Source organism: Erinaceus europaeus, chromosome 13 (genome assembly GCF_950295315.1).
Source record: "Erinaceus europaeus chromosome 13, mEriEur2.1, whole genome shotgun sequence".
NCBI classification, from domain to species: domain Eukaryota; kingdom Metazoa; phylum Chordata; class Mammalia; order Eulipotyphla; family Erinaceidae; genus Erinaceus; species Erinaceus europaeus.
This window is the reverse complement of record NC_080174.1, coordinates 27662246-27734334: the sequence shown is the minus strand read 5'-3', so window position 1 is coordinate 27734334 and position 72089 is coordinate 27662246. Positions and strand designations below refer to the sequence as shown.

General features: G+C 38.9%; 1 protein-coding gene across 2 annotated transcripts; it reads left to right on the top strand.

Moving 5' to 3' along the window:
• Positions 1–15581: 15581 nt before the first annotated feature.
• TBX18 (T-box transcription factor 18) lies at positions 15582–49595 on the top strand. Of its 2 annotated transcripts, none has more exons than XM_007526137.2 (8): positions 15582–16740; positions 17900–18098; positions 20178–20279; positions 24078–24249; positions 34692–34859; positions 37998–38062; positions 45377–45471; positions 47002–49595. In XM_007526137.2, exons 1-8 carry the CDS (start codon positions 16422–16424, stop codon positions 47724–47726), a joined length of 1845 nt encoding a protein of 614 aa, XP_007526199.1. In that variant the 5' UTR covers positions 15582–16421; the 3' UTR covers positions 47727–49595. The 2 variants fall into 2 exon arrangements, with proteins under 2 accessions (XP_007526199.1, XP_060061444.1); XM_060205461.1 differs by lacking the exon at positions 15582–16740 and adding an exon at positions 17255–17534.
• The last annotated feature ends 22494 nt before the right edge of the window (positions 49596–72089 follow it).

Below are 72089 nucleotides of genomic sequence, written 5' to 3'. Positions count from 1 at the left end.
CCCAGCTTGAAGCTCTGGGTGGGCCACAGTACAAAGTGCTTCTTGGAGGAGCTCCAGTTTGAGGTGGGCAGAGAGGATCCAGGGAAGGGCAGGGCTGAAGGCCAAGTGACCCAACTGGTAGAGGAAGCAAGGAAAGGAGGGAGTAAGTGAGTGAGTGAGTGAGTGAGTGAGTGAGTGAGTGAGTAAATGAATGAGTGAGTGTGTGTGAAAGAATTTATCCATATCCTGCTCTCAATAGGACTCTTATAGAGAACATTCTCCTGGTTCTGCAAGCATTCTTATTCTGGAGTCCACTAGAGACAGGAAGAGAATAAGGAACCCACACTTTAATAGTAGAGAGTGCAATTCTTCTTTCTACCTCACTTTCCTTAGGAGAACACCAGGGAATTGTAAAAGTGGCTCCTCACAACCACCACCACACACACAAACATGCCACAGAAATAGGCAGGCCTCTTTGATCCTCAGGCATTTCCTAGGACTGTGTGAATTCAATTGTGGCCATACCCCACACCACTCAGTATCATCTATTAACCCTCCTAAGAAGAGAAAATATCTTTCTTCTGTACCTTTCTCTTATGCTGTCATAGTCCCTTCTGTTACATTTTATGAATTTGGTAAGGGAAGGAGTTGGGTATTTGTTCTGAATCATTTGTTCTCACAAATAGCGAATCTAACAGTGTGTATCTTGACATGGCAAAGAAGGAAGTCTCTATATGCATTAACCCATCAGAAGGTTAACAACATCTGTGGAAGAACAGTAGTGTCCGTCTGTGCTCCTTTTACACCACTTTAGTGGATGTTATGAACGTCAGATCAGATTTTTACCACTTGAAAAATATTTACTGAGGGGGCTGGGCAATGGTGCACCTGATTAAGCACTTATGTACAAAGACCCAGGTTTGAACTCCTGCTCCTCACCTGCAGGGAAGATGCTTCACAAGTGGTGAATCAGGTCTGCAGGTGTCTTTCTTCTTTTCTATTTCCTCCTACTCTCTCAATTTCTCTCTGCCCTATCAAATTAAATGGAAATATATTATATATATGTGTGTATGTATATATGTATATTGAGGCAACTGTGAAAAACACTGGTTTAATTCTTTGAGGAACAGTGATGTAAATACCATTTCTGAAATTATGGGGATAATGCTGTAATAGAGAAGGTAAAAAATAATTTCCAGGACTGGGTTTGGTGTATTGCACAAAAGCAAAGGAGACTGGGGAAGAAGAGCAGTTAGTTTTGAGGTACATGATGGTAACAGATTATATCCATATGTCAACAACTGTACTGTAAACCATGAACCCCTCCAATAAAATGATAAAATGGAAAATAATTTTCAATAGTTCTAATGAAAGTTAGGCTTTTCTACTTGCCTAAAAGGGGGGGGGGATAAGATACCGTACAAGTTAATTAAGAAGATAAGATTACTCCCAATTAAAAAGCAGACTTGGGGCCATAAAAAGTTCCTCCTATGTTATACCTTTGAGTTTATTTCATCTGAGCCTGACTGGTAGAGGCTAAACATATTAAATACTTGCATTTATGGAGTCAGTAACAGCCAAGGAAGCCTTGACTTCTCTCTTTTCTGACGCCAAGTCTCTGTTCAGCCTGTTGTCAGGAATTTAGTTGCTGCTTATCAGGAATTTAGTTGCGAGATGCTCTCAATCTGAGACAAATAATCTGCTATTGTAGACTGAGCCAATGTATAGACACCATGAGATTTATGATCTTGGAAGTTTACAATCAGTAGAGCAGTTAAGCACACACACACACACACACACACACACACACACACACACACACACACACACACACACACACACATATATATATATATATATATATATATATCCATGCTTTTCAAATACTTTCTTTTTTTAATTTTTTTCAAACACTTTCTGACATTGGAAAATAAAGTCTATTCTGAGGCCAGTTGTCCGAACAGACTTAGGTGATAGATCCAGAATACAGGACTCATTCTGATGAAACCTGTGACCACTATTGAGCCTTCAGCAAATACCCAGTTTGAAAGTTCTATGCATGGGGCTGAGTGGTGGTACACCTGGTTGAGCACACATGTTACAATGTGCAAGGACCCTGCTTCGAGCCCCAGTCCCCACCTGCAGGGAGAAAGCTTGCAAGTGTTGCAGGTATCACTGTGTCTCTCTCCCTCTGTACCACTCCATTTCCTCTTGATTTCTGGCTGTCTCAATCCAATAAATATATAAAGATAACAAAAAAAAATTTAAAGTTCTACACACCAAAAGCCAAGGTGAGTGAAGATAAGGGAAATCACTGTGCTAAGTCCCTTCCCCAACCTCTATTATTCATGAGAATACTGACTTTTCTGTAAAGTTTTGCAAAACTTTACTGCTCATGTCCCCCTTAAAAATAATATTCATAGATCAGTATCTCCTTTTAGAACACATTGCTACTAATATCAAAGTGATCTAGACAGATAATGTTCCCACTAGTGACCAGACATGGGGCTGTTTGCATGAAGCCATCACTGAACCTATAGGTGTAGAGAACAGCCCACTCTACTCTTTCTGGTTCAAGGCAAGGTCCAATTTATCAGTAACCTCTTCTTTGCCCAGAAATGTGACCACTAGGGATATGCAGGAATAGTGAGGGAGCTCAAAAACCTGGTTCATCTAACTGGTTCATCATACAAGCCTTCAAGTTCAAACTTTACCATTTTTACTTGTCCTGGGTCGGATGTCTAAGTTGCCTGGAATGTTGTATAGCTATGGAAAAGAGGAAAGAAAGCTAACATATATGTGTTCATGACAATAATAGCAGTAACAGTCTTACTTTTTTAAAAGAAGATTCTTATGCAAGGTTCTAGCATATCCTTTCTATAAGTCTATATTTTTTTCAACTTTATAAAGAAAAGTAGACCTCAACTGAGGGTATGCAGAATGGAAACAGGGTACAAAGTACAGGATGATCCATCAAAATCATCCATCAAAAAGACCATATTAATCTCCAATAAGAGCAAGAAGTAAGAAATCAAGATAAACACATCTTCACACTGAAATTAGAGATCAAAAGATTCAACAGATAAATCATGACTTGGAAGAAAATATTAGGAAATTCTTAGTACGGAGGTGGTATCCATTAGATAACTTAATCAGCACAGTGAACATCTTCATAAAGAATTTATTAAAATTAACCAGTAGGTAACTAGAAAAAGTGAAGAAAATTGTGGTAGATACAGATGAAAAGGGACTTGAAACAGAGATTGAACTCATTAGCCAGGAAAAAACGCCGTAAGAGCATCAGAATTAGACGTCATTGTTTCCTTTGTCAAGATTTTGGAAGCAGGCAGAGACCACAATAAGAATGAAGCTCAAACTTTGAGAAAGATGATCAAAAGTACATCAAAAAGCCCAAAATGTGGGGCCTGATGGTGGTGCACCTAGTTGAGTGCACATGTTTCAATGCGGAAGGACCTGGGTTTGAGCCCCTGATCTCCACTTGCAGGAAGAATGTTTTGCAAGTGGTGATGCAAGGTGGCTCTCTCCCTCTCTATCAAGTTTTGACTGTCTCTATCAAATAAATAAATATTTAAAAAACATTTAAGGGGCCAAGTAGTGGTGCATCTGGTTAAGTACACACATCACAGTGTGCAAGGATCCAGGTTCAAGCCCCTGGTCCCCACCTGCTGGGGAAAAACTTCACAAGTGGTGAAGCAGGGTTGCAGGTGTCACTCTGTCTCTTTGCTTCTCTATCTCCTCACCCCCTCACAGTTGCTCTTTTTCTCTGCCCAATAAAAATTTTTAAATATATATTTAAAGTCTTTTTTAAGTCTAAAATGCTCATCTATTTTCCTGGGATAAAAGTTGTCAAGCACAGCTTTTGAGGACAGCAAGGAATCATAAAGGACTGAAATGCATGCTGAATGGTATCAGTACTGGTGTGTGTGTGGGGGGGTCAAGCAGTGCTGAACTGGGTTGAGAATGTATGTTACCATGCACAAGGATCAGGGTTCAAAGCTGCAGGGGGTGGGGGGAGCCTTACAACTGGTGAAGCAGTGCTACAGGGGTCCCTCTTTCTGTCTCCCTCTTTCTTCCTCCCCTCTAAACTCCTCTCAGTCATATTAAATACAAAGGGAAAAAAAAGAGGGGGGGAGAGAATAGCCACCTGGAATGGTAGATTTGCCATGTGGGCACTAAGCCATACCAGTAATCCTGGTGGCAAGTAAAAATAATACAAAGGAGGAAGAGGAGAAAAAAGAGGAAGGAAGATGGAGGAGGAGACGATGGAGGAAGAGGAAGATAGTATCAGTTCCATTTTGTGTAGTGTCTTGTAGCTGAGTGACAAGACAGTCCTTCTTTAGGAAGAAACTGCATTAGTTCAATAAGAAATGAAGAACAGCAGCAAGTCTCCTAACTCAGCAGCAACTCCTAACTATCCCATAAGCAATGGAGACTGAAATTGATGTAGCTTTCATTGACTTTTGAGGGATGACCACAGATGAGGCAGACTAAGGCTCACTCTTTCACCTTTTCCTGTGACCATCAGCATCACGTTGTGAGTGATGAGGATCATATTTCACCTCTTACTCTTGCTGTGCTGCTAGGGAGCCCCAAGATAAACTTAAAGTCCACATGGATATTAGAATTCATAATCCTGGATTCTGATTTTTTTTTTTACTCAGTATGTAGAAATTGACGTATAGCATGTATTCTCATGAGATTCTTAAAAACTGTAATGGAATTAGATAATATATGCATGGCATTAATTGAAAAATAACTTACCTGTATAGAGCTTTCATCTGTAGTGTCACAGATTCTTTAGTTCTTTGGATTCTATTGCTACAGAAAAAAAATCTGAAGAAAAATCAAGACATCTGGCTGCCTTTGGAAAGACAGGTAATTCAGGTCTTTGATCTGCTCTGCACGTGGACTGGGAAAGGAAGAGAGGACCAAATCTCCCTGACACAGACAATCATTTGCTTTATTAAACAAGTGTCTTGTGTTACACAGAGACTGGTGCATTATGTGGATTCACAAGAAAAATTATGATGAAAAGTAGATATTGAGCATATTGAATACTTTGGGTTTTGAAACATTAATATTACAGCTGTTTCTAATAATTTTCTTGCTCCAAACTTATTTCCACAACATGTACTAATGTAACTTTAACTGCCCCGAATTTTTTTAAATGTTTTTCGATGAAGTTTCCCTAAAAATGTAACTGAGAGTTTACAATCATTTTGATCATTGTCCATTTACAGGCTATTTTGCATTCACTTTTTTGAAACAATTGCAACAATGGGGACCTATTTCTACAGTGTTGAAATGTCTCTTTCTAAACAAGAAAACAAAGAGATTCTAAGTTATGAGCTGGAGTGCCCCGAGATTTTAAATGGAAATGACAATAGAGAAACAAATTATTCCTCACCCACTGAGGCCATGATAATGATAACTTTTCTGGGAACTTCACTGGGAAATATCTGCTAGCTGATCCAAGGCTTGGAACAATTATTTTTAGTTATTGTTACTTTAATTGGGCTTGGTTGTTTCGTGCCATTAAAAGTCTGTGGGTAAACGTGTAATCAAGTAAAAAAATATATATCAATATTCTTGTTAAACTCTTCTTTCTATTAGTTTTCAGTTGTCTCCATCCAAGTGGATGCTTTTATTTTCCCCAGGTGCTTTTCCTTCCTTCCTCCCTCCCTTCTTTCCTTCCTTCCTTCCTTCCTTCCTTCCTTCCTTCTTTCCTTCCTTCCTTCCTTCTTTCCTTCTTTTGTAAGAGTTCAGGAGACCCTTACCACTACCAAGTCTGACACATAGTGGCCAAAGCCATCCATTGCCGGGCAGCTTTTCCTTCTAGCATTAGAATTGACTTCACTGCGTCCTGGGATCAGAGCAATCTACACAGCTTCCATTTAAGCTCAGATTCCGCCCAAGCTCCTCTAAAGCACCGGCAGGCGTTCCCGAGGCTCAGGGGACAGAAGCACTCGGCGCGGACGGGGGGTCGGTGGGATGCCCCTCTCCAGGCAGTGTGGTCAAACGTCCGCAAGGAAATCGTGTCCCCTAAATGCCTCAAGTCCCCCGATTTCAGGGAGATCGCAAGCTGGGGCCCGAATCCCACCCCAAAATACGAGTGGGCTGTGAACCGCCACCCCGGGAAATGAACTACTGGCTCCTCTGCCCACCCCCTCTGCCTCCCCAGCCAGAATGCATTGTGCAACCACTACCCTTTGGGCGAGCTCAACGAGGCTCATTATCCCAGTAGTAACTCCGAGGAGGTCAAGGCCCGGACGTGGTCAAGATCACGAAACAAATCCGTGTCGAGCAGAGTCTTGAGCCAAGTTTGGCGCCCTCTCTCCCCGCCCCGCCCTGGAATCCTCCCGCGCCGGGCGGGCTCTGAGGCCTGAGCAGAGGTAGAGCTGAACTCGGGTTTACGCAGGCGAGAGGAGGCTGCGCGCGCCGCAGCTGCCGGGCTCTGCGAGACCCGGGACCGCGGAGCGCCCGCCGGGCTGGAAGGGGGCGAGCGCGGCGGACCCGGGAGCCCCGCGGTCACTGAGACCCGAGCTCGGGGGATGCGCTCAGCGTAGCGCATAGCGCCGCAGGAGGCGCCCAATCCCCCGGCGCCGCCAACAGAAAACTGGCCGCGAATGCCGGGGACTGGGGGTGGGGAACACCTGGGTTTTTCTTCACTTTTGCTCTTTCACCGCTTTCTAAAAGAAACTCTTGATTCAGATATATAGCAGACCATGATAACCTGCAGTCCCCGACTCCAGTTCTTCCCAGGCTCCCCTGTGGTGTGCAGACTGACAGCCTGAGGAGCAAACACACTCTCCACCAAGTCTCCTGGGGTCACCGCGCCCCCTCAAGGTTGCCCAGGCTGAGCGACGGCGAGGTCGGAGGCTCAGTTCGTCACCCCGGGCGGTCTTCGGCGTCTGGAGATGCTCCTGAAGGATTCCATGATCCCTTTTAGTTCCCCGGGAGGAGCCGGGAGCCTGGGCCGGCTGGAGGCTCTCCGCCTCCAGGGCTGCGCTCCCTTCGCCGCGGGTAGGAAGCGCAGGCGCGGAGCGGTCTCCCACACTAATCAATAACTGCGGGGCTTTCCGCAGGGCTGGGAGCTGAGTGGCCTTTTCAGGAAGCGGCGGGGCGGGGGTTGATGTATTTATTCCTCACACTTACTAGGCTCTTAGCACCATTAAAGAACTGCATTTTACACTTATCAACAGAAGCCGGCGGCTCTGACGCCTAGTGGCCCATAACCTCTGTTGCTGCGCGGCTGGGCGGCGTGGCCCCTTTGACTTGGCCATTCCAACAGGTGGAGGAGACTAGCCCCCATCGCCAACTAGACCTCGGCCCTTCTCTGGGCGCCCAGCGAAGGGGGCGCGGAGTTCCAGAATGGGGCGGGAGCAGTGGGAAGTGACTGTTCAGGCGGGCGCAGCAGGCTCCATGAGCTTCCCTGAGCGCCTTCCTAGATTTCCCGTAAAAAAAAGAAAAAGAAAAAAAGGATGTAATTGTTAATTGCTGAGACTAATCTCTTTCAAGTGGCTTGAGCGATCAGGAAAACTCCTTTGGGATCCTAGGGGAGTCGGCGGTTGTGACTCTGCTCACCCCCGTAAGGCTCCCTCCCCTAAGCCAAGTTTGCCTCTCTAGTTCCCTTTGATTTACACAGTGCACCACAACGGAACATTCTCCGGGATACATGGGAGGTCGCTTTAGACGTGGCCATGCCCCACACAGAGACAGACATGGACCTTGCCCAGAGGACTGAAGACCTGGAATCCAGACCTATACCCACTCTGATGTCCGCGGTCGAGCTCCTCTTCTTGCAGCCCAGAGAGCCCAGCGGCCGCTGCAAACTCGCACCGGCCCTAGGAGAGTGGCTCTGAGCGCTGTTTCCCCGAAGCCACCGCGACTCTGATTTATGCTCTGGCGACTCGCTAGCATCCCGACGATTTGGTTGGGTTAATTTTTGTCAATTGTTCCTCATCACACTGAGATAGTTTGCAGTTCGAGGCAGGCTTTATTTATCACCCTGGGTATTTGAAATACGGTCGGACATAAAATAACTGACTTTGGAACTCTGGCGCAATATTGGAGCCGTCAGGGAATCATTTGGCTAACTGACTTGGACATTTCACCTTCTAAACAGAAATGCAACTCTCAGTCAAACTGTAAATCAGTTTGTCTTCACAATGAAAAATATATATAATAATAAGGGAACCAACCCCAGAATGGAACGAAAACAAAATGAAAGAAAACGCAGTTATTGACCAAAGTAAAATGAGTTGCAGAATTCCAGATTGCATTTTAATTTTAGTCCTTGAATCTCGTGGAGATTGTGGATTCCAGAATATTTTACCAGTAGGATCTGATACAGAGATTCTAGGGTGCCCTCCAGGAAACCAGGTTCTCTTATTTCCTGTCAATGCTATTGCTGTTTGTGTTATTAACTAATAATAAATAATAAATGCCATTTTGAGTTCTCCTTGAGGAACTTTAATTATAAATGTTAACGAGGGTCGCCCAAGGGTCTGCACAGGATAAGCTGAGAGTTCTGGTAGTGACTTAAAAGCTTGAGGGGGAAAAAAAAGGAAATCAGCGATTTCCCTGACATTTTCTTTGTTTCCAAATCATTGTTAGTATGGAAGAATTTGTAGATTTCTCAACACCAAGTATTCCTCTTCTGGATTAATGAATGATTCGATAATGAAAGGCCTATATATTCTAGTCTCACATCACCAGGTTAGTAAAAAGCCTGGCCGACCTAATCTTCATTGAGGAATAAAATGGAAGTTATCATACTGTAGAGGTGACCACAGGACAATTGTTCAGAAAGGATACTAAAAAAAAGGGGGGATAAATAAATTTTTTGCTCATAAAGGACTCATCTGCTATTATTTTGCACTATGCCCCTCACCCCCATGTGAGAGCAGAGGACAGCCTCCCCAATGGGTTTTTCTATGCTTCCACAACCAAAATCTGAGGATAGTTTTTTTCGTGTGAACAAACCATAGTCCTTGTAGGCACCTGCCACTCTCTGGCTATTCAAACATGTATTTATTTGTCCAAGCTAATTTTTAACCAAGACCATACAGATATCTTGTTTCTAATATTTCTCTAAATAAACCAGAACAAGAGAACTGCGATTCTTAAAGTCTAAATCTAACTTCAAGTATACTTCAGGTAGAAAATTTAAGGAGTGATTTTTAAATGCCTGTGAAGGTTTAGTGGAAGATACCTTAGTAGTTGATAATATTTGGTGTCCATTGGCAAGACTGGCTATATATTGTTAAATTTTGCCATCAAAACATACAGTTAAAATGTTAAATGAAATAAAATTAATTCGGGCAGTGAAAAGATTAGCAAGTATTTTGGAGTAATTTTAATGTATTTTTTTCCTCTAGAATAAATTGAATCTGTGGGGTTTTGACATTTGCATTGTTTGCTTCCTGGGCTGGTGGGGTTGTTTTGTATGGGGACTCAACCTGGTTTTGCTCAAGTTGACATTTCTACTTCTTAAGTGAGAACTCAATAAAAGCAGCAGACTTCGCTGATGGGTAACTCCTCTGCTATGAGTAATCCTTTGCCTATAGATGATCTGATGTTCTTTTCAGTATAGTCATCTGTGGAATTAAAAGAAAAAAAAGTTTGCATCTCCATATATTTATTTATTTTTGTTTGTGTGTTATTATTGTTGTTTACATTATTTTCTAACACATCAGGTTGAATCCTTTCTCTTAGAACCCCAAATCATAAATATCTCTAAAATATATTTTTTCCAAAAAATTAAATCTACAGATGTAATACATACGGTTAACCCTATAAAATGCGTTTACAATGCAGACTTAAAGAAAGAAATTTATAACTTTCATATGTACCTTCCTCGTGCAATAGGCAACTGCCATATGTTTCCGACTTCCATAATTCAGTTTTTCCTGGACATCTGTAGCAGGTAGTAAGTGCTTCTTAAAGTACATTTTATGTAATATGAGAAGAAACCCGCTCCAAAGACTAAAGGTTAAAGTAAAAAAAAGCACAAGCCTTTCTATAAATGTTAGTTATACGAAACTTACATCATCTAGTAGTCATGGTTTAAGATGTCTATTTTACTCTCTCTCTTCTTCATAAGAATAGTTTTGGAAATTCAGTAAGTTGAAATGCAGCACTATTCACACCAATATACATGTTCACACACAATCACATATAATTCTTTATAAGCAACAATTTAAAACATCTTCATGTTTTGATAGATATCCTCCTGTTATTATTATTCTTTAGACTTTTGCTTGATGTTTTCAACTTTACTTTTTCTGAAAATCCAGATTGAAAATATATCCCAGCAGTATTCTTTTACTTGAGATAAAGTTTACTACATATACTCACAGTGAAAGGGAAGAGAAGTCTAAGCTTTTCTATCTTTCATCTTCCTAAACTGCTTGGGATATTTCTTAAAAGATGAGGGACTTTACAGTTAAAAGTGAAAACAAAACAAAACAAAACCAAAAGTCCTGCAGAAAAGCTATGGTTTGTTGTCAAACTTTGCTGCCTAGTTCATTCTCAATGCTAATGCTATTTTTCAATAGCTCATTTATGTTTGTGCACTTTCAGTGCTAGCTTTAAATTAATCTGTTAAAAGTCCTTTCACTCAGTTGAAACAGAAATGTCTCATCTGTCAGTACACAAATATGAATAAATTACAGTCACATTTTTCATTGTTTATATTTTCAGCAGATTATATAAATGTGCATAGAATCCCCACTGTTCAAGAAATGTCATTATCTGCAGATGTGAAATGAAAATAGGGCCTATTTTACAGTAAATTAGAGGTCATAATGATTTTTCTATAATTAGCTAAATACCAAACCCAGTGTTTCTTAAGTGGATCATAAACAGAGATATTTAATTCCGCTTTTAATTCACTTCCTTAAATCAGCAGTTTCAAATTAATATTTCTTTAGAGAAAAAATGGCATTAAATGTTAAGTTCAAAGAATATGAAGTTGCATTTTAAATGTAATATAAATATAATTAACACACTGTAAATTAAACAATGTCCAATAGCTACTTCAAAAACATTTATTTCTGTATCATTGTCTCAATTGGATTTATGTACATATGGAATTGTTGCAATATTGGTATCAGCAATATTCAACTGCATATCTTCCTTTGAGTATTTATTTATAGCTGGATGTCAGTTTCATTGTCTTCTTCAAATCATCTTATGATGGGATTGTATATATGTGACAGAAGTAAATGTAGCCTTTTTGGATATTTCTTTTTATTTTAAAAATTTATTTATTCATGAGAAATGATAGGAGAGAGAGAGAGGAGAGAGAGAGAGAGAGAGAGAGAGAGAGAGAGAGGAGAGAGAGAAAAGAAAGAACCAAAGATCACTCTGGCACATGTGCTGCCAGTGATTGAACTTGGGACCTCATGCTTGAGAGTCCAATGCCTTATCCAGTGTGCCATCGCCTGGACCACAGGATACTTCTGTTATTATCCTTAGTGTAGGGCTGTAAGAGAGTTGTTCAGTAAAGAAAGTGAAGGCAGCCAATTTTTCATGACACAGTATGAAAAATAATTGTACTGTCATCTGTAGGCAGGGCAGATACCTGGAGAAACTCATTTAACCAACCCAATGAGTTTTAAGCTGGGCACTGACACATTCAAGATCTCCTTAATGTCCCAGGTCTTGATCATGTGAGGAACAGACATCTTCTTTTTCCCCTCCTCTTTGCTTCTTCAAACTGGAGAATTTGGAGGTAGGAGAAAGAGGAAGGACAATTAGCCTCAATACAATCTCCATTGATACTCCCTAAATCTCACACCTCTCCTAAACTTCACTGAGAAGTGACATTGATTGAAAAACCAGCTTGAGAAAAGAAACTTTCAGGTTCTCAAACTGGATTTCACATTCTGGAAACAAGAGGAATCTTCCATGGGTTACATATATGTTGTAGTGGGACTTGGTCTCAACTAGTAGGAATGAAAAACACTCTCCTTGTATAAGAGAGGAATGTTAAGGCAATAACCAACACATGGGGATGTGCTGTCTCAGTGTGCAAATTCAAGAGCAAAATGAGTGGCAAGGAACTGAGGTTCTGGATTGGTTTCTCCATGGACAGTGCAGCACTGAGTACAGACTCCCTTGCCCCCCATTCCCCCACTCAGGCTGCCTTTGTAAACATATTCAGACTTTAACTTATTAATGCTCTTAACTGAGATGAGAGGAAGAGGCCAAATGGGCATGTGCAAATGGATAAAAGAAAGCTAGGAAAGTGTATGAGGTGGGGTAGCCCTAGTGTGGGTAGTGACTCTGAGACACTTGTGACATCTATGAACCCAATTAAGATAGGACTCTTTCCTAGATTAAGTTATAACCTATGAAGCCAAATAGCACTCCCCTTGACATTTGGAGGGGGTGGGGCTGAAGCATACTTTAATACTGGGCTGGCATAGAACTTAGGCTGGCCATGGCAAAGCAGCATATTATCCAAGTGAATTATTTTTCAAGGCTGGTTATTGGGTTCTTGGCCCCTATTCTCCCATCCATTTCTAAAGGATTTCATGTGCCAATCTTTTAACTAATAATATATATATTTTTTTGACATGTGAGAATGAAGTCAGGATACCACCTGCTGGAAAATTTTGGGACACAAGATGAACCTTGAAGTCTGGAGTCCAGAACAGACTCAAGCACTTGAGGATTCATATCCTTACGGAGGTTTTGAGTCTGGGAAAAATTAAGTGAAAATGGTAGAAATTCTTAGGGAGACTGTCGAGTGTGTGTGGGTGTGGGTGGTGGTGGGGGTAATGACTCCACCCAGAAAATGAAATCTTGCCAAGTAGGCATATTAAATTAAAAAATTCACAAACAAATGCTTTCTATGTGTGTGTGTGTGTGTGTGTGTGTGTGTGTGTGTGTGTGTGTGTAGTGTGAACAGAACATAAGCAGAAAGCACAGCTGGAGTAGAGAATTGTGAGATTTTTTAAAGAGTATTTCAGAACTTTTAAACTACATCTAGACAAATAAAGCCAAGAAACTGGGCTTACTACTGACCAGACATGGGTTCCATTAAGTACTACTTTTCAGACTTAAACCAATCACCTTTTTTTAAAACTCTTTCCGCACAAGTCCCTGAGACAAATCCATAAACAAACAAACAAAAATAAACCAAAGTGTGTTTTTTATTTGAAATACAATCAGTCTATACAAGAGACATAACAGGCTAATTTCATTTGAATTAGAGCTCTATGCTGTTTATACAGGAAAAAGACTTTCTCTTCTAAAGTGACTAGATGTGCCTCTGCTCCACCATACATTCATCCGGAACCCACGTGCAGGTGCACAAGACCATATACGTTGGAAAGTGCACACCAATGTCCTCTCTCATGTGCAAGTGCACAGGCATCTTCGAATATCCCACTGAGGTGTTCTTGTTTGCTTGTTTTTCTCTGCTAATTTGCACCAGGACTGTTCCATTACTCTTTCAGACCCTATCTGGGCCCTGGTGTACATCTCCTGGGCTTGGAGAAAGCTCCTTGTTAAGGTCATGACTTTCAAGTGGCTTCTAAAGCCACAGGCCTGCTCATGTCTTCCTTCCCTCAGATGCCAGGTTTCTTGTCTTGCTTCTGATAGGATGAGATCTATAATTTTTTGCTTCTTCCAGTCCAAGTGGCTGGTCTTGTGGGATCCTGGAACCTGCTACAGCCAGAGTCCAAAGCACAGGAGGCATGGTGACTCTATTGCTGAGGTTTCCAAAACCCAGCTTGTAGGAGACCAGCACCCTCCTCCTGTGCGGGTGCCCCACCCACATCGCGATTATTTATAAGGGTCGCTTACTACCTGGCGCTGTGTCTGTGAGGCTTGGTTTGCCAACATGCTAAGTGAACCCAAGTTTCTGGGTGTTGCTGCATTGCTTGCCCTGCGCCCCATACTACCCAAAGAAAAGGGAGCAAAGTGGCTGTGGAAGAGAGCAGGCCTGGGAACTGTCTCCAAACCAGCTTGAGCAATGGATATATAAAAAGACCAGAGTTCATCTATAAAATGGGCTTCCTGGCTGGAAACCGCGTTCGCACTCCAGGCGTCCTCAGATTACCAGTGTTCATGTAGTCTCAGAATGATGCAGAGGCTGCAGCCTTAGGTCTCAGTGCCGCCAAGATTCCTGGGCCCCAGGCTTTGCTTTCAGCAGCAGCCTGCAATTCTCTCCCTGCCTTCTGCGGATTTCCAAAAGCCTGAGCCTGGAGTGGATGCACACTGCCTGCAGGCTGCCAATTCCAGATTCAGGCGCTCTAGGGTTGGGAACACTGCGAGCAGCGCCCTGCCACATCTGCTCCCCACTCTCCTTGCTTCCTTCCGACCCTTACAGGCCCAAGCCTTCCAGGTGGTGGGGGCTCTCCTAGGCTCCACTTTTGCCTTCTGCTAGGCTTCTGAGTTGTGCCTTTTTTTTTTTTAAGCTTATACATCCCGCCTGGGCTGCCAGTTGGGGGCCCTCCGGGGTCTGGACAGCTCCAGCCTTTATACAGTCTCTTTTACAAATGAGAAACAACTCCTTCGGGTTTAATCTGATGCTGAGAGGTTTTAAAGGGGCCTCGGGGGTTGTTTGTGCCCAGGTCAGTTTTGACCTGAGGGTGCAGAACTCGACTAGGAACCGGTACGAGGAAGCCTGGGGAACTGGGCACCTTCTGTTCGGGGTACACACATCTGGTTGCCCAGAAAGAATCGCCCGCACCCCCACCCCCACCCCACAAAGGCCGAAAATGATCACAGGAGCCCAGCGCCTCCTTCAATCATTCCACTAAAAACAGAAGATAATAATAATAATAATAAGAAGAAGACACCAACAATTGTGGAGGTTGAAATGAGCGGTGTGTGTGTGTGTGTGTGTGTAAGGGGGATGGGGGTGGCAATCTGCTTTGGTACGTTTTATGTAAAGTATTTCACAGTAACGGAAATCAGAAATTTTATTCTACAACAGATTTTTTTACATTGCACTCTTGTTTGTTATTCATCACAAGAACTCGAGTTGAAGTGACAAAACTGTACAGATAAAGACTTCAGTATTGGTCACTTAAAACACATTAATTTTTCTGTTTTAAATAAACAAGTTGGGTTTCTAAAAGCCTGAGAAAAAAGAGGCAAAAATGTCCAAGGTGGGACAAATGCAAAGTTATTTTAAATCACGAGCGCTTTATGTACTGCAATGGAGAGTTATATTGCATACTAAAGCGGATTTCACTTTGCAGAGTTATAAAGAGGTGTTAAAGCTAAGTCCTCATTAAACATAGAATTAAGATCTCACGACCTTTCTTTCAAGTGAATTTATCAAAACTGGAAGGATTAAGAAAGAGCGTGCTAGGCCGTTTTGCAACAACTTGCATCTTTAGATATAAAGGACATAAATAATATCTTGAGTTCCCCCTTTTTCCCGTGAAAAGTCCCCAGAGTAAAACAAACAAAAATAATAAATAAGCCGAATGCCAAGCTCGGCACAGTGTGAGCGCCACTAAATTGTAAATATTTGATCGAGAAAAGGTGGTTTGGAGACTTGTGAATTCTCCTCACTTCCAAAACGTTCAGAGTTGCAGCAATATTATAATGATAAGGGAGTGGGACGGGAATGTAAGGTTTCTTGAGATTCTCGATAGTTTAACTTAGTCATCGTCTTGGTTTAAAGCCAGGAGGCTTCGTCTTTCCAAGTCTTGATTGAGGAAAGCTGGAAACTCTCCGACGCTGGAACCAACTCTTAGGAGAGGGGTACACAACCCAGGTCCACAGCAGAGCATGGGGTTGCCACTTCCAAACCAGAGGGCGGCGCTTTTCACTCTTAGAAAAAAAAAATTTTTTTTTTTGCTACCTTGTAAGGAAGTGGGCGCGGGCTGCACAGGGTCGGCGCCTTCTGATTGGCCGACCCTCCCCGTGATTGACAAGACCCCAGACTCCGCCCCCGTTGCTTTATTGACACTAATGAGCAAGTTCTTCCCACCGCTCTCCTGCCTAGAAGTGCTGACAGATCAAGGCAACAAATTTCAATTACAATCCCTAATTTGTGTCCGCAGAGCGTTTTTTTTTTTTTTTTTTTTTTTTTTTTTACCCATGTTAGTCCTCTCTGGCTCATCAGTCGAGGCAGATCGTGGAGCTGCAGGAGGACGTGGAGGGGGTGGGAGCGGAGTCCATCAGTGAGAAGCGCGCGCAAGAGACCGAGGGAAGGAAACTTGGCGGGCGCATCGCTAGTTCCTCGGATCCCAGCACAACCGAGAAAGAGGAAACGCCAATTTTTTTTTTTTTTTTTGCCCGCAGTGGGGAACAGGGCAGACCTCGGCCTGTGGGAGGCCCCAGGAGTTCTCCGAAGTTTGGTGGCGGCGGGGGGGGGGGGGTGGTGGCGGCGAGAGAAGGTGCGTGTGCCCGTGAAGTGTATATGAGCGAGGGGCGGGCGGGCGGCAGGGATGGCTGAGAAGCGGAGGGGCTCGCCTTGCAGCATGCTGAGCCTCAAGGCGCACGCCTTCTCTGTGGAGGCGCTCATCGGCGCTGAGAAACAGCAGCAGCAGCTTCAGAAAAAGCGGCGAAAGCTGGGCGCGGAAGAGGCGGCTGCGGCGGTGGAAGACGGAGGGAGCTGCAGCCGAGGTGGCGGAGGCGCGGACGAAAAGGACTCCTCCGAGGGGGACGAAGCCGCCGCTGCACTCCCGCCGCCGGCAGGGGCGGTATCCGGACCCGCCCGGGGCTGTGCAAACTTGGAGCGGAGCTGCGGCTCGCGCGAAGCGGCGGGTGAGTAGGCCCCTACTCGCTTGCTGTCTCCGGGGCGGCTCCTCTCCCAGCTCCCCCTGGCCCGCGAGGCCGCCGCGAACCTGAACTTCTGCGAGTTGCGGTACGCGCGCGCAATCCGGCGGCTAGCGCGCCTGTGTGCGCCGCCGCCCCGGGCGCTGCTGCAGCGCGGCTGCCGCCAACCTCAGACCGGTAAATGGCCACCCTTAGACGGATATATCGTCGCCCTTAGACCGGTAAATCGCCACTCTTAGACCGGTAATTCTCCCACCCCAGCCTTGCCGCTACAGTTTGCTGGCGCTCAGTGATGCAAAACTGTGCTCTAAGCATCTGCCTCCCTTGGGGCTCCAGCCAATGGGTGCTTCCTCTCTCTCTCTCTCTCTCTCTCTCTCTCTCTCTCTCTCTCTCTCCCAGTACTTTTCAAAGCTTGGAAGAGGGGTAGGGATTGCTATGGCATAACCCCCGAAACCGGAACGAATGCCCTAAGCGGCTAGGGCAAACCAGGAAGAGGGCGGTGTATTTGCAAACGTGGTTTCCCAAGGGTAACCGAGTTTCTTCTCTTTCCTGCCCCTCTTATTTTATTTTCTCTACCAAGGGCGATGCAACTGTGGAGTTGCTTTTAGCCTTCCTCTCTTTTCCCTGCTGTTTGGGTAGAAACTCAGGGAGGTCAGGAAGTTTGGTAGGAGCGGAATCTGAAGAACTTTGTAGAGGATGCCTCTAGCAGGGCCCAGAACGAGGCGCTTTGGACACCTACCGCGAAGGAAGGCCCAAGTAAACCTTTTGGACTCCGAATTAGGGTATTGTTCTTTTCTGCCTATGCTTTCGGGCTCTGGCTGTGCCAGGGCTGGGATACGGTCTGCATTGGGGATCTGGACTCTGAACAGGTCTGTGACCCCGCTGAGGACGTTCTAGACGCATGTCGCAGCTCCTAACTTATTAGGGCACTTTGATCCAGGCCATCAGAGAGTTTGAGAATCATGTGTCCCAGTGCCCAGCAGAGTGGGTGTTTTCCAAGGGGGAATATGGCGGTTAATTAAAGTGCCCAGTGGTACAAAAACTTTTCTCCCGGTCCTCTCCTAGCAGCCCACCGGGGTCTGTCTCCTCAACTAGCTGCTTGTCTGGAACACTCACCCATGACCCCTCTCTGCCCTTTGCTGCCCAGGAGGCTGTGAGGATGGCATGCTGCAGAGTGCATCCCCATTGGAGTCCCCCAGAATGTCCCCGAAGGGGTCTCCTGCCCCAGCCCGGCCTGGAACTCCACTGTCCTCGGCTCAGGTTCCAAGGGTAGATCTGCAGGGAGCAGAGCTTTGGAAGCGCTTTCATGAGATTGGCACCGAGATGATCATCACGAAGGCCGGCAGGTAAAGAGCAAGTCCTTGGCGGGTCTGGTCTTCTCCGCACCTCTCTGTCCCTGGGAAAGAAGGGCTCAAGGACTTGCGTGAGGTTAGCGCAAGGCCCGCGACTACAGTTAACTTTTGAGACTGCACTTGCCAACCCTCCAGGTTTGCTGTTGGGAGAGGGGTATTCTGGTGGACTGCAGGAGAAAGAATCACTGTCGCAGTCCATGCTGTGGTCAACAGGTTGATAACTGCTCTCTAGGCTGGTGACAGATATGTGGTCATATTAATGTCTCTGGTGGCATTTGAAACAGTTGTTTAGATTCTAGTCATTATTTCTGGAGCTAGGGAACAAATTCTTCCTTATCACATTGATCCCACTTTTTAAAAATTTTATTTTGTAAGGCTTAGGTTTATTTTTCTTTCTTCCTTCCTTTCTTTCGTTTTTGATTTAGACTTGCAGTTCGGTTCTTTATCCAAAAAAAATTACTGGCCCTGTAAAGTGATGTTATGTGATATTTTGACATTAGACTAAGATGAAAATTTACCAGGACCATGAGGCACAAAAGTACTGAATTTTTGCAAAATTAATTACGCTGATTTTCAGAAATTCTTTGTAGATTACCCTAGATTTGCTGAACAACACTTAATTAATTTGTCTTTTCCTTTTAAAGTGTAAAATTCGCACATGAATTCCTTAGCTAGGTTATGTTAATTTGGGATAGGTATATATACATAATGTGTTTTTGAGATTTTACTTTGGTGTAGAGAAACTGAATAATATCTTACTTAAAAAAATAAAAACTTTTAAAAGCACAGCCGTTCAGGGAGTACACATGGCAAAAACCTGGACAGTGTAAAAGTATCCAAACTTATTAGAAATTACAAAAACATATTTTATTGAATCCATATGGTACTTTCTACATTTTCACAGAGCTTTTATTGATCATCTAAATTCAGTCTTTAACCACACAAAGTACCAGTTGCCTTATAAAGGATAGAGTTAAATACCTTTACTCTATATCTTACAGGTGCACTGAAACAACACTACAACGGGCAGGGCAGCATATTAAACTGTTTTCATGCCTAGTTAGAAATAATAGACTTTCTTTTCTTTGGAAATGGTCTTTAGTGGTATTATTGTTTTAGAAAAAAGAAATAGCAGATAGAAGTACTAAAATTTGTATTATAAGATTAGGTTAGAGAAAATTTGATGAACTGAAGGGTCTTATACACAAATCATTAGATGAAAGTTTTTTTTTTACTGAACAAAATTGTTCTATTTATGTATGTGTAGAAGTATGCATATACATACATACCTATAGGTATATGTGCTGTTGTATTCCTTGCTACTGTGCCGTTAAAAAAAAAAGAGAGAGAATCCTTTGTTATACATCTCTGGGAATTCAAGAGAATTACAAATTTTGATTTGTTTTAATTAGTAAAGTTTTGGGTATGTTTAGTTAAATTAAAAAAGTATTTTCAGAGTGTGCTGGGGCAAAGAGTGATTTGGTAAATATACATTGTGTTTAGTTTCTGCTTTCAATAAAGAAGTTTTACTATACCTTTCAAATTTAGAGCAACTTTTGCACTTCACCTTTACCATGCTGCAGACAGGAAGTCCTGTCTCAATAAAGAACATATTGTTTGGTTATAGCATGGCACATTGGCTCCTTGTGGTTTTTTTATAACCCCTTTAAAATTTCACATTATATTTTATCACTTTTAGAAATTCAAATCTTTCTATTCTACCATTTGAAGCTTTCCATTATTTGTGTTATTAAAGTAAGTATACTTATTGATTTTGTTTCAAAAGTAAAGTGCTTTCTTTAGTGCCCATTACTCCTGTAGCATACAATTCTTTTGCTTTTAACTGACTGACATTTCAGTAAACATGAACACATGTATAGGGCACAAGAAATTACATTAAATTTGTGTTATGTTCTAGTTCTTTGTATTAAACTGCCACAGTGGATGCTATAATTTTGTTTATATAAAAAATAGAAATTCTAGAAGTTTTTTTTAAAATATATTCGATCTCTGTGCTTATTCACAGATAAAGATAAAAACCAAAACTCTTTCTTCCCCCTCCTTTATGCCTAGACGAATGTTTCCAGCAATGAGAGTCAAGATCTCAGGATTAGATCCTCATCAGCAGTATTACATTGCTATGGATATTGTGCCAGTGGACAACAAAAGATACAGGTACAGTAATTTTGTGGGGACAAGAGGATAAGAAAATGATAACATTTTACAGGCCATGCCTGCTTGATCTGGGAAGACTATGATGCCTGTTTCTAGAAGCCTGTTGAATTCCCAGATCCATAATCCATCCTCTGTTACTTCTAGTAGTCCAGATGCTCCCTTCTCTTAACAGTAAATGTGGAAATTTATTTTTGTTTTACTTTAAATAGCTACAGAAATGTCTTTAAATGTTGAGGACTTTAAATAAGGGTTAGTTTACTGATATTACACTAAATGTACTTTGTATAGTAATTCAGTTTGCATTAGAGTGTTAAGAGGGAATGTTAAATTTGTAGGTTTATATGATAGTCAAAATGTTTCATTTTCTTCATGATTTTTTAACTTTGAATAAATTTTCTTTCAATATTACATTCAAAATCAAATTACTAGTTGTTCTCAGGCCCCTTTAACTTGAGGAAACTACTTAAGACTTTTTGCAACTAAGAACATTTTTCACTGTGGTATAATGATACCTTTGATAATGAGTTTGTTACCTTATGTTTTTATTTTTCTTTAATTTTAGTTGGCACTTGACAGAATTTTTTAAAATAATCATTGTAATAAGATTAAAACATTTGTTTAGACACTCAATAAAGTTGAAAAATCATTCATTCTTTGCTTTCAAACAAATCTTTGTTCTTTCACTTCTACAAATAAGAAAATTAACATTTTAAAATGTTGCTCTTAATTTTTTCTAATTTTCACAGTTGATTTTTATTCTCCTGAGTTTATAATATTAACTTTTTTAAAAAAAAATTAGAATTTTAGAAGATCATGACTTTGTTTCTTTTCTTTTTTTCATAAATGGCCAAAACATTAAGTTTTAAAGTAAAGTTAGAGTTCTATGTGTATCACATTTTTCAAACATAAGTATTTTTTTAAAACAGTTATGGTGTTAAATGTATACTGACGTTAGTAAAAACACCTATGGGATGCTGAAAAATGAATGCTTGAAAGGACAGTTCTGTTATTTTTCTTTTCTGTAAGCTGTATTATTTATGTCAATCAACAAGAGGGGTATTGCTGAAATGATCTACTGAATGACATTAGCTGTAAGGAATTGAAATGTATTCATTAAATATACCTGGTGTAAAATCTATAGCCTAACTTGGAATTCGTATTGAAGAGCTTAGTGAGCTTATAAGTTACCTTTCTTTTCTTGTCTATTTCTTTCTCTAGGACACGTCCATATATTTTGCATGGTTTACTTGACTTAGTTGATTTTTTTGTATTCTCACATAAAACAGAAAGATTTTTAAATATTAGTAATAAGATCCTAGCTATTAAAGAATCAAGTTGCAAAATGTAAATTTGTTTTTACTTAATTGATTCCCAAAAAGAAATTTGTCATTAACATTGGATCTTTCACAAATAATATTTTACATGTAGTACTTATTCTCTTATTGGTTATAGGTTTTTAAATTACTCAATATGCACCCTTCCTAAAGGTCTTGATAGAGCATATGGCTCTTTATTTTGGTAATGATTCAATCTGTATCCATAATACAGTTTTGTATAGTATTCCTAAGATTTGTATTTTATTCTCAGAATTTGTCAGCAGTAGTAGAAAAACTTTTGGCTTACTCTATTATCAAAAAGTGATGTTTGGTCAAGTCAAAATGCTATTGATTGACTGAAATGCAAGATTCACAGAGACTTACGTGCTTAGGAATATCTTAGTGAAATTACACTGTACCATTTAAGGAAAGTTGTAAAATTTTTCTAAATTTCATTATTTTTTATAAGAAAAAAGAATCAAAGAGAAGAAAGTACACTGAGCTCAAAAGAGAATGAAACAGTTGAAACAGAAGATTCCACCAGAGATTTTATAAAACCATGTCATGTTGTTTTAGAGAGAAATTTGGTGTGGTTTGGGAGATGGTACAGTGGAGAAAGCAGTAGAACCTCAAGCATGAGGTCCTGAATTCAATCCCTGGAAGCACATATACCAGAGTGATATCTGGTTCTTTCTCTCTCTCACCTATCTTTCTCATAAATAAATAAATAACTGCTTAAATTTTTTTTTAAAAAAAGAGAAATTTGCATTCTATCTTACAGATTCTCTGAGAATCTTTTTTAAGTAGTTCACTTAAATTCTGTGCAATTTGTGTTAAAGCACAAATGAAAGAATGCATAAGATAGGGAATTGGGTGGTAGCACAGCAGGTTAAGCGCACATGGCACAAAGTGCAAGGATCAGCGTAAAGATCCCGGTTCAAGCCCCAGGCTCTCCACCTGTAGGGGCATCGCTTCACAGGCAGTGAAGCAGGTCTACAGGTGTCTATCTTTCTCTCCCATTCTGTCTCCCCCTCCTCTCACTATTTCTCTCTGTCCTATCCAACAACGACAACATCAACAACAACAATAAAAACAAGGGCAACAATAAGAAAATAAATAAATATAAAAATTCATAAGATAATTTTATTTTATGTCCTTTTTTTCTATGATTCATCGATATATTAGTGTGGTTTTTCAATGTATGTATTTAAAGTCAATAGTAAATAATAATCTGATAAGTAAGATAAATATTATGACTCTACTTAGTACCCAAAATATTATTACTATAATGTGTTCTGTGGAGTCAATATATTTAGCATATATAAACAAACAGAAAATAATATTGATGGTGTATTTATCACAATTTTCTGTAATTGCAACTTTTAACTAGTGGTAAAAATATTTCAGTAGTGGTGCTTGAAGACTAGTTAAAAAAATTCTTATAAGGAACAGAACTACAAATAATAGTCGCTAAAGACCTCCATTTTATGATTATAGAAATTTTGTGGTTAAATTAAGTACTTTATTCCCAACTTAAAGTAAAATAAAATTCTCAGTGTTGTTCAGAAATCTCAATTTTAATGTGTAACAGAATTAGAAAAAATACTGCTAAATATTTAGAGATTTAAAAATGTTTCCTATAAAAGTGAGTTTCCAAAACCTTTTGAAATGTCCAGTAACCTTTTTTCCCCATCTATCTCATCATACTTCTCATAAATCTACAATGGGAAGTGATCTTAAAGAAAGTGAGGCACTTAAGATATAACTCTCCAGTAGTTTTGAGATTTGAAGATGACCTTCGTAGCATAATAGCTACTTCATGTCAAATGACCATCCAAATGAAAAATGGAAAATAATACAATACAGAGAGATTATCTATCATGAATAGGTGTGATTTATAGGAACTAATACAACTGCTTATAGTAGCGAGTGTGCATCTTTTTTTCCCTTTAGTTGCCCTTGTTATTTTATTGTTGTAGTCATTATTGTTGTTATTGATGTTGTCGTTGTTGAATAGGACAGAGAGAAATGGAGAGAAGAGGGGAAGACAGAGAAGGGGGAGAGAAAGATAGACACCTGCAGACCTTTTTCACCACCTGTGAAGCGACTCCCCTGCAGTTGGGGAGCCCAGGGCTCGAACCGGGATCCTTATGCCATGAGCACTTAACCCACTGCACTACTGCCCTACCACCGTGCATCTTTTTTTACTAAACCCTTGAAAGCACTTACTCTAAATGGTCAACAGATAACTTTAGCAAAATCACTTTAGTTCATTGACATAAATAATAACTCAAAAGAAAGCAATAGGTTACTGCAGTCTCAGAGTTTTTGCTAAGAGCTTGGAATCTTATTAGATGTAAAGTGCAAATTGTTTTCAGATTTATCAGGGGGGAGTAAAGGGCTCATTATGTCTGATGCTGCTGGGCTGGAGATTCTAAATTAAAACAGTAATCCACACATCTAGCCTGTCATTGTCTTCTAGGTATGTCTACCACAGCTCTAAGTGGATGGTGGCAGGTAATGCTGACTCTCCAGTGCCACCTCGTGTGTACATTCATCCTGACTCACCTGCCTCAGGCGAAACTTGGATGAGACAAGTGATCAGCTTTGACAAGCTAAAGCTCACCAACAATGAACTGGATGACCAAGGCCATGTAAGCAGATGGTCAACCTGATGAACCAACTTGGGATTGGGGGAGAGGGGCCTGACTGAGGATCTTGCTCAGATCACTATTTCTCTCTTGGCTAATAAGCATAAGAAGAATCTATGCAAGATTAGTTTTATATTTGTGTCAAAGATTAAGCCTGTAGGCCAACTACCCTATAAAGCCATCCATTGGTAAAAACTCTATCTACTGCAATTGTATTGAGAAAAAGGGTCCTCAGGCAAGCAAGCATTTTTAGCTGGGTCATTTGTTTGACATCCCTTGAACTTCTAATCATCATACTATGAATATGAAAACTTGGGCATTAACAGGGCAATGGTTTACTGTGTCCTGCCTACATCCAGCTCTTTTCCCTTGCAGCTAAACCATATTGCTTCTTAGTAATGCCCTAGGCCCTGGCATTTGCTTTTTGTGTGTTCCATTTGCAAGCTCCCAATTGTGTCACAATAATAATTCCTTATAAACTTAAAGCTGTGGAAACACAATATATTAGTCAAAGTGAACCATTTGAGCAATGTAGAGATTTTTAATATGCTATTATTTGTTGTTGCTGGAGCTTCACCTTTCCAAGCTAACTTTTTCAGACAGAAAGAGTGAGAAAGACACCAAAGCACCAAAGCTTCCTCTAGTATGGTAGAGACTGCTTGAGCCTGGGCAAAATGCATGGCAAAGTAGTCACCCTTGCCCATGAGAGTTGGCCCCAACTTAATATTTAGTCAGTATAGATTTAAGGGAATATTTCTTTTAATAAATAAGCAACTCTGGACACATACCGATTTTTTGTTTTTTACTCTAGTGTTTTTTGTTAGTTTTCTGTTACTTGAGATTGTTTTGCTGTATGCAAAGCTGAAATGCCTTTTAAAGAGTTTATTTTAAAAAATATTTATTTTTTATTTATTTAAAAAATACTTATTATTTATTGTTTTGAATGAGAAAGACACAGAGATAGACAGATGGAAGCAGTGCTTAGCTGGGGCCTGTGGTGGTGCTGGAGAGTGTATTTGGGCCCTCAGCCTCAGGCATGAAAGTCATTTGCATAACTATTGTGGTATCTCTGCACCTTTTGAATAGTTTGTTTTACTTGAAAGGATTACTAACTTGTTCATTTTTTTCCAAAGGGTGACATAAAGATTAAAGATTGCATGTTTTTTTTTTTTTTTTTTAAACCAGATCACTGTTCAGCTCTGGCTGGTGGTGGTACAGGTGGTTGAACCTGGGTCTTTGGAGCCTCAGGCATGAAAGTTTGTTTGTATAACCATTATGCTATCTACCCCCACCAAATGCACGCTATCATATAATCATATATAGTGATGAAATGCTTGCAAGTTGCTAGATAATATCTGAAGCAATTGGTTCTGGTGAAAATACCCATGTACAACTTTCACTATACAATGGCAACATCAAGATTTTAAAGACTTACCAAGAAAAATATCACATTTATAGTGATTTTACTTGTTGCTTTTGATGATTTAAAACAGAATTAGAAAGTAGTAGTAGAAGGCCAGTGAGATGCACCAGTGATAGTGCAATACCTTGAGACACTGAAGGCCCCAGGTTCAGTCTTCATCACTGCCATGAGCTAGAGTAGATTTTATCCCTGAATGCAGTCAAAACCTTTGTTTTTATTAAGTTGCTTTGCTTCCCTTCCTTTTTTTTTTCTTTTTAAATTTACAACAAAGTTATAACAGTTGCTTTTTACTCCATTGAGGTGAAAGAACATTAGTTTCTTATCAGTGTGGGGATGGGAGCAGGCAAAACCCACTGAAGGAGCCCATACCTTGTTGTGAGCAAGACCCTAGGGGAAGTTCCACATGAGAACTTCCTCTCACTAGGAGAAGATCTACTGATAGCAAAAGGGACCTGTCTTGCTATGTACACAACCCAACATTAGTCTGGCTACAGAATCCCCCAAGCAACAAGTAGGGATGGATCACAAAGTCTTTGCTGTGAAATAGTGGGGGATATACACTTATAGTGATTTTACCAGTATTCCTTCCTAAACAGTATTCACCAGTATTCCTCCCTGAACAATCCTTGATACTTGGAAAGTTGAAAAGTCACTTGTTTAAAACACTACACTAGGGAGTCGGGCGGTAGCCCAGCGGGTTAAGCATACATGGTGCAAAGAGCAAGGACCAGCATAAGGACCCTGGTTTGAGTCCCCGGCTCCCCACCTGCAGGGGAGTCACTTCACAGGCAGTGAAGCAGGTCTGCAGGTGTCTGTCTTTCTCTCCCCCTCTGTCTTCCCCTCTTCTCTCCATTTCTCTCTGTCCTATCCAATAATGACGACATCAATAACAACAAGAATAATTACAACAACAATGAAAAACAACAAGGGCAACAAAAGGGAAAATAAAAAAAAAATTTAAAACACTACACTAAGAGGCCAGGCAGTGGCACACCTGGTTAAGTGCACACATTACAGTGCATAAGGACCCAGGTTCAACCCCCTGGACCCCACCTGCAGGGAGAAAGTTCCACAAGTGGTGAAGCAGGGCTGTAAGTATCTCTCTCCCTTTCTATCTTCCCCTCTCCCCTCAACCTCTCTCTGTCTCTATCCAATACTAAATATATATATATAATCTTAACAAAAACTACACTAATAGTCTAATGTCTCAGGCAGTCTGAGGTCCAGTTATAAGCTTGTGAGGGTTTGGTTTCTGCAGTCACTGTATTAGATTAGAAAGAGTCCATGATCTCTAAGAAGTTCTTTCTTCACCATGGACATCCATATATCTTTATCAGAGTAAAGCTTGGAACTAAGAGGACAGAACAGTTAGAGGGAAATTTGGATAGTCACCTTTTATGTGAGTTTAGAGATGAATTAATGTTACTTCCTCTAGAATTGGGGAAATAGGTAGGAAAACTTAACCAAATGATCAGAGGAACACTGTAGTTCTTTTCATCAGAAAAGGGAAAGAAGCAGGAAGTCCCTGACTTATGTTATGCATGCAATCACATCAACAGCAGAACTAAGAAATTCTTTTTTTTTAAATTTCTTTATTGGAGAATTAATGTTTTATATTTGATAGTAAATACAATAGTTTGTGCATGCATAACATTTCTCAGTTTTCCATATAACAATACAACCCCCATTAGGTTCTCTGTCATCCTTCTTGGACTTGAAGAAATTCTTAATTAAGAAATTCCTAAGAAATTAAGAAATTCTTAATCCCTAGAGCTATCTCACAGAATGACATTGAACACAACAGACACTTTTTCTTCACTAAAGCCTTCCCTACCTCTCACGGGTGAGAATACTGTGGTATCTGCACTTCTCTGGGCTAAAAGCAAAATTAACTGTGGGTATGTCTCTCTCCCATGAAGCACAGAGCATCATCAAAGGCCAGGGCAGTTTTTTTTTGAAATCTTCTACATTATTTCCAAATCTGTAAAAATATTTGTTCTTTAAATAAATAAGGTACAAGTGCTTTTCTTTCCTACATTCTTCTCTGCTATCAACTGACATGTACATACATTTTATTTTATTTTATTCTTACCATTTGCAAAGGCATCTGCTTCATACAGATATAACCTGTATCTTTCTTTTCCTGCTTCCCATGTATGTTAGTTACCTCTCTTTATTAGAGTATGATATCCTGCCACAACCCTGAGTGAAATATTTCACTGGTAGGCAACATATTTTTTCCTGGATTTTTTCCATATTTAATTTTCTGTAGTAGTAAAATATTATGATTATTTAGGTTTAAGTCATTGTATTTTAACTTGTAATCTGTTATTCTGCGTTTTAAATCTCATTCTGCCATGGCTTTGGGCAAGAATTGGTCTAGACATTGCAGTGAAAATTCTTTTCTTTTTTCTTCTTCTTCTTTTATGGAATTCACCTTTAAATCAGTATACTCTGTAGCTATGGATGTAATTCAGTGTGAGAGAGCATGTCTTACAAATACGAGGTCCTCAGGTCAATCCACTGCAGTGTAAATAAGTAAAAATGAATTAGTAGAATCTCAGCAAAGCAGAATAGTATATGTTAGTAGGCCTTGTTCCATCAGTTGAAGGTCTTATGAGAAAAAGTTCCTGTCAAACCCCTTAACCAACTTTCCAATTCTTTTTATTTTGGAGAAGATGAAGGGATCCTTGAATAAATTATCTGGGTGGAGATCATTAGCATGCTAGAGTTTGACATTTGTTTCCATGGACATATTCCCTGATTCACTTAGAATTTACTATCTGGAGGGAAACATTTAGATGAACATTCTCCTAAAAAATTAGAGGACATTTATTTATCATTTTAAAAACATTAATTTACTTATTAACGAGAGAGAGAGAGAGGAAGAGAGAACCAGAACATCATGTAGGCACATGCAATGCTAGGTATCAAACTCAGGACCTCATGGGTGACAGTGCAACACTGTATCCACTGTGTCACTTCTTGGGCCACAAGAAAGCATTGTGCTGCTAGTGCTTTGGAAGAAATCACAGTTAGGTCACCAAAGCCTGGGGATCTGTGGGAGTAGCCTATTCTCCAGGCTACTGAGAATTCAATCATACAAAGGTCATCTTAGCTCTTAGTTTGTCCTTACCAGCTTCCTATTTTCCTTTGAGAGATGGTGACTGTGGGGGTGGGGGAAAAGCAAGCTATGACAGGGGAGATTGCCAAGATCTCTTTGGTGAAAGTAACTTGTAACAACTTAGCGGTCCAGTGCATTCCTGTTCATGGTCATATCTCTCCAGCTCCCAAGGCTTGCTTTTCTTATGGGTTAGATTGTAATCAAAGAATCTGGAGTTAATTAAATGAGCTGATGAATTTGAAAAGTACCTATTTGTAAGGAATGCTTTATACAACTAAAGCAGAAACATGGTCAGTCACTATGCTATAGAACTTGCATCTTTCTTGGTGTAATTGACTTAACCTGATTACTTATAGTTAATTGCTATTAGCTGTCACCCAAAATTCAGGGAACCAGATTTTTGTTTTCTGTGTTTTCTCAGTTCTTTGCTTAATTTGCTCAGATACTGGCATTTAGATCATCTAAGAATTTTCCAAAGTCAGCAAGTGTTGCTTCCTTAATGAATGGTTTTATAAGATTGGGTACAGCTGGCATATATTTCAAACCACAGTCACTGTGGGCCCATCAGAACAGAGATAATTCTTTTTTTTTTAATATTTTATTTTATTTATTTATTCCCTTTTGTTGCCCTTGTTGATTATTTTTTTTATTGTTGCAGTTATTATTGTTGTTGTCGTCATTGTTGGATAGGACAGAGAGAAATGGAGAGAGGAGGGGAAGACAGAGAGGAGGAGAGAAAGATAGACATCTGCAGACCTGCTTCACCGCCTGTGAAGCGACTCTCCTGCAGGTGGGGAGGCGGGGTTCGAACCTGGATCCTTATGCCGGTCCTTGTGCTTTGCGCCACCTGCGCTTAACCTGCTGCGCTACAGCCCGACTCCCGAGATAATTCTTTTGATGCAAACCTGTTGTCTTTAAAGTGAAAAAGAATTTGTATTAACTTGAATGTAAGAAAACGTTCACTGTGTGTGGAACAGATCTATCTATTAGCACAAGTTGTGCTAGTAGATAAAACCAAACAGAAGAAATAATTCCTTAGGGGCCAGACAGTGGTGCACCTAGTTGAGTGCATACATTACCATTCATAAGCACCCTGGTTCAAGTCCCTGAGCCCCACCTGCAGAGGGGAAGCTTTATGAAAAGTGAAGTAGTAACTGAAGGTCCGTCTCCCTCCCCTCACCCCCCATCTTCCATCTCAATTTCTGTTAGTATCATAAATAAATAAATGAAATTTAAAAAAATAAATAAAATCTTAAAAAAATAATTCCTCATCTAAACATAACAGAGAACATGAAGATCAAATAAAGGTGTTTATGAATCTGTGATGGGATAATCATCATAGCCTCCTCATTTATTTCTAATTTTTAAAATGTTATTTATGTATTTTGGATGGTAACAGAGAAACTGAGAGAGAAGGGGAAGAGAGAGAATAATACCTGCAACACTACTTTACCACCTGTGAAGCCTGCCCCTTGCAGCTGGGACAGGGTGGGAGCAGGGGTCTTGAACCCAGGTCCTTGCATATGGTAACATGTGCACTTAACTAGGTGTACCACTGCCCTGCCCCAGCCTCCTCATTTAGAAAGTCAGTAGTTCTCCTGATTCTATTAAATTTTATTGAGCATTATTATAGTTTGACTGCTTACCAAAAAGTAAATACTATTTTATAAAGATGAATGAAGGCTCAACTAACGTTTTTAAAGAATTTACAGGGTTATGCTAAATCCATTATCAATATATTGACTACATTTTGTTTGAATAGTTATAGATTACTGTTTGCAGACATTGGCCTATATCAACTGCTTTTGTACCCTACCTCACTGTACTCCACTTTATCTTAGAAATTTGGTAAACATGTAAGCAAATATGTGAAATTAGAATGTAGACAGCTATGTGAAGAAGTCTTGTTTGAATGAGCAAAGATTCTAGGCTAGTAAAATAGCTCATTTGGATAGTGTGCTGCTTTGTCATGGGCATAACCCAGGTTCAAACCTGGCCCATGCTTCACTGAAGGATGCATCAGCAACATAGTGCCCCTCTCTCTGTCTCTCCATCTCTGTCTTATCTGAAGGAGTTGGCAAAGAGTAGTGATGGCTTGACGAAGAAAAAAGGATTAAAAAAAAAAAGAACCTCTTTTTCATTGCCTAGAAAACAGAAATCTCAGTCATTTTTTAAAATTTCAAGTCAGATCATGCCTGCCTTCTGAAAGTGATTATGTACTTATTTTTTGTTTGTTTGATGCAGCAAAATAGTTTTTTTCCCGACTTTTCTTCAACACATCAGAATTAAACCTTACTCCTATGTTTTAAAAACTTTTTACCTAACTCACAGCATAATATATACATTTAAGTATAACACACACACAGAAAACAATGCTTTGTAAAACACTTATCCATACTATAAACAAGATACTATTTTCTGCTATGATACTTTTATTTATTTAAAATTATGGTTGGACCCTTTTAAATTAATGTTAATGGGTTGCTTATAGGTTACTGAAATTCTGTACATTTTTTGACCCAGGAAATATAATTTCCTGGATTGATGACTCATGTTTATTTTATTTATTTTTAATTTTTTATTTATTCATTTTCCCCTTTTTTGTTGCCCTTGTTTTTTTATTGTTGTAATTATTATTGTTGTTATTGATGTCTTCGTTGTTGGGTAGGACAAGAGAAATGGAGAGAGGAGGGGAAGACAGAGAGGGGGAGAGAAAGATAGACACCTGCAGACCTGCTTCAACACTTGTGAAGCGATGCCCCTGTAGGTGGGGAGCCAGGGGCTTGAACCGGGATCCTTACGCTGGTCCTTGCACTTTGCGCCACCTGCGCTTAACCACTGCACTACTGCCCGACTCCCTGGGACTCATGTTTATATCAAGTGATGAAGAGGACTATTGTCATTCTTAGCATTTTTTTAAAATTCAGGCAACAATCTCATCAAGCATATATGATGTGTATAGCCATCATATCTGCTCTCCAGGCTTTCTCTCCACTAATAGAAGAAAAACAAACAAACAAAAATAAAAGCAACACTAGGACTAGAGAGACAGCTCACCAGGGTAGGGCATAAGCCCTGCCATGCCCCCTGGTTCATGCTCTGGTACCACTTGAGAAGTGCTGTGGCACCAGAGGAAGATCAAGTGCTCTTTCTATCTAAACGAAAAAAGTAGCCTGGGGCAGAGAGTATGATAGCATGATGTTTATGCAAAACAGCTCTCATTACTGAGACTCCGAAGTCCCAGGCTCAATCTCCTACATCACCATAAGCCAGAGTTGAGCAGTGCTCTGGTAAAAAAATAAAAAAGGAAGGAAGAAAGAGAGAGGAAGGAAGAACAGCCTGGAATAAGGAAATCACACATGCCTGAGGCTATAATTCCACACACACAAAGAGGGAGAAGGGAAGAAAAGAAAGAAACAAAGAGAAAATATTAAAAGCAAGGAGAGATAGATAATTTGGGAGGTTACCTAATTTGCCCTGTGTGGGCCCAGATTCAAGCCTCAGTACTGGGCTGCACCACTGTGGTGTCTTCTCCCTTGCTGGCTTTTTCTGCCTTTTTAACGGAAAAAACTGGTCTGGAGCAGTGAAATTGCACATGTGTGAGGTCCTGGGCCACTCAAGTAAGTAAGTAAATAAATAAACTTAAAAGGCCGTAACAATAAAATCAACCCTAGGACTAATAACTATCAGATAATAAAAACATCTTTACTGGGAGTGGGGCGGTGGCGCAGTGGGTTAAGCGCACACGGTGCAAAGCACACAGACCGGCATCAGGATTCTGGCTGGAGTCCCCAGCTCCACACCTGCAGGGGGTTCGTTTCACAGGTGGTGAAGCAGGTCTGCAGGTGTCTGTCTTTCTCTCCCGCTGTCTTCTCTCGATTTCTCTCTGTCCTATCTATCCAACAACAACGACAGCAATAATAACAAGAACAATGACGAGGACAAACAACAAGGGCAACAAAAGGAAACAAAATTTTTTACCCTTCAGCCATACATTTTAGGTATTGGACACTTCGTGTTTGGGCTGAGTAAAGATTCTGAATTTGGCTTATTATGGTGTCTACATCGAGTTTGCTGTTGTTTGACTGTATCACTCCCCCCATACACACACACCCCCAAGAAAAGACAAAAAACAAAAACAGCAAACTCAAAACCCAATTCAATTACTAAACTTATTAAAGTTTGTATTTTAACAGACTTTTTGTTGCTAAAACTCAGATCCAGAAGGGGTGTGTCTCAACTGGCAAACTCCCGGATTGATACTAGCCATTCCTGAGTAAGGTCTTTTAGTCTCAGGAATCTCCCTCAGTCCCTTTCTGTCCACAAGCTACACATATTTGTACTCACCTGTGGCGTGGTGAGTTCTTGAAGATATCCTGGTAGTACATTGTTGAATCTTCAAGTGATTATTGTTGCTTTTTATAGTTGATCAGCAAGAGCATAATATAGCCACACCTCCGGAAATCCTCTCATGTAAAGCTTCTATGAGCAACTAAATGCCACCAAGCTAGAGAACCTGAAAGAAATGAACCAATATTTATATTTTAAATATAGACTCTTAGCAGCAAATAGAAAATTTTATTGATTGACACTTTACCACTGCCACTCCAACCTTAAAAACACAATATATAAAGAAGAAAAAATTAGCTTACAACTTAAAAAATCTAGAGATAGTCCAGGTTTATATCTTTGTTTAGGCCCATTCTTAATACTGTTGTTTTATGCAGTTCTGACAAGTTTATATAATGCTTGAATTTCTTTTTGTTACTTGAAAACTTAAAGAGAAAGCATTTTATTGTGTAGGTTAAAATGTTTTAAATAGCATTACTAATGGCTGAATAATACCGTTTTGTATTATGTGAACTTTAATTTATCTAACTAGGCTTCTCATTTAACAGGTTTATAGTGTTTCCACTGTTATAAATGGTATGATGCACATTTTCTCCTCCTCCTCCTCCTCCTCGTCCTCCTTCTTTCCTCCAGTGTTATCGTTAGGGCTTGGTGCCAGCACTACAATGCCAGTTAGCAGAATTTGATCATTTTAGTCTCTCTCACTTTTTGTCATTCGTGGGGTTTTACTCTAGGCTGCCTTCTTCCCAACCCCTCATATAGAGAGACAGTACTAATGCTTCCTACAATGCTGTCCAGGTTGATCTAATTTTTTATTGTACTGTTTTACTAAACTTGTTCTAAATAAAACACTTTTTTCTTACATTTTCAGTGACAGAAAGTGTAACTCTATAAACTTTCATAGTTGTACACAGCATCTTATCAAAATTGCTTTTCTTTTGTATTTTCATGTAAATTTACAAACAACTCCTTAGCATTCCATTTCAAGTCTTGATGCATTTTATTAAATTGTCAATTCATCCTTGAAAATTTTTATTTCAAATTGGCATTTTTAATCTTATTTTAAATCTATATATATTTTTATTCTTTCAGCTTTTCCTTTTATATTTTCATAATAGTAACACCTTCTATTTTTATTTTTATTGCCACTAGCATCACTACTGGGGCTTAGTACCTGCACAATGAGTCTACCTTTCCCAATGTCCTGTCTGCCAGTCTTATTTCTTTCCTTTCTTCCTTCTTCCTTCCTTCCTTCTTCCTTCCTTTCTGAAAGAACAGAGAGTAATTGAGAGGGGAAGAAGAGATAGAAAGGAAGAGACAGAGAAAGAGACATCTGCAGCACTGCTTCACCATTTGTGAAGCTTTCTCTCTGCTGGTGGGGACTGCTGAGGGCTTAAACCAGGGTTCTTGCACTTTCAGTGTGTGCATTCAGCTAGGTGTGTCACTGCCACAGTTTCTCCAACTGGAATTTAGTTTATGCTTAATGTGGCTATAATGTTGAGACTGATAGAGACTCATTGCAAACTTGACTTTTCTTTCATGATGTAGATTATTCTTCATTCTATGCACAAATACCAACCACGAGTCCATGTCATTCGGAAAGACTGTGGAGATGATCTTTCTCCCATCAAGCCTGTTCCAACCGGTGAAGGAGTGAAGGCATTCTCTTTTCCAGAAACTGTGTTCACAACTGTCACTGCCTACCAGAATCAGCAGGTAATGTTTCCAAAATAGGTTATATGTACACTTACTACATATGTTTAGTATTTGTCTTAACAATGACTAATAAATGTAATGTTTATACATGTAACTATGTTTCTCTTAAGGAAGACTGTTCTTGTCAGGGTATCTTTAGACAAGACTCAGATAACAGAGTAGGTTTATTTTCTATTTAAAGCTATTGAGTCATCAAGTCATAATTAAATGTTTATCATGTAGGATAGAAAAGCAAATTGTGTCATAGAGCATAGGACTTAATAGCTAATTTATTTCAAAGCCATAGTTCAAGTATTTAGAGAATTATTTTGGAATATAAAATAAAAGGATTTTAATTTTAAATCAGATACATATTGTGATAGATGATAACATACATTGTTTATAAAATGTGAGGTCAGAACTTGTGGAAATGAAATTAGAAATACTACTTTTTCCCTTTTGATATTTGTATATATAAGTGTATATATATATTTTTTCAGGGCTATGAATATTTATTGAGACAAAGCAGGGATAGAGAGAAGAGGAAAATATACACTTTAGAATCTTGTAGGTGAGAGGGAGAGCCTATATATATATATATATATATATATATATATATATATATATATATATATTTAATGAGAGAGTAAGAGAGAGAATGAGAGCATCACTCATGTAATACCAGAGTCCGAATTCTCAACCTCATGCTTGAGGGTCTACCTCCAGGGCCAGAGATGTATGAGTTCTCCATATGGATAACCATATATAGTTCTTAAAATTTCTTTTTTAAAAATTATTTATTTATTCCCTTTTGTTGCCCTTGTTGTTTTATTGTTGTTGTAGTTATTGTTGTCATCCTTGTTGGATAGGACAGAGATAAATGGAGAGAGGAGGGGAAGACAGAGAGGGGGAGAGAAAGATAGATACCTGCAGACCTGCTTCACTGCCTGTGAAGTGACTCCCCTGCAGGTGGGGAGTCGGGGACTCAACCTGGATCCTGACACAGGTCCTTGAGCTTTGCACCACGTGAGCTTAACCCACTGCACTACCGCCTGACTCCCAATCATAAATATCTCTATATGACTATGTCAAGTAAGTGAAGAATTCAATTAGAGGAAATTATTTCATACATGCCATTCCGACCAGTTTTTCTAAGAAATATTGATGCAACTGATGCTGATGTGGCCTCTAAGAATAATCTGTTTCCTTTTTAAATTTCAGTGGCACCAGAATTAGCTCTCTCTTCTCTTCATGTTTGTACACATCCTGTTTAAAATCTTAAAGCTGTATAACCTCTCCATAGTGGTTTCTGTTGTTCAAAGCTGGTTAGACACTTGGTATCCCATCCACTCTCTTTTTTCTCCTGTAAGGCCGAGAGGTTCATCTGTTGTTATCTGTGTGCCCATAGCTGAACAGCTTTGTCCTCTCACACTCACATCACAGGAAATTAACCTTTAGAGGGGCTGGAGATAATTAGGAAACTTACTTTTGGACAGAAAAGGACCACAGTTGGGGGGATGAGAGTGCTTTGTAGACACCTATCATTGGGGAGATAGAAATCATACCAATGTGTCAACATTGGTATGTGTCATACCAATGTGTCAACATATATATATGCAGAGAAAATTGAAAAGAGAAAGGGTGAGATAGATGAGTTTGTCGGAAAAGTCATGACATATATTTTCATGCAAAAATGCATCATGACTTTCCTGACAACCCAGTAGACAGAGAAAGACACCCACAGCCCCTCTTTACCACTTGTGAAATTTCCCTACTGCAGATGGGGACCAAGGGCTTAAATCCTGGTCCTTGAACATGGTAATGTGTGTGTTCAACTGAGTGCTCTACCATGTAGCCCCAGGCTGTTTTTTCATACATAGAGCGCGCGCGCGCGCGCACACACACACACACACACACACACACACACACACACACACACACACACACACACACCTGTACTGGAGATTACTTTGGTACCATATCATCTCCATGTGCTGAAACCTGGGCTATTACATGGAAAGGCATGTGCCTTAGTCCCTGAGCTATCTCTTCTGCCCCATAAAATAGTGCTTTTAAATAAAAAGCAATACACGAGGAGAGACACTTAGTACTTTTTTTTTTTTTAACAATCCCAAATAGTCTTTTTCTATCTTCTCTCTCCCCTCCCCCCAACCTCTCTTTCTGATACATGCAGAAGTCAACTGTGTTGGTTAAAATAGTGGTTACTTCTGATTAGACATTTACTATAGCTATCTGACAAAGTCAGAAGTCTACAGAAAAAGAAAGAATTTCAGATTCACACAGACAGTTCAGAGAGAAATAAAAGGTAACAGTAATGGAAAGGTAAAATGAGTGTATGTTACCTATATTTCATAGAAGTGGCAATTATTTAGGGGCTGAAATTTAAATCCATCCATATAAATGGCTATTAAGTAGACACTGCATATTCTTCATTTTCCATCACTCCAGCAGAATCAGAATTAAACTAGAGCAATGACTTCAAGGAAAAAACTAGGGGCCAGGTGGTGGCATATCTGGTTAAGAGCACATAGTACTGAGCGCAACAACTAGCACAAGGATCCAGGTTTTAGCACCCTGGTTCCCTACCTGCAGGGGGGGGGGGACACTTCACAAGCCGAAGCAGGTCAGCACTTGTCTATCTTTGTCTCTCCCTCTCTATTACCCTCTTCTCTCTCAGTTTCTCTTTGTCCTATCTAATTTTTTTTTTTTTTAAAAAAAGGCTACCAGGAGCAATGTATCCATAGTGCCTGCACTGAGCCCTAGTGATAACCCCAGAGGCAAAAAAAAAAAAAAAAAGGTCAGGGAAGGGGGAAGCTACAGTTCAGAGGTTTTGGGTACTGATAAATCATTCAGAATCTACTCCTGGAATACTAAAAGCAAAGGAAACAATTGCAGAGCTTGGGTGGAGGTGGAGGTGAAGGGTCTATTTCATAGAAATCTAATGTTTTAGATGACTTCTGAGCTGTTATTCTAGCCTTATTGCTCAGATAATAAAATACCTAGGGATGATGGGAAGGGATAGAATCCTTTAACAGTTAACTTTGGAAGAAGCATTTTCCACATTTTCCACTGTCTCTATTTTCAGTGACCTTATTTGACATTTACAGAACATTGTTTTTATTTTTGTTTTCTCTTCAGATTACTCGCTTGAAGATAGATAGAAATCCATTTGCCAAAGGCTTCAGAGACTCTGGCCGTAACAGGTAAAGTTTATTAGAGAACATTCTCACTGTGGTAAATATATCTGAATTTCTGTTGTGCCTTTTTCATTATAAATAGTGAAATTTGCTGACACTACCAATAGAGTTGGATGTTGGAAATAACCTGCCTATTTCTAAAGTGAACTGTGTCATGCTGGGTGAAAACGGAAGTTCTCAGGGTGGAGAGTGTATGCTGCCTCTAAAGGGACCATGAGGAATTCTGTCCTTAGGGCTCAGAGGCTTCTGAACCCCCTGCCTGTGTCCCTCCCTGCAGCTGCTTCTGGTTTAGAATTTCTAGTGATGTCACAATTGTCTATTGATTTTGCCTTTGTAATAGTTCTCATTTGGAATCTTTTAGGAATCACTCTCCTAGAGCGTTGGGAATCTCTTACTCCCTCAGATTTCCAGCTAGAATGTGAAATCACTCCCCAAGCCAAGAGAACTATGTTCTTTAGTTTCCAAATTTGTCTTGGCTCTGCTGACAGCCACACACTTGTTTATTTTTTCTGTGTCATGTTTTATGGTGTTTGTACTAAGTGGGAGAGCTACAATAATGAATTCCACTCTTTCACTTTATCAAAAAGCAGATCACCCTAGTCTTACATGCCAAGAGTTTTTTGAATTTATTGATATGATTCTATTATCATATCGTTGGATACAACATTTTCTAAAATAACTGTTGATAGTAGCAGTAGGCTAATGTTCTCCAAATGCTTTTTCCTTTAAGGTTTTGACTTAAATATTGAAAAAGCTTCTTTTTTTTTAAAGTAAATTTTTAAGCATTTGTATTATTTGACTCCAGATAATATTCTTTGAAAAACTGATAGTAGCATGCTGTGTCTATAAGATGTAAAAATGTCCAATAATTTTATTTTAGGGACATTTTTATAAAAAAATTTAGAGAAAACAACTGGGTAGTTCTCTTGTTTAATTGGGCCAGGCTGGTGTAGACACAGACTTGTTCTTAGAAAGTACTCAAGTGCTTGGAGAGACTTGATGTCATTGTTCTGTGCCTCATCTAATCATCATGTAATGTGAGGACCAAAGTGTGATTAAAAAGCCTTCAACTTAGTGTGGGTGGATCAACAAGGCTGATAACATGGCTTCTCTGAAATTTTGTAGGCTAGTTTGAGGTATTCCTAGTACATTGTCTGCTCATTTGAAACGATTCTTTTTTTTTTTTTTATGTCTGTTTCACATGGATTATTTTTTATTATTACCAGCGCCTGCCTGATTTTGTTCTTCAGAGGGGCATATGGGAATTGACTAATTTAGTAATAGATGGATACTGGTGAGCGAAAGAAGGGAATCTTTGTGATGATTCTTTATTTACCTTTACAAATACTTTGATGAAATCTTCTTTTCTTTGAGGTTTAGATTACAACAGAATTGTACTAATCCATTTAATGGTCTTAAAGTCTTACATTACTTTCAGGATTTTTTTTTTCTTTTTTCCCACTTAGCAGGGAAGGTAATAACTAAAAGTCATTGAAAATCCAGGAGAGCAGCACTAAACCTTAGAGTACATAACCAGAAATCATGGCAAGTTATCCTGTGGGATTGTTCTAATAAAGACTCCACATGTTGATACTAGGGTTATCACACTGCTTATACCTTTTCTTTTTTAGCAGAGTACTACTCAGCTCTGCCTTATGGTGGGGTGGGAATTGAACCTGGGCCTTAAAAGGCCTTCAGTTTATTTGAAGTACATGTAAAAATATTTTAAGAGTATATTTTGATTTTATAATAATACTGAATAAACCTTATATCATAGATGTCTGATGACATGTACTGGACAAGCTTTCAGGAAGAATTCTAGGAACATTAGTATAATGAAAAGACTTTTTTTTTTTAAAGAAAATATTTGGTGAAGAAAAAAAAATCAGTGGCATTCTTAAATAGTTTACTGAGTCTCTTGTTTGACTTGGTCACATCAAAATTCTAGGTTTGAGTTGCCTTTTTCCTTTCCCATTGGCTATTTTGGGAGTATATAGGCATGAAATTCACAGTGTTGCTACTCTTTCCTGAATCTAATTAAAGACTTAAAAAGTGTTTAATAGACATACTGAAAATAATGAATTAGGTCTCAACACAAAATTTTCTTTTTGCTGTAGATATTTAAATGATCTTAGTAGAGACAACATGTTGAATCTATATTACAGCTTTTGATTTTTGTTAGCAAAGAATCATTTCACATTTTTAAATGTAAAAGTTACTTGTTTTTTATCAGTATATTCCTTAGCTCACTCCTTGAAACATTAAATATATAGAACTCAATACTCCTCCCTTTAGAAACCTTATTTGAACTTCTCATTGGTAATGCAAAATACATTTATATGAACAAGAGAGAATTTGGTCAGTTTTGAAGATTCCTTATGCATTGTTTTCCTTTAAAAGTAAAAGATGGTGGCTATATATGTATTTTAATGTGTCAACAGAGAAGAAAGACAGTGAGAAAAAGAACAATATATTTCTTTATGGTTATTATTTATTTGTTATTTTATTTTATTTTACCAGAACACTGCTCAACTCTGGTTTATGGTGGTACAGAGGATTGAACCTGGGGCCTTTGATGCCTCAGACATTATAGTCTTTTTTGCATAACTCTTACACTATCTCTTCAACCTGTTATTGCTTTTAAAAACAAGTTCTTTTCATTTTTCCTTCACTATGAAATAAAGATTCAGTAGGGCAAGAAGTAAACATAAACTTGTGATTTTTTAAAACTATTATATAATTTGCTTTTAATTAAAATACATCCCTTCCTATATATTTATGGTTCTCCAACCCTTTTTTTGGAATCAGTAGCTTCAGCTCTTAAAAGCACTCTGGCAAGACATTTGCTACGTGAAAGAGAATTTATGTGCTGAGAATAGCTTCATTTTTCAGCTAGGCCTTAGGTTTGACCCTATAAAAGTTTTTACTCAGGAAGGTACAAAAATTTCTTCTCTTTAAATACTTCAGGAAAAACATAACCATTTTACTAAATAAACTTGGCCATTTGATAGCGTAAATTAGGGTGGTGATAAAATGTGGAAATTGTTCAAAGGCATCTTGTATAAATTATCACCTCAACTACACTCCTGCAGGAGGTGCCTTTTATCTTTTCTTTAACTAGACGGGAAAAGTCTCCATTACTGAAGAAAATGAAGGCTTTTAAAAAAAAAAATCCAGATTCAGCTAATAAATATTTTATAACTGTTTCCTGCAAAATATCTGAAATCCTTTCTGGAACTTGTAGTGTGAAACAGCAGTCTCAAGAATAACATCAATAGTTCCAAGTCAGATTACTTGGAGATACACTACCTTCGAGACACTTTAAAGTGTAGAGTTTTGTGTTTGTGACCATCAGTAACTTTTCCCCCAGAATCTCTTTGATAGAGTTTTTTTTTTTGAAGCATAGTGAAGTCTACCCTGCTAAAGTAAATAATGCAGTGATGTTTATGTTATAGTTAACACATTTTTAGGTTCAGTGGATGTATAGTAAACTTTCCCCAGACTGCTCAATGACCATGTTAGTCATAGAATTATACCAAACTGATTAATAAAGCTCATCTATGTGGTACTAAACAAAAAATTGCTTTATGTAAAATTGTGTCCCAACATTCTCTAACATTTAAAAAACGTTTCTTGAAAGAGACAGCACTAAGCAGAACTTGGACTGGAGTTGGTGTATTGCGCCAAAGTAAAAGACTCTGAGGTGGGGGTGGGGGGGTGGGTTTCAGGTCCTGGAACATGATGGTGGAGGACCTAGTGGGGGGTTGTATTATTATGTGGAAAACTGGGAAATGTTATACAGGTACAAACTATTATATTTACTGTTGACTGTAAAACATTAATCCCCCAATAAAGAAGTTAAAAAAAAGGTTTCTTGAAAGCCATAACAATTTAGTATCAATTAAACAGTTAAAGTTAAAATCAGTTAAACAGCACCCAGCCTTCATTAGTCCAACATTAAATGCAACTTGCTGGATGACACAGGGCTTGCTGACTAAGTAGGGTATCACCCTATGCCCTCATCAATACTTCAGTGTCCATAAAATATTACAGAGAGGGTTGATTTGGGTTTTGGTTTATAGTCAGTCAGTGTTTTGGCAAAGGGCATTATCAAACAACTTAGAGCTGGAAGCTTTTGTAGTTTTAATCTTCCATTTTGTGGGAAACTAGAGTCCAAAGAGGTTGAAGCACTTCCTTAAGGTCACACAGGAAGTCTGAATGAATTGTAGCCATGGCCCAGCTCTCTTGACCCCTGATCCAATGTGTTGACCAGCAAATAGTCTTCTTGATGTTACACTGATTTTCCCTTTCAGAGTAACCCAGGTAAAGCACATACAAGTCCTCTCTGAGTCCTGATCTCCCCAATGACAACCCAGCCCCAGTTCCAGTTTGGGGCTGGTGACTCTTTGAAGTGCTCCCAAGACTGCTCATGTGAAACAGCTGACCAAGAGATGAGTCAGTTCTGTGTGTGGGCTCATGTGTGACACAAGTAAGCCTGTGCAGGCACACATCACACATCCATACTTATAGTCATCTCCTTCAGTCATTAAGACAGGGCAGGGCTGGGGAGACAACATAATGATTCTGCAAACGGCTTTCATGCCTGAGTCACTGAGCTCCAGGTTCAATCCCCATCACCACCATAATCCAGAGCTGAAGAGTATTCTGGTCTTTCTCTTTCATTAATAAATAAATAAAGTATACATTAAAAAAAACAGACAGAATAGTCAGTTACATGGCATCAGGACAGAAATCAAACTGATGGAGAATGTACTCCTAGCCCTCTATGGAAATAAACTTCATGGAACAGAAGGGCAAGTAAGATGATTTTATTTGCACAGATAGCCATAGACATTTCAGAGCTTTATTCATGTTGTGTAGGTGCTGACTCTGAGGTTTTTAAAAAATTTTATTAGTGATATAATATTGATTTACAAAATTACATGTTAACAGAGGTATAAATCCACTCCATTCCCACCACCAGGGTTCTGATTCTTCATTCTCCCCACTGTGAGCCACTGCAGTTCCCCTAAGGTGGTATACATGGACCAACCATTGTCTCTGCAACTATGTATCTACATTTATGCATAATTTCCCCCTTTTTCTTCTGGATCCAATCGTGAGACAGGGGTTTCTTCTAGTTTTGGTTTATATCCCATGACTTGGTGGGGGGACAGGTTGCAGGAAATCCAGAGGAGGCAATACATTGAACCTAAACCATTAGGATAGACCCTATCTTTAAGTGTGAAGTACAGATTACCTATATTAAGTAAAACTTTAGTATTGTTTAGCACTTAAGAAACAGGCATTTCATGCAGTGGAGCGGTGTGTTTCAGTAAAAAAACACAGATTACCTGGAGAAACAAATTGCTTAGAGCTAAGATGGGTGGGGGAGGCATGGCAAGCTCTCAAGAGTGGACAGTTGAGTAGACGCCCTCATTTCCAAAACCTGGAAAACATAGAGGATTTATTTTTATTGTTGTTGTAATTATTGTTGTCGTTGTTGGATAGGACAGAGCGAAATGGAGAGAGGAGGGTAAGACAGAGAAGGCGAGAGAAAGATAGACACCTGCAGACCTGCTTCATCGAAGCAACTCCCCTGCAGGTGGGGAGCCAGGGACTCGAACCGGGATCCTTATGCTGGTCCTTGCGCTTTGTACCACATGCGCCTAACCCACTGTGCTACCGTCTGACTCCCAACATAGAGGAATTTTATAGAAGGAAGGAATGACTGCTTCACTTATGGTAGGAGATGTATGCATTTATGAATGCATTTAGCATAGCTGCCTTTGTTTTATTGAAATATGTACATATTTCACAATCAACCTATCCTTTCTCTTTAACAATACATCTGGTAAGGTTATTTAGAGGCTTTAAAACAATATCTGATTCTGATACCAGCTCCATATACTGAACTATTCTGTGAGAGCCACCTTTCATGAACCCTTCCTACACACTGCAAAAAAGTCACTCTTCCTGTACTGGTTGTGGTAAAAACCATTCTCCCAAGAGACAAGCCAGTTGTCCTTAGATGAATATTCCACCACCACTCCCCCCCTCCACAGGTGAGTTATCTTGTCAAGTGTAGATTGCCAATGTTGACATTTTAATTTTCTCTTTTCTTGGGGGAGAGATTAATGTTTTACAGAAAACAGTAAATATAGTTGTTGGTACATTTGTAAAATTTCTCAGTTTTCTACAAGATATTCTAACTCCCCACCTAGGTCTTCCTCCACCATCATACACAGGACTTGAAAGCCCCCCTCATGCCCTTCCAGTATCCTTTACTTCAGTTTAATACACTGAACCCAATCCAAATTCTGCCTTGTTTTCTCCTTCTGTTCTTTTTTCTCAACTTATTTTTTTTTAATTTTAAATATTTATTTTCCCTTTTGTTGCCTTTGTTGTTTTTTTATTGTTGTAGTTATTATTGTTGTTGTTATTGATGTCGTCGTTGTTAGCTAGGACAGAGAGAAATGGAGAGAGGAAGGGAAGACAGACAAGGGGAGAGAAAGATAAGACACCTGCAGACCTGCTTCATGGCCTGTGAAGTGACTTCCCTGCAGGTGGGGAGCCAGAGGCTCGAGCCAGAATCCTTAAGCTGGCCCTTACGCTTCATAACACGTGTGTTTAACCTACTGAGCTACCACCCAAATCCCTTTTCTCAACTTCTGTGAGTGAAATGATTCTATATTCATCCTTATCTTTCTGTCTTATGTCACTTAACATGATTCCTTCAAGATCCATCTAAGATGTGGTGAGAAGATGAATTCATTACTCTTAATAGCTTAGTAATATTCCACTGTGAGATGAATGTTCTTCTAAGTGGATTGCCCAAATACCACTTGATGCAACAGAAACGCCTCTTAGAAAAGAGGTGATTTTGTGGGCATGTCTGTGTGGAAGAGTTTCTTCATCAGAAAGAGAGACTCCTCATCAGACAGAGAATTAATAACATGGAAAGAAAAGATGAGTCCCAGCTAACAGCAGAGCCTCAGACTCAAATCAGCTATCATAGACATTCAAATGAACATAGGTTCATTTCAGTTGCTTAGGCCAAGTGAATGGCTTTCTAGCATATAAGGCTAGTTCTCTCAGAATGTGCACAGGGTGTCTTGGATGGATTCTCTTTTCTCCTGCTATTGATGGTAAAATGGAAGCCTGTCTCTCAAGTGTTTCTGTGCTGACTTTTCTACCTTGCTTATATGAGGGGTCCTGTTAACACCGGTGGGGTTTTCTGAGCTAGTACTACTGGTGCGATCTCCAGCTGCTCCTAACTGGACTTCTTATGTCTGTTCCAACCCAAATCTATCCATTTAGGATGGGTTTGGAAGCACTGGTGGAGTCATATGCATTTTGGAGACCTTCACTGAGGACTCTCACCTTTGAAGACATCCCTGGAATTCCCAAACAAGGTAAATCACAGTCTCCCAAGTTACAGCTACAATCATTTCCTGCCTTGGAAAATGTGTGCGAATGGCTAGATCTGCAATGGTAGCTTTATCACCAGTGTCATCTTCTTGTAGAATCCATCTTTTCCCTTTTCTTTCTTTTTTTTTTTTAAATCGTGTGACATATAGCAAGGAACTCAGGAAAATGATTTAGGTTTCCAAAATGTACACATAACGATATATTTCTTTTAACCCTTCCCTACTCTTAAATCTCATTAAAATGAGGAGACCAGTTGACTTTAGTGCCTTGTATACATCCTAAGACATTTTCTGTACCCATTTTCAGTTCACCCTTTCTTGCCAAATTCTTACTTCTCCAGGGGAATTGACTTTAGGCAGGATTTTCCTGTTAACTTTATGATGAGAAACTCATCATCATAAGCAAGCAAACGTCCCTGGTACAACCTTGATTTCCCACAAACTCAGGACTGGTCTTCCCTCAAAGGAAATTCATGGGAAGAGATGACACTTCTTTCTTGCTTTGTCTGTGGGACACTTAACCTATTCCCACCATCAGAGTCCTGTGCCTGATCCTACCCAGCTCCCCCAAAATTTAGCTTGCTGAGCTTTAGATAATTATCATTGGTTGGATTGGGCCTTTAGATTATTTTGAGAAGCTATATAAAACACTGTTGTGCAAACAATGAAGGTTTTACAGCCTATCCAGTCCCTTGGAATTCTCTTTCCTTAAAGTCTGTCAGGTTTGCAAACATTAATCTGCCAGCAAATTCACAGAGAGGGCCCAGCCACTACCCCTCCTTCTCTGTGTCATAAGACTGTTACTTTGCCAGACTTCTGTTTTTGTGTTATCGTGTGATTGACTACCCTGTTGTCTGGTTGGAACTAAGATTTCTGAAGTTCCAGATGATTACTTTATTGCAGTATACAGGCATAATTATTGGTGCACACAACTTTTGGTGGCTAGCTGCAGACATATTTGAGGCAGGATATGCTTTTGAACTATTAGTTCTTCTTTTGATTTTACCCCACCTCCGTGAGTAAATATATTGACTTAGAGAAAATTATGACAAGAGGAAGAGTAAAAAGTGGATGGCAGAGAGGTATAGGTCAAACTTTTATAGCAAGAGACTGAATAAAACTGAGTTTCTAGTTTATAAAGTTAACAGGGAAGTTAGTATTTATTTGCATTACTTGTTATAGTAAATGAGGGGACTTCAAGAAAGTTAGTTGGTGGAAAAAAATGCATGCATTTCATGTGATACTGTCCTAATATTTCTGCAGAAAAACATTACATCATTTCTTGGTGAGATAATTTGCCTTGAAACTATTGAGAGGAACTGTGTTTAAAATATTCTAGTCTGAATTCAATTAAATTATAATTCTTTGAGGGCTGTGACCATCTTCTTTTCTTCTTTATAGCTTCAGGACCCCTCTTGTAATGGGCCATGTCTACTCATGTTTACAATATTGAAAGGGGAAGATGGCCAGCTGGTTCTGGCATCACTGCTTTTCACATTTCACTTTCTTTTGTAGGAAACACAAGTTCCTCCACCTTACTCCAAGGTTCTGGGAATAGTGTTGCTACCACCCACCCTCATCTTTTGTCTGGTTCCCCTTGCTCCTCTCCTGCCTTCCATCTGGGGCCCAACACAAGTCAGCTGTGTGGTCTGACCCCAGCTGACTATTCTACCTGTGCCCGATCTGGCCTCACCCTTAACCGATACAGCACATCTTTAGCCGAGACCTACAACAGGCTTACCAGCCAGACCAGTGAGACCTTCGCTCCACCCAGGACTCCCTCCTACGTGGGTGTGAGCAGCGGTGCTTCTGTGAACATGTCCATGGGTTCCACTGATGGAGACGCCTTCAGCTGCCCACAGACCAGCTTGTCCATGCAGATTTCGGGGATGTCCCCCCAGCTCCAGTACATCATGCCTTCACCCTCCAGCAACGCCTTTGCCGCTAACCAGACCCATCAGGGTTCTTACAACACTTTCAGATTACACAGCCCCTGTGCCTTGTATGGATATAACTTTTCAACATCCCCCAAACTGGCTGCCAGTCCTGAGAAAATTGTTTCTTCTCAAGGAAGTTTCTTGGGGTCCTCACCGAGTGGGACCATGACTGATCGGCAGATGTTACCCCCTGTGGAAGGAGTGCACCTGCTTAGCAGCGGGGGTCAGCAGAGTTTCTTTGACTCTAGAACCCTAGGAAGCTTAACTCTGTCATCATCTCAAGTGTCTGCACATATGGTCTGATGAAGCCTTTAAGTTAAATTATATTTGTATCAGTTTAATACGTTTTCTTCCTTTCCTTTTTCCTTTAAAAGCTATGTGAAAAGAAATCCCCAGTAGCTTCCAAAATGCGTACATAATAGAAAATGAAGGCTCGCTCAGTTTTGTGACTTTCACATAATGAATTGTAGTTACAATTAGTATATACATACACTTTATAGAACATTGAGTTTTGCAGCCTATAAAATCATATCCAGTCTCTCATTTTCTCCAGTGCATTTGCTTGTGTAGAGTATTGTTATAACCATAGTAGATTTAACCAAGATTTCCGGACTCTCCTAAAAGCCAAATTGTAAATGTGAAACTTGGCAATGATACTATCCAGACTAGAATTTTAAACTTAATTTGTCAGAAAAATGCTCAGCACTATTTCACACTTAAGTGTTGATAACCAGAACACAGTCTTGTGATTTCTGTTGTTCTTGGGCACAGTGTGAAAATAACAAGAAATATGAAAGCCAGTTGAAATCTTAGTATTGTTTATGAGATATTTATCATGAAGGATTATGTTTTTTGATGCCAGTTTCATATTTATTAATTTTACTGTTTGTCTTTGCTAGGGCTTCATGATTTGGGGCTGACTTTCATTTCAGATAGAAAAAGAAAGAGACAGAGGAAGAGAGAGAAAGATACCACAGCACCTAAGATTCTTCCAGGGTGGTGGGAGCCAGGCTTGAACCTGGGTCACATGAATGGCAAAGTAGGCACCCTTCTATGTGAGTTATCTCACCAGCCCTGTTCCTATTCTTATTTACGTAGATATTAGGTGTCATTGGGTCTGTAAATATCCATAGCCTATAATGATTTATTTTTTAAAGGAAGGTGCAGGAGAGCATTAATATTATTTCATTCTCCACTGGGCTTATAGGTGATATTTATTCATTTGCCAGAGGTTACATTTTCAGTGTTTGAGATTTTTTTTTCTCATTTATTTACTTGATTAAAGAGACCACTAAAGAATATTCTGTAAACATTGAGTTTTCAAATCATTATTTTATTTGTGATTAATAGTAGTTTACAAGACTATAATTACAGGGTTTAGTTCCACACTGTACACAACACCAAGATACTGTGTCTCCATGTTTTCAGCAGTAGCCTCCATAGTTCCCACAAAGTCTTAAGGACAGTTTGTTTTTGTTCTATAAGCATTTTTAAATTCCAGTTTTCACAAGAGAAGAAATATTTTCTGTGAGTAGAATGACAAAAATAAAGTAAATCCACCTCAAATTCTTGAATCCCAAGGAGAAATATCTGTTGTTTTAAGTCAAGGGGAATAACACTGTCAACTTCCCCTTAGGCTCTTATGATACGGTTTCTCATCCAGGATATATATTTCCACTATGCTTTGAGATTCCTGACCTACAATCTATAAGAAAAAGGTGATTTATGCTACTAATTCATGTCTCACAACTCCTACAAATTGAATCCTCCCCTCTCCTTAACCTTGTCTCTCTGTCTGAGTCTTTTCTAAAGCAGATTCTAGGCCATTCTGGTATTAAATAACACTGGAAGGAATTTCAGGGGAGTTATCTCTAGAAATCTGTCTTTTGGGGGGTTGTAATACAAAGGCCAAAGCCCATTACTATGAAGACCCTCTTGGAGGACTAAGGAGGAAGATACTAATTATGATAAGGAAGCTATAAAACTTTTAACCTCAATAGTATTTTTAGCCTCAAACTGGAGAAAGGAAAACAGCATTATTTTTAATCACCTAAAATTAATGTGTCTGTGGTTTAAGGTTTCAGAACAAGTAACTTGGATAGCACATTATGAGATGAATAGGACAGGTTAAGAATGCATGATAGGGGTGATACCATCTGTCTGTTGAGATAATGCATGATGTGTCTATCTGTTGACATTTCATATAAGTGTCAAGTTAAGAGTATGATTTTTTTTCAATAGGAAATAGAATTTCTAAAACCCACCTCTATTTTAGATAGAGAAAAGGGCATACAGCTCCTAACTCACTTTTAAAGCAACATGGCTTCTAGATAATTCAGCAGGGTTATAGTTTGAATAACATTTGCACAGGATGTTTATGTGGACACAATAATTTTATGGATTCTGTAACAGTTAATCAAATTAAAACTACTTTTCAAATTGAAAATTAGCATGAAGGGACCTGAAAAAAATCCCAATATTGAGAGATCCCTGGGTATCAGTAGTTTGAAATTTGGGAGAAGTCCTTAAGAGTACAATTCCATTGTAAACCCCCCCATTCCATAATCTTTTCAATCATCATTAAATCACTCATTAAAAAATGGGGAGGAAAAAAAAGGTGCAACTGCAACCTTGATACTTGGTAAAAGTTAAGGAAGTGGTCCATCTGGAGAAAACATGGAAAGTAATGAAGGACCTATACCCATATGTGTTAATGAAGAGAACATTTTCCTTCTTACCATTGGTGATTTGGCACTACAATACAAGTAGGCTTTATTTTATTAGTCGTTTTTTTTAACTTAGCATATTGTACAAATGCTATTTCCTTCAATTTTACTGTAAATATTAATAATCATGTCACTTCAAAGACTAGCTTTTTATCATATTAAATGACATACATGCATTGATAATTATAATTATATATCTGTATTTTATTAAAAAGTACTTAAGAAATTATATATTAAAGTGTGTTCCTAAATCCTTTTATGGCTTTGGAGGGTAATCATTTAAAGTGTCTATAAATGTCGTTCTAAGAAGAAGCACTCCTAAGCATACCCCAAATGCAAATCTTGTAGCAGCTTTCAATTATCAAGCCTGGAGAAATGGGCCTGGTGTTCATTTTTCATGTGTTCACTATAATTTCTGTGTGCCCTGACCATGTCATTGAAGGTGAAGCCCTGACAAATGTTGAACATATGAAAATTCAAAATGTGAGAAAAGGAAGGTGGAATGGCTTGGTTTGTTTTGGGTCCAAAGGAAAAGGGCAAGGATACAAGAATGAGCCACTCTTACCACTGGCCAGTGATGACAGATCACTTCTCAGCCCCTTGACTCACAAACATTCCAAGGGACATTGTGATGGGGTGAGTTTGCTGCTATCACAGCCAGTCACATTTTGAAAATGAACACTTGCTTTTATACAAGCTCCCTTCCCAGAGGTCAACAACTTTTCACAAATGGGGCAACTAGTTGCTGACCCCTGCTTTCTGGAATGTAGGGGGTCAGGAGACTCCAGCGGCCTCCAGAGGCGGTGGGTGGGAGCATAGTGTTGCTGGTATAGCAGAGTCATGCTTACTCTCAGCATTAGTGAGAGCAATTTTGAGCAAAAGAGGAAAACTCACTTAAAAAATGTGGTGAGACATTTGAAACATCACACTCTGACTGCTCTTAAAACACCTTAACATTTAAATATTTTAGTTTGAAATAGTTCAAGTTTGAAAATACCTGGAGGTTCCATTAGGAAATGAAAGTCATTTTACTTATTTATTTACTTATGTATTTATGACAGAGAAATTTGAGTAGAGAAAGAGAGACCTGCAGATCTACTTCACCACTTGTGAAATGTCCTCCCTGAAGGTGAGGAGTGGGGACTTGTGTGTGTGCATTCAACTGGGTATGCACTTGTGTGTGTGCATACTGCCTCGCCTGAAAGTAATTTTTGGAGTAAGGAAGCTTCTGGAAGTTTTGGATGGTCAGAACAAAAAGTTTAGTGTCTTTCTAAACATTGATAGATAATTAGTTCTTTATTTTTAGGGAATTTTTTAAATTCCCTAAATAGGAAATGTTATTTCCTTGGGAATTATGAAATTTATCTAATCAGTGTTTTCCCAGTCATGATGTTTGGCAAAATCTTTGTCACTTTTTAACTCAGTTTTCTTTATTATTATTATTTTTAAATCTTTCTTTTTTGTTTTTTTAAAATATGTATTTATTTCCTTTTGTTGCCTTTGTTGTTTTATTGTTGTATTTGTTAATGATGTTGTTGGATAAGACAGAGAGAAATGGAGAGAGGGAAGAGAAAGCTAGACACCTGCAGACCTGCTTCACTGCTTGTGAAGCAACTTCCCTGAAGGTGGGGGTTCAGTGGCTTGAACTGGGATCCTTACACCAGTCCTTATGCCTTGCACCTAAGCTTCACCTTCTGCGCTACCGCCCAACTCCCCCTTTTTTATATATCAATTTATTGGAAGTAGCAGCTTAATGGTTTATAGTATGCTTGCTGATACATTAGTATAACTTCTCAGCTCCCTATGGGTATGCAGAATATTCTCACCACCAGCTTAGGCCCTTCTCCATCATTATGTGCCAAGATCTCAAAGCCTTTTTCACCTCACTTCCTTTCCCTCCTTCCCTAGAGTCTTGCTTTGGTGCAATGCACTATACTCAGTCCAAATTTTACTTTGCATTTTCATTTTCCTGTCAGGGTTTCCTAAGTTTCACCTATAAGTGAGATCATTCAGCATTTCTTCTTCTCTTTTTGGCTTATCTCAGTTAACATGATTTCTTTGTGTTCCATCCAAGTTGAAGCAAAAGAAGTGACTTCATCATTTTAAACAACTGAGTAGTATCCATATAAATAATAGATCCCCCCACTTTATTAGGGGACATTGGTTTACAGTATAATTGTTGACATACAGGTCTGATCTCCACATAATAAATGTCTTCAAAAAATTCTCTCTCCTTACCTAGGTCATTTTCCACCATGAATCCAGGGCCCTTCTATCCTGTCCCTTTCCTTCCTTCCCCAGAGTCCTTTGCTTTGGTGCAATATACCACACCCAGTCTAAGTTTCACCTTATGATTTCCCTTACTGTCTTTCTTAAGTTTAACCTATGAGTGTGATAATTTGATATCCTTCCTTCTTTAATCCAAAAACATTATACCTTCAAGTTCTGTCCAAGATATGGCAAAGGAGATGACCCTGTCATTTCAGCAGCTGAAGTATTCCATTGTTTATATATACACCACAATTTTTTTAGCCACTGGTCTATTACTGGGCATATGGGTTGCTACTAAGTTTGGGTCATTAAAAATTATGCTGCTAGGAACATAGATCCATATGTATCTTTTGGGGTAGGTGTTTCTGTTTCTTTTGGATAAATTCCCAGGAGATGAATTGCCAGGTCATAGGGTAGGTCCGTTTCTAATATTCTAATGTATAGTAAAAATAAAAACTACTGGGGGCTTTTCTTGGGGTTTATAAAAGTGGCAGGTTTATTAGGAACATCAAAACCATGATGGGGAAATAATCAGGAGAGAAAAGCTAGTTCGACATGTGGCAGGAGCCATAAGTTGTGAAACTTATTGATGAATCTTCAGACTGTTTTCCACAGGGCTTGGACCAATTTGTATTCCTACCAGAAGAATAGAAGGGTTCCTATGCTCCCACAACCTCTCCAGCATTTGTTATTTCTGTCTTTTTTTTAATGTATCACATTCTCATGAAATATAAAGTGATATCTTTTTTTTAATATTTATTTTATTTATTTATTCCCTTTTGTTGCCCTTGTTTTATTGTTGTAGTTGTTATTGTTGTTGTCATTGTTGGATAGGACAGAGAGAAATGGAGAGAGGAGGGGAAGACAGAGAGGAGGAGAGAAAGATAGACACCTGCAGACTTGCTTCACCGCCTGTGAAGCAACTCCCCTGCAGGTGGGGAGGCGGGGTTCGAACCGGGATCCTTATGCCGGTCTAAGTGCTTTGCGCCACCTGTGCTTAACCCACTGCGCTACAGCCTGACTCCCACAAAGTGATATCTTATTGCTTTCTTTATTTCCATTTCTCCAATAAATCAGTGACTTTGAGCATATTCTCATGTCTATTTGCTCTCTGGATTTCTTCCATAGTGAAGATCCTGTCCATGGATCTTGGCACACTTTCTAATGAAGTTGTTTGTTTCTTTATTGCAAGGTTTAGTGTGCTCTTTATGTATTTTGATTATTAGTTTTTTTAATCTGATGTATGTCATAGAAAGATCTCCCACTCTGTATGGTGTCTTTTCTGTTTGGGTGATGGTGCTCTTTGCTGTGATAAAAATTTTTCATTGTAGGTAGTTTTACTGGTTTATTTTTGCCTTTTTCCCCCTTGCTAATGGACTTGTGTCTTGTAAGACATCTCCCAAGTATAGATTGTGAAGCTGAAGTCAGTTTTCATGTGTGTAAAAGAATTAACCAGGGAGACTCTTTGCATACACTTTAGTCTAAAATCCATAACATCTTGATCTTGATATATACGCAATATTCAGATTAATTTTAAGTATTGTATATTTTGAATTATGTCTAATTTTGGGTATGTGTATTTATACATTTATAAAGAACATGATGCCATCAAGATTATTTTAAATTTATTAGATTATTCAGAATTTACTTTTTACATGAAGTTGTGTGTTGTTTTTATATGAAATTATGTGTTGTCTATCTTGTTAAGATGATAGTTCAATGATAGTTGTAGGTATTTGTTGTTTTGGGGGAGATTGGTTCTGTTTCCTGTTACTCCATAGCCACACCTTCCAGAAGTCTTGATTTCTTTCATTCTGTGTAGTAAACAGGAAACAAAGCAAGATTTCCTTTTCATGATACCCTTAATTAGTTGGCATAAAATTATACCATTTTAGAAAAAGTATGGAATCTAGTAAAATATCTTAATATCATTCTATATTTATTCAAAGCATTTTAAATTCTCACCAAGAAAACATTTGAACTTGCATTTGTTCAATGGCTATCATGAGTCTCACATAAACTAATATGAAACATTTGTTAATTCTGAAATTCACTGGTTATATATGAGACTGGGTCACCATACATATCCTATGTCCATGTTTAAAACTATTAATCATGTAGAATGGTTAATAATAAGCCCTAGAAATATTCTCAATAGTAGGCTTGAGAGATAACTCACTTACCATACTATTCACCTATATAAAGTGAACAATCGAAATGTTCTTTAGTATATACAGAGTTGTATGCCCATCACCCTAGTCAAGATTAAAACACCTGCATTATTTTGTGATAAATTCATGCTCATTAACAATGATCTTCCTTTTCTTTTCACTTCTTTTCTAACCCAAGGTCTTAAGCAAATAAATACAAATTCCACTTTCTATATATAGATCTAGAGTATATATAGATATAGATTGCTTATTCTGGATAAGCTGATGTAAGTGAAATCACATATGTGATCTATTGTAACTAAGTTCTCTCAGACAAATGTTTTTAAGGTTTATTCATACAGTAACATGTATTTTATTGCAGAATAGTGTCATATATATCTATATCTATCTGTCTGTCATCTATCTATTACGTTTTACTCATCCATTCATCACCTGATGAACATTTGAGTTGTTTCCTCTTGAATATGTTATGAATAATACTGCTAAAGTATCAGTGTATAGGTTATTGTATGGACATATGCTTTTTGTTCTCTTGAGTATATGGCTAAAAACAAAATTTCTGGCTCCTGTTAACAATAGTTTGAGATACTTTCAGATTTTCCCAAAGTAGCTATACCATTCTTCATCCATGCTAACTACGATTGAAGGTTCCGATGTTCCCATATCCTCATTAACAATTGTTGTTGTCATTCTTTGTTATTATAGACATCCTGATGACTGGCAATGTAGAACAACTTTCTCTATGCTTCACTGACCATGATATATGTTCCATCAGACAAATATCTATTTAGACCTTTGACCCACTTAACTGAACTGTCTTTTTCTCACTGAAGTATGAGTTATTAATAAATTCTACATGTTGGTCTCTTGTTAGATATGTGGTATGTAAATATATCTCCCATTCTGTGGACTTCACTTATAGCTTTATTGATGATCCATTTTGTATTCCAAAAGTTTTGTATTTTTGCAAGATTTTTTAAAATTTGTTTGTTTTTGTGTTTTTCCATAACATTCCTCTCCTCTGACATATAGTGATGCTGGGGACTGAATGCATCATTATAGTTTTATTATTTTTAATATGCCAGCTATATTTCATCTACTAAATTCATTAATTGTTTATTGTATTTATTTACTATGAGGATACATCATTATTTTTATTCAGATGCCATTTATACTTTTATACATTATATTTGTATATATATATTATTTTTTAAAATATTTATTTATTTATTCTCTTTTGTTGCCCTTGTTGTTTTATTGTTGTAGTTAATGTTAGTGATTTCATTGTTGTTGGACAGGACAGAGAGAAATGGAGAGAGGAGGGGAAGACAGAGGGGGAGAGAAAGATAGACATTGTTGTAGTTATTATTGTTGTTATTGATGTCATCATTGCTGGATAGGACAGAGAGATATAGAAAGAGGAGGAGAAGACAGAGAAGGGGAGAGAAAGATAGACACCTGCAGACCTGCTTCACCACTTGTGAAGTGACTCTCCTGCAGGTGGAGAGCCAGGGGCTCGAACCGGGCTCCTTACACCAGTCCTTGCTCTTTGGGCCACTTACACTTAACCTGCTGCGCTACCGCCCAACTCTCACATTTATATTTTTTATATACAATTATCTGAAAGGTTAATTTTTTATTGCTTCCACTTTGGTGTGAGAGTAAAAATAAATTGTTGAAATCTTTTAATCAGTCTTTTTATAATCTTAGTAGAAATAATAATAATGATAGGGGTACATTTTAAAAGTGTTTTTCAGTTCTATAATTTAATAATAATAACAATAATAATAAAGAAATTACCTCTCTTCACAACACATCAAAAATATCTTTAGGGTGGTCCGGGAGGTGGCTCAATGGATGAAGTGTTGGACACTCAAACATGAGGTCCTGAGTTTAATCCCTGGCAGCACATGTACCAGAGTGATGTCTAGTTCTTTCTATCTCCTCCTATCCCTCTCATTAATAAATAAATAAAGTATAAAAATATCTCTGAGGAAAGAATGATATACCCTTTATTCACTTAAAGGGAAGACAAAAAGACCTCCAATGACAAAATTTTCATTATCATAGAAGTTGACACTTTCAATGTTTATAAACAAATAAGCATTCACTGAGAATCTATTATTTGCTTGGTATTGTTTTAGACATTTGGGTATAGCAGTGAGAAAAAAAATGGTGTCTTCAAATGCCTTGTAAAAATTGAATTGTTGGTTTTCTGGGGGAAAAAAATAAAAGAACAGCTTCATACTGCAATCTATCACATTTGGCAGGAAGAAAGTGTTGCTTCTTGGCTTCTCTATGAATTAGTGCCCCTCATCCTTATGATGTTACATATCCCAGATGGTCACTGCACAATGCTTGCTCCTGTGCCAAGGTACAACAGGGATGCATTATCGCCTTAACTCTGAGTTAGTTTTGTGGTTTTCTTTGGAAACCCTAACATCATTTGAATGCATTTTTTTTTCAATTTGGCTCTGTTTACAGGACTGTAATAAGACATTTCTCTATTAATAGTAGGAAGGGAAAAAAAAAAACCCTTGCTTGTTTAGGGTTTTGGAAGGCTGCACACTTTTCTTAAAGGTATTTGGTGAAATGGCTTGCAGAGATTTGCAGATTCCTTTTCCTTAATTTGCCTTAGTGAATTTTAAGGGGAAATTAACTGAGTCATGTGCTTTGAAAACAATATGGAAGCCCTCACTCAACAACAATAAAAAGATCCTCATAAGGCACTTCTTTTTTAAAAAATATTTATTTAATTAATTTATTTTTGTTGCCCTTATGGTTTTATTGTTGTACTTATTATTGTTGTTGTTATTGATGTGGTCATTCTTGGATAGGACAGAGAGAAATGGAGAGAGGAGGGTAAGACAGAGAAGGGGAGAGAAAGACAGACACACCTGGAGACTCACTTCACCGCTTGCGTAGCGACAACCATACAAGTGGGGAGCCAGGGGCTCAAACAGAGATCCTTAAGCGTTCCTTGTTCTTTTCGCCAAGTGCTCTTAACCCACTGTGCTACTGCTGGACTCCCATAAGGCACTTCTATCAAGTAATATTACCAAGTTTCAGTAGTTCATTGCCTTAAGGAAATGTTGGCTCTCAACGAATGAAAATTCTGGTATTTGCAGCTTCTGCTATTTTTTTTCCTTCTATATTTGATGACCTTGGTATATGGGGAAGATGAGACCTAAACTTATATGTTCAGGGCTGCTTCGTAGTGTACTCAGTAGAGTGTACATGTTACCATGGGAAAGGACCCAGGTACAAACCCTTCGTCCCCACCTGCAGAGCAGAAGCTTCACAAGAGTGAAGCAAAAGATGTCTCTCATTGTCTTTATATCCCCCTTCTGCTCAATTTCTGTTCCTAGCCAATAAGTAAATAAATTATAATTTTCTAAAAAATTATATGTTCAAATACTATCTACTCAGATTTAGCTTGGAGATAATGACAGGTATTAAAGGAAATGGTATATGAAGAAACAAAGGTAAAAAAGTTTTATCCCTGTATGAACTTCAAACAGCATTCAGCAAATTTTGTGGCAGTTTGTATCAAAGACATAAAACATCACTAAGTTTCCTTATCTTTGTTCATGTTTTCTCTCACTCCCAAATGTCGTTTATATCTACATTCCCATTTTTTAAGGACTTACTCAAATCTTTCTTCAAAAAATAAAAAACTTGCCTAATTTCTAAGCCTTCAATCTTCTTTTCTTTATGAAAAACATTAAATCTAAAATAGCATATTTCTTTTATAAGCATATATCTCAGTATATGTTTTTCATGCAGGTCACCTGCCCAGCTACAGTAGCAGATTCATAAATACAGGAGTCGTGTCTCACTGATTTTTGCAATAGCTCTGGGTAAAGATAAAGAGTGATTCATGAAAGATTGGCAAAATAGCTCACTAGGTAGGGCATTATTTTGTCATGTGCACAACACACATGAGTTTTTCTTTTTTTTGGAAAGTTTTGTGTCATTTTCTTTAAAAAAAAGTTGTATTCACTTGTTAATGACAAAGAGAACCAAAACAACATTCCTTTTTAAAAATTTTTTTATTTTCCCTTTTGTTGCCCTTGATTTTTGTTGTTGTTGTAGGTATTGTTGTTGTTGTTACTGATGTCGTTGCTGGATAGGAGAGAGAGAAATGGAGAGAAGAGGGGAAGACAGAGAGGGGGAGGGAAATATAGACACCTGCAGACCTGCTTAACCACCTGTGAAGCAACTCCCTTGCAGGTGGGGAGCTGGGGGCTTGAACTGGGATCCTTACACCAGTCCTTGCACTTTGCGTCACCTGCACTTAACCAGCTGAGCTACCTCCCGACTCCCCCAAAGCAACATTCTAACATATAGTGGCAAGGGATCAAGTCTGGGATTTCATGTATACAAGTCCTGCATTCTGGTTTTGTTTGTTTGTTTGTTTTAATAAAGAGGAAACATTGACAAAGCCATGGGATAAGAGAGGTACAACTCCACACAATTCCCATCAGAATTCCATATCCCATCCCCTCCCTGATAGCTTTCCTATTCTTTAAAAAAAAATTTATTTATAAAAAGGAAACATTGACAAAACCATAGGAAAAGAGGGGTACAACTTCGCACATTTCCCACCACCAGACCTCCATATCCCATCCCCTCCCCTGATAGCTTTCCTATTCTTTAACCCTCTGGGAGTATGGACCCAGGGTCATTATGGGGTGCAGAAGGTGGAAGGTCTGGCTTCTGTAATCGTTTCCTGGCTGAACATGGGCGTTGACAGGTTGATCTGTCTCTTTCCCTAGTGGGGTGGCGCTCTAGGGAAGCGGGGCTCCAGGACACATTATTGGGGTTGTCTGTCCAGGGAAATTTCTTTGGTAGCATCTGGAACCTGGTGGCTGAAAAGACAGTTAACATATAAAGCCAAACAAGTTGTTAACTAATCATGAACCTAAAAGCTGGAATAGTGCAGATGAAGAGTTGGGGGGGTCTCTGTTTTATAGATAGCTGCCAGTCTATTGCCCTTATTCAGCTTTTACAGTCCTTGCTTTGATAAGGTTAGCTTTGGAGTGAGTGAGGGAAGTGTAATAGGAAAGTAGGTGAGGAGGGTATCCAAGTCTAAGTAGATACTATTTCGTTAGGAACTTTATACTCCTTCACTGCAGACTATTGTGTACTTTTACTTTCAGGTATACATTTTGCCCTAATTCATGTGAACCTATGCTCTATTTAACCAGACCTGGTCTATATGTAGGTTTTGGGACTTTGTTAGGAAGTGAAGCACCGGGAATGGAATTAGAGAATCCTATGAAAGGGAAGGTCTCACCTGAGTCATGAAGCTGAAGGGTTGACATTGCATGCCTGAAGTCTCTGGACACAGTCTGAAGTAAAGCATGCTGAGGTGGTGCTCACTGAATTGATTAGGTTGGGATCATTGTAGGATGCAATATCATTTAGTATGAATTGAGAGAAGCATGCAGGAAAGTGAGCCTCACCCTAGCGGTTCCAGGGCAAGTCCTGTATTCTATATATGAGGCAAACTCCTGGGATGCTCAAGCATCTCTTATGTTAGAAAAGAGAACAGGGCACAAGTTATTACTTACCAGAGGCAAAGTGGATTCCCTTAGTAGTGTATCACTGAGACCCCCAAAGAATCTGAGGACACAGCTCTTGGATTTATTACATTTCTGATTTACTTACCTGCTAACTTTGGGGAGGAATCTAAGATGTGTCATGTTTTTCTGACTACTAAAATATACTAATTAAATTTTAAAAATTGCTTTATTTATTTCAGATAGAGACATAAATTGAGATGGAGTAGAAGATAGGAAGAAAGAGAGAAACAGAGAACACTGTTTCACTGCTTATGAAGCTTCCCCCCACTCCACTCCCCACAGGTGTAGACCTAGAGCTTGAATTCATCAGGTTCTTGTGCACTCAACCTGGTGCCTATTTTTTTTTAATTAGTGATTTAAAAAATTATAGAATAATAGGGCATAATTACCCACTATTCCCACTGCCAGGTTCATAGAACTGGGCTGACTTTCTATCACCTATCTATCTGTCTGTCTGTCTGTCTATCTATCTCTTTATCTCTATTTTTAATATTTTTTTTTACCACTTTTCATTCCCTTCTATGGTCCTGCCTTCACTTTCTTTCCTTAACCCTCAATTAAAAGGAAAAAAAAGAACATCATCCCTTTAATGATTTCACTCATGTCAAATGTATGCCCCACCTTTCTCTCTTTATGCCTCCTTATGAGCACAATAGTCTATTGTTTCAGTGTTCTGGCCTTATAATATTCTTGAAGAGATTTTCATTATGCAGTAAAACTCAATCCTTATTGTGTCAGCATTACAAGGACTTCAAGGTGATTCAAACAGTATTGTTGTGGATGAACATCCACAGTGTTCAGGCAAGCACAGCCTTACTTTGTCTGCTGCTTGGGTTACAGAGATTGTGAAAGGCCATCAACTCTAAGATGCACAATTCTTAGAAGTTGCTGAAAATACAAAACAAAATAAAACACATAGTTTGAGATCTTTGAAATGTAGTATACTGTAAGTTAAACTGCTGCACAGAATATTCAAACAAGTCTTTCATATGTTTTTAAGTTGAATAGAAATGATATAAAACATGCTGTCTGATTTCAGTTTACTCATCCCCCTACTGTACTCCATTTCCACACATCTCTATTGCTTTTAAAACTTTCCTTCTAAGAAAGCAGAGGCTTTGCAGATACCTTGGAGGTGTCATGAACTTAAACCTGCTGCCCAGATTTCTGACTAAACTCCGTGAAAGAGGCGCCTACAGTAAATGCTGAACAGCTTTTCTTCCTGCTCTGTGAACACTTGGCAGAAGCACTGATGACAGTTGCAAGAGCGTGATGCACAGCAGTATTCTTTACAGCAGTTTAATCTGTGTCATCAAATCCCCAGAAACCATGATTAATAGCAGCACTTGAGTTTGTTCTCAAGTTGTATATTTGGCAGGGGTGAACTTTGATCTATGGTTTTACTTTAAAGAATCGCTATGACACAAACTTTTCCTGTAATTCTTCCATCTAATTAAGTTCCACACACATACCATACAGGGGGATGTTTTAATGTCATTGCTATGATATGAGTTTCTTTTAAGTATTTTTATGTCATTTTAAGTATTTTGATTAGGGGTAGGGGTCATATTGTGTTCCGGAATTGAGTCGTCAGTGTCACAAAGAGCAGATTCTATCATCTATGATTGGCCGGCCAGCACAAGATTTTGTTAAGTCTCCAGTAAATTTACTTTATTTCCATATAAATCAAATGGTCTAATTTGGTATTTTCTCAATTTCCCCCTCACTGTCTTCTCCCTTTCCCTGTATAGAAGCTATCCTTTCTATTCTCTTTATAATTTTTCTCTAGGACTTTGATGCCCAATAGAAATAAAAAATGAACCACAAATGTACATTTCCTAGTGAGACATTAAAAATAGACAGCTTAAAGTAATTTTAAATAGCATATTCTATTTATCCAATATATTTGAACATTTAATTTCAACATGTAATTAATATCAAAACAGTCTATGGTCAATGTTCTGGGACTTGGTGGTGACTCACCTGGTTGAGCATACATGTTACAGTGTGCAGTGACCTGGGTTCAAGCCCCTAGTCTCCAACTGCAGGGGAAAAGCTTTATGAGTGGTGGAGCAGGACTACAGGTGTCTCTCTGTCTCTTTCCCTCTCTATCTCTCCCTTGTCTCTTGATTTCTGACTGTCTCTATCCAATATATAAAGGTTAAACATGGTCAAGACTACATATTTTAAACTAATTTATTGAACCCTAGTGTCTATTTTATAATAAAAGGACATTTCAATTTAGGTGCTAAAATTTCAGCGTAGTTCCTCCAAAACAACAATTCACATGGAAGGGAGAATATTTTTCATTGCTGTTTTTATTTATTTATTTATTTATTTAAGAAAGGATAAATTAACAAAACCATAGGGTAGGAGGGGTACAACTCCACACAATTCCCACCACCCAATCTCCATAACCCACATCCTCCCCTGAGAGCTTTCCCATTCTCTATCCCTCTGGGAGCATGGACCCAGGGTCATTGTGGGTTGTAGAAGGTGGAAGGTCTGGCTTCTGTAATTGCTTCCCCGCTGAACATGGGCATTGACTGGTCAGTGCATACTCCCAGTCTGCCTCTCTCTTTCCCTAGTAGGGTGGGTCTCCGGGGAAGCGTAGCTCCAGGACACATTGGTTGGGTCTTCAGTCCAGGGAAGCCTGGCCGGCATCCTGATGGCATGTGGAACCTGGTGATTGAAAAGAGAGTTAACATACAAAGCCAAACAAATTGTTGAGCAATCATGGACCCAGATCATTGCTATTTTTAAATTAAAGGTTATATAAATTGAGATTGAGTTGAAAATCTAGTTCTACAGATACATTAGTGATATTACAATTGTTCGTAACTACCAGTGTGCATTGGTTCTCATGTCAGACAGCATGACTGTCAAGCATTAGTGGGAAGCAGCTCTGGGATTTAAAAAATTAATTTAATTATATTAAACATTTGATCATATGGAATCTTATTTCTGAATTATTGGACAACTGCAAATGAACACTGAGGCATTGTTATTATTATGTGCTAGCCCCTGATCCTCACCTGCAGGGAGAAAGCTTCATAAACGGTGTAACAGTGCTGTAGGTGACTCTGTCCCCTCTCCCTCTTGATTTCTCTCTGTTTTGATACAAAATAAAAAATGAATAAAGTATTTTAAAATAAATAAATAAGTATTCAGTGAGAGAGAACACAGAATGATTGAAAGTGAATTACTATGAACTTGCTAGCCTTATACTGACATTTTGAATGTAAGATTCTTGGAGTCACATAAAGGGACTAACACAAAATAGATCATTGGGAAATGCTAATATCCTTTATTTATTTCCCTGTATCCATTGTAGCCAAAGAGTATCTAGTCAGTAAAAAGATGAAAAGAAGTCAGTTTAATCTTAAGTGCTACTTATAGTTGTGGCTCAAAAGTTATCATAAAGATAGCCAATGGATGATTTTTGAGGAGAAAACTTTCATTCATGCTTGACAATGAGTAATGGCTTATGGTAAGAATTAGGTAGGCTTGGTTTGCTAGAGTGGCTATATTTTGGAAAGATGACAGAGTTGTAACTAGGTTTGAAATTTACCTGTCACTGGACTAGGAGTGGACGGGGTCAGCGTACTACAAGTGATGTGGAAGTAAGTGAAATTATTTCCACAGTGGCAAAATGTGTGGATGGGCTAGTGGAGCAATTCTCTAAATGTGGTTGGCCCACTAGTGCTTTGATATGAGGGCTTTGTTCCTAGCCTGTGTCCTTCCAGGATGACTTATGTCTGGCTTCTCTCTCTTCCACATGGTTTTAGATGCAACCCAGGCTTTCCAAGAGGGCATCACGCCAACGTTTATAGGTTGGGAGACAAGATAGCAACTTTTGATGGAATTATGCCTGGTCTGTGTGATGCAGGGAGTTAATTAATGATGTTCAAAGTCCTAAACTACCATCAGCTGTCACAGTTACAGGAACTGAGTCTCTACACAAAACAGTGAAGTAATGGAAACCCAATAAAAAGTGAAGTTGAGTTGGCATTAGATGAGGGGAAAAAGAGAGCTATCAAAGAGGAAGCTAAGCTTCTTCTGTGTTTAGCTGACCCATCGTAAACTTCAAGGAAAAAAAAAGTCTTCCAGGCCTAACACCATCTTCCCTCCTGACATTAAAATAAGGAGAATTATCACTATGGCTTCTAGGATCTGTTTCTGCTGTTTCTGAATTTATAAGAGGAGGAAAAAAAATCTACTCTTTCCAAAGTGACTCATTTATGTGCTTTCACATTCAGATGATTCTGTAAAGTCTTGAGAACTTGAACTATTCTGGTAAGATGATCATTCTTTCTAGAAACTAGAACAAGTGCTTTAACTCATGGTAATATTACACTATGACCTGGAGATAGCTCACCTGTTAAAGTATAAACTTTACCATTATGAGGGCCTGAGTTCAAGCCTCCTCCACCACATGGGAGCACCATGCAAAGGCGAAGCTTAATATACAGTGGAGCAATACTGTAGTGTTTCTTCTCTCTCTCTCTCTCTCTCTCTCTCTCTCTCTCTCTCTCTCTTGTTTTTTAACTGCTATCTGTAAAAAAGGTCTGTTAGGGCCTGAGAGGTCAGCCTCGAAACTCTTCAAATCTAGTGCTCCACTCTGACACCATTCTCTCAGACAACATTCTCAAATCCAACCTCAGGTCATGCCACCTTCCAGATACCAGACTGCAGATGCTACCGTGACTACATCCCAACTTCTCTGGGCAGATGAGCTCACCAGTGTGTCCTGGACCTTGTGCTCTGATACACTAGGGAAAGATAGAAACAGGCTGGGAGTATGGATCGACCTGTCAACACCCGTGCTCAGCGGAGAAGCAGCTACAGAAGCCAGAACTCCTACCTTCTGCTCCCCATAAACAACCTTGATCCATACTCCCAGCAGGGGAGAAGTGATAGGATGAAGATAAGGAGACTCTGCACTCCAGCTCTACCCAGAAAGAGAGAAGGAAAAGGGGAGGGACATATGGAGGTAGCTTTGATGTCATGAGTTGTTTAGAGGGAAAGAGAGGATTGAGTCAGGAAAAGAAGGGGTAACTGTGTATAAATGTGGGCATTTGTAGAGAAGATGGTTGGCCCATGTCTACAACCTTAGGGGAACTGTGGTGGATTGCAGTGGCAAGAGTGAAGATTCAGAACTCTAGTGGTGGGAATCGTGTGGATTCAAACCCCTGTCAAAATGTAATTTTGTAATTTAAAAATATTTTTAAAAATTAAAGATCTGATGGGAGAGTCCATCTGGAGTGGTGTAATCATGCAGATGCAAAGCTCCAAATAACACACACATAAACAGTCAACTTTTTCTTAAAAAATTCATTCATTCACTCATTCATTCATTCATTCATTCAATCATTCATTCTCTTATTCATTCATTGAATAGAGAAATTGAGAGAAAGGGCAAAGATAGAGAGGGAGAGACAAAGAGAGACACCTGCAGCACTGCTTCACCAATCATGATTGATGCTTCTCTCTGACTGGGAACTTGAACCTAGAGTCCTTTTAATTCCTTCTGCTCTATTGTAATATTTTTTCAGTCACAAATAACTGTGACAATTGACCTTTTAATTTGGTTTTCATGTTTATTCTATTACAGTCTTTGTAGAGATAAGTGTTTGCAAAACACTTTTACCCCCAACCTAGTCTCTCTTTCCACCATCATACACCATGACCTCAAAGCAGCTATACCCTATCCATGCAACTTACAACCTGCCCTGCCCTCTTCCCCCAGAGTTCTTTGCTTTGGTGCAGTACATCAAACCCAGTCCTAGTTTTACTTTGTTTTCTCCCTCTGTCTCTGTTCTGATTATAACCAAGATCACCATATATATATATATATTTGGCCTATCTCACTTAACTGCCGTTAATCAGGTGTCAACTTTGGGTTCTTCAGTCCCAGCATTTAAGTCCCTATATCTGGTGTATCTTTTCAAGACTCCACCCACATTTCCTCTTTCCTTGTCTAATTTATATGAACAACATGCCTTGTCTGTTCTGTTCCTGCTTTTATTTTGTCAGTGGAAAGCTTCCAAATTTTATACTACATAAAAAAGTTGGGAAAAGAAACTGAAATTGATTAAAAGGCACACACACACACACACACACACACACACACACACACACACACACACACTCACACACACACACACACACACACACACATACACACACACTTGGAAAAACATGAAAATCAGGAAGTCATGGATTTTTGGCCAAGGGAGACATAAAGGATACAGAAATGAGAGAGGGATTTTTTTTTAGCTTTCATATTTGATGACTTCACTTCTCAAATAACCTTTCATGTCAGTGAGTGTGTATGTATGTGCACATACATGTGCTTTAAAGGAACAAATTCTTACATGGCTCTTTCTGTGTGCCAAGTAAAATGCAGAATGCATCATGCTGCTAAAGTATCCCAAGTGATGGTGACAATTTGATAAAGGGTGAGGTGAACTGACACCTTTGTTGATGAAGATCTGAAACTATACCACTTATGATACCAGTAATCCTGTAAATCAACATTTTCTCTTTTCCTTCTCTCTTTCTTCCTGTCTCCCTTCCTTCCTTCCTCCCTTCCTCCCTCCCTTCTTTTTTCTTTCTTTCTTTCTTTCTTTCTTTCTTTCTTTCTTTCTTTCTTTCTTTCTTTCTTTCTTTTGTTCTTCTTCCTTTCTTCTTGCCACCAGGGTATTGCTGGGGGCTTGATGGTGGTACCATTTTCTTTTCTCTTTTTTTTGCCTATTTATTTGAAAAGACAGAGAGAAATTGAGGAGATGAGGATATAAGCAGGGGCTTGAACCTGGGTCCCTGTGCTTGGTAATATGTGCACTTAACCTGGTGTGTTAAGTATGCCCAGTCTCCAAACAAAGACAAATCCTTGCTTCTAGCAGTGAAAGAGAGAACTCAGCAAGTAAAGTATAGAGCTTGCATGTGTGAAGACTTAGGTTTGATTCTTAACACTACATATACCAGAGGGGGGTGCTCTAGTCTCTCTCTCACCAAACTAACTAACAAAAAAAATACTCATAGCAACAACTCACATGGCCCTACTGTCCTACCACCTGTTGTATATAGAATTCAGGATGTCCAGACCATTATATAAGTACTCCTCAGAGCAGCTGAGCAGTAAGTGGGATGCACTGGGCTTGGGGTTTCAGCCCAAGGTCATCTCTCCATTCAAGACTCTCTACTTTATGTCATGCAGTAGTTTCACAACAATATTTGATAAATATGTGAATATTCTAAATAGGGGACGGGAAAAGGCTTTTTTTTCACAATGGAATAATAGAATACCATGAATATATGTACATATATATGTATATATATATTTAAAAAATCAGATAGAGTTATATAGCTAGAAAAAGAGAGAGATGCCATAGCACTGCCCTATCATTCATGAAGCTTTCCTGGTGCAAGGCATGATGTTCTTTTTGTGGTAAAGAGGATTCAAACTTAGTTCCCCAAGCATGATAAAATGTGTGTTCTATCAATGAGTTACTTATCTCCTGGCTCCTGGAGATTTTTCTTTTTTTTGTTTTCAAATTATTATTTTTTTCTTTTTTATGTTTATTTATTCCCTTTCGTTGCCATTGTTGTTTTATTGTTGTAGTTATTTTTGTGGTCATAGATATTGGATAGGACAGAGAAAAATGGAGAGAAGAGGGGAAGATAGAGAGGGGAAGAGAAAGATAGACACCTGCAGACCTGCTTCACCGCCTGTGAAGTGACTCCCCTGCAGGTGGGGAGCCTGGGGTTTGAACCAGGATCCTTACGCCGGTCCTTGGGCTTTGCTCTACGTGTGCTTATCCCGCTACTCTACTGCTGAACACCCACCTGGAAATCTCTATTTCTTTCTTCCTTTTTGTTTTTTTTTAACTGCTCAACTCTGTCTTATATTGGTGCTACAGGCTGAACCTGGAACCTTTGATATGTCAGACATAAAATTCTTTTTGTATAGCCATTATGATATCTCTCTAGCCCTCCTCAATTCTAAGCTGTAGGCCATAATCTTGTCACTTTCTTATGTGTACACCCATACACACACACACACACACACACACACACACACACACACACACACACACACACACACACACACACTTGAGTTTCCAACTGGCATACTACCCAAAACCAACCAATAGGTGTTAAGTTCTTACCCAAATGCATCCCTTGAGAGTGCTTTGCTTTGAAGGAATAAGTGTAATTTTCATGAGTTGGTAAGAGGTCACTTCTTATTTTCTACCTTTCTCAAAGGTCACCTGCCCAGACCCAGTACAATCCCCACTCTATCTAGCAGAGTGGACAGAGAGTAACTGTCCAAGACTGTCCTTCTGATTCTACAGCTGTGTGGGGCCCTCCACAATGACCTGAGACAAAATGTGTGAGCCAAAACACATGAGTTTTTTGAATGCAGACTGTTCCCTTTCCCCACAGCTCTGTAAAATCAAAGTTTGAGGCACCGCGGGAGCTCTTTTAAAATATCCTGGCCGGCTTGCTGCAACCCAGATGTTGTTCCAGTCACTGCGCTGCAAACCCCAGTAATCGTAAGCATTGCGCCGCTCAGCTGCAGACCCGCTCGCCTTCACTGGCACCGCTCCGTAGATGTTGCAGATGCCACAACTCGTTTCTTTGAAGTCAGTGTGTTTTTTAAAAAAACACCCCTTTCGACAGATTTGGCCCAACTTTTCATTATATAAGCTGATCTGTTGGAACATCTGTCACTGCTGCGGCGTCAGCCCCCATCCTCCACTGAAGTATAATAACTTGACATTAATAAATAATGAGGCAGTGGTGAGTTTAACACAAGTATTATGAGACATTGAGGCTAAAATGGCAGCCTTTCATCTTCTAGAAAAACCGAAAGTCTAGATTAAGCAAACAAGAGGAACTCAGCTATGGCCCAGATGAAACCTTCCCATGATTGCTCACCAAAAACGACAAAAAAGGATAATGTGCTTTTCACAACTCACTGTGTCTTCGTACTACAGATTGACACAAGGGTGATGTGATGGGTTGGAGCTTCATGATGAATATATTTTAACACAGTATAATTTCCAGTTTGTACACTCTAGGTGACGACTTTTCTAAATGTCCTTTTGTTAGCTCACATATATAGTGTGCTACTTTGCCATGTGCATGATGCAGGTTAGAACTTGGCCCCCACTGCATTGAAAGAAGCTTCAGTGCTGTTGTCTCTTTCACTTTCTCTTTGCCTCTCCGCCTTTTCTATCTAAAACATAAACAAACAAGAAGTCCTTTTCTGCTTATAAAAAAATTTGAGCAGAAATTAGCACTATAGTTCAGTTTCATGTTGAACTTAAGCATAAAGAGTAATACCCTAAACATACATATTTAATGGAGAACTACTCTGCAATTAAAACAATATGTTTCTTCAGGACAAAATGAAAGGAACTGGTGGTGATTATGCTAAATACGCTAAGTAAAGAAGTGAAAGACTAGAGTCAGGTGATAGTGCAGCAGGTTAAGCGCAGGTGCAAAGCAAGGACCAGCTTAAGGATCCTGGTTCGAGTCCCCAGCTCCGCACCTGCAGGGGAATCACTTCACAGGTAGTGAAGCAGGTCTGCAGGTGTCTATCTTTCCCCCTCGTTGTCTTGGCCTCTCCTCTCCATTTCTCTCTGTCCTATTCAACAACAACATCAATAAGTACAATAATAAAACAAGGGCAACAAAGAGGAATAAATAAATAAATATTTTAAAAAATAAGTGAAAGACAACTACTAGATTATTTTGCTCATATATATGACCTTGCAAAAAAAAAAAAACACCTGAATTTTAGAGAGGATGGGAGTCTGGGGGTGGCTGATGGAAGTAGTGTGAAACTATACTTATGATTTTTTTCAATTTTGTGTCAGTATTGAATCAATAGTAAATAAAAAATTAGGAATCAGGTGACGGCTCACCTTGTAGAATGCATGCATTGCCATGTATGAGGACCTGGGTGTAAGACCCCAGAACCCTCCTACAGAAAGTAACTTCATGAGCAATGAAGTTGAACTGTAAATGTCTCTCCTTCTCATTGTCACCCTCTCTTCTCTCTCCCTTCATATTTCTGTCTATCATCTCTATAGGAAGGAGAGAAAAAAAAGAAGAGGAAAAGAAGTAGAAGAAGAATAAAAAAAAAATAACTGGGAATGGTGGAGTCATTAAACACTGAGCCCCAGTGATATAATCCTGGTGACAACAAAAAAGTAAAAAGTAACAATAAATAAATAAATACATGTGTAGCTATTTGATATCAATAATACTTTAATAAAGTTGATAATAGTAACATAAGCAAAAAGAATAATGTCCTAGTGGTATTATAAAATTAGGTAACACCAATATATGAGGATTGAGTTCTTCTGTGGTGTGGGGCCATGTGGGGTAACGCTTTTTGAGAACATCTTATTATAGTGTGGGCCCTTCGTGCAGTTCAGAGGTAGAGTCTGACAGTGTCCCAATGTGAAATCCAACGTTTCTGAAAATCAAATATAGTCCCCTTTGCTAATGTCCAAATATAATGGAAAACGAAGGCAAACACAAGTAGTCAGAAAGAAAAAAAATGGTATTTAGTTCTAACTTTTATTCTTTAACACATATAGATACATATGTGTGTATATACAAACACACACACAACACAAATATGCATTTTAAACTCTCTATGTGTGTGTTTACAGATTCCACAGGTCTTTTTGCATCAAGAAAACTCTCTAAATTCAGAGACAGCATCTGCCTGGTTTAGTCCTTACAGCTCCAACTTTGTGTCATATGTATGGGTGGTTAATAATTATTTAATGGCAAAGGAAAAATTGCTGTAAGTGAGGATGGTTGCTATTATCCCCACTTCAGAGCTGGATGAGTGGGAGAGAGGTGAATTACTTAAAGCCCACATGGCGATTGATTTGCAACTTGGAACTCTGAGTCCCTGACTGTGCTTTGAAGTCTTTAGATTTGGGCCTGGAACACTTACTTATCTTTAGACTTAGTTTAGAAGATGCTAACATGAAAGCAAAACCAAAGTCATAATACCAAAACATGGCCTTCCTAAATCAGTAGACACTGGTGGCAAAGTGGAATACAGGCAAAAGATTCCTCTTTTAGTGCCAAACCTGGGAGTAATTTCTCCTCATTTTTATCTTTCTTTTTTTTAAATAAATGAATAAATATTTTGTTTATTCATTTATTTGGTAGAAACTGAGAAACTGAAATGGAAAGGGGAGCTAGAGAGGGAGTGAGAAAGACATATGCAGCACTACTTTGCTACTAATGAAGGCTGGGGGCTTAAACTTGGATCCTTGAACATGGTAAAGTGGTCTCAATTGAGTATTATATCACCTAGTCCCCTCTTTATTTTTCTTATGTTCACATAGTTCAATGAGTGTGAAAAGAAGTTCTATTTCTTTCTGCTGGCAACAGTTAGTGTCATCTACCAGAGTTCTTAAAGAATGTGACTCACTACACATTTGCCAAATGAATGACAAAGACAATTGCTTCTACCTAATCTCACCCCTAGAACTAACCTATATGAAAAATTTTGAAGAGAAGCAACAAAAATTTATTTATCTCCCACTTGAATACAGATCATTATGTAAAAACTGAATTAGTAGTGATTTTTTTTCTTGATTCAGTACAGAAATATTAGTCTTCTTGATGTTCCCGGATTCATGCTGTTTGACAAAATGATGGATAATTTTGATATTCATGTATATTAATGTACTGTTTCTTTTAATTAGAAAGAGTAATCGAGTTGTCAATTTTCTGGCATTTTTTGATACATCATCTTCTGTTTCTTAGTGATTCATGATTTGATTTAAACTTGAGACAAGAGGGAATATCATTGATAATATTTAAATTTGGATATAGTAATATGGACTATTTTTAAGCATGAATGTGAAG

What these genes read in the sequence shown, in the direction of transcription:
- TBX18 (XM_007526137.2), top strand. Translation starts at nt 16,422, where the DNA reads ATGGCTGAGAAGCGGAGGGGCTCGCCTTGCAGCATGCTGAGCCTCAAG. An exon ending in GTGGACAACAAAAGATACAG is followed by an intron (nt 20,280 to 24,077) that starts GTACAGTAATTT and finishes ATTGTCTTCTAG; the next exon opens with GTATGTCTACCACAGCTCTA. An exon ending in CCCTGGAATTCCCAAACAAG is followed by an intron (nt 45,472 to 47,001) that starts GTAAATCACAGT and finishes TTTCTTTTGTAG; the next exon opens with GAAACACAAGTTCCTCCACC.